The sequence below is a fragment of the Poecilia reticulata genome, chromosome 6 (genome assembly GCF_904066995.2).
Source record: "Poecilia reticulata chromosome 6, P_reticulata-male-v2, whole genome shotgun sequence".
NCBI lineage: Eukaryota > Metazoa > Chordata > Actinopteri > Cyprinodontiformes > Poeciliidae > Poecilia > Poecilia reticulata.
Window position 1 is genome coordinate 9,933,160 of NC_088835.1, and position 72,089 is coordinate 10,005,248.

Consider the following 72,089-nt stretch of genomic DNA (forward strand, 5'->3'; position numbering starts at 1 on the left):
CTGTTGTGCAAAGTAAGAGGTGGTGCTTAGACACTTTGTTACTCGAACCTCCCTCAACTTCAGCTCGGTGTGAAAACCCTGTTCAGATCACCACCGACAGAGAAATCCTTTTATTTTTTTAAAAATATGGTGCGTGTTAGGGGCCTCGGAATTAAAAAGGAGGCTAAATAGAAATGCAGCTTCAAATTGTGACCTCTTGTTTTTTTACGCTACTTTTTGTAGCACAAATGAAGTTTGTGGTTATACCATGACAATGGTTATTCAAGATTTTAAGGAGTATAAATACTTCTTCAAGGTAATAAACATAAATTAGTAGCAATAAATAGATCTGGCAATACTGCCTCTGTTTCTTTCATGATGTTTTATGGCATGTTTCATTTTAATAATTTTGCTGCTGTACAAATTTAAACAAAACTAGAGCTGCAAGCAGTTATCAGTGGGTTCCAAGCTCGACCAATAAAAGAAAAGTATGTCCTGGCCCCGCCCCCCTCTCCTTCCTGCTTCCCGTCGGTCTGCCATCACCTGGCATCTTCGCCTTCACACGACCAACTGTATACTTTTAGCATAGTACATTTTAAATCTAATTTTAAAGGCTCGGAAAGTGTGGCGCTTTGTTCATTGCCCTGTTGATGATTTTCCTTCCTTTTGCCAAAGAGACTAACGTCACACAGAGGGATTTTAAACACACTGGAAAAGATAAAACTTTATTATTTCTCCCTTTTGTGACAATACAAAGTCAACGAGTGCAATTACAATCTCACTGGAAAAGTTACATTCTATCTAGTAGGAGGAACATAGACAGAACGCGGTGAACACCATCGTCTTCGTCGTCCTCATCACCACACCCAGGGAAAAGTGAGGTATCGACCACTACAAAGCTTCTGTGTACAGGTGGGGATTTAACTGTAAGGCAATTGTTACCATGACAACCTGGAGAGACCGAAACAGCTGTGTGCTTCCTTTGCCCCCCCCCTCTCCCTCACTCCTCCATCTGTTTATTTATTAATTTGTTTTCAGTACAGGAGAAAGGCTTGAGCTGATACGATTGACAGCACCACATCACGTCAGGCCGGAGTAAGGACTACTGTCAACGAAACAGAAAACATCACACAAGAAAAACCAGATTGGAACATTGAAAACAAGTCAGGATTCCCAAAACATCTCTGGACGGTGAACTCCGTCTAAGATCCTGCTACTACTCGTCGGAGGCATATTGAAGTTATTTTCGATTTAAATTCCCTGGGTAAGACAAGACTAATGCGTTTTATAACTGGTGATATGTAAAAAAAAAAAAAAAGTAAAAAGATACAGCGCTCCAAAATATATTAATATAATTCTAAATCGATCCAGATTTGGGGACTCTTCTCTTCTCCGTTAAACTTCTTCCTGTTCGCTGCTGCTGCTCTTCGCACTCAGAGAGAGAGAGAAAGAGAAAGAAAGAGAGAGAGAGAGAGAGAAAGAGAGAGAGAGTAATTTAAGAGCCAGAACTTGAGCTGTGGACCAATTATTTCGCTTGGACACATCCCGCCTCTTCTCTGCCTCCTGGAAGTTGATGGCACAAGTCATCTGGGGCAGGCGCGCAATTAAACTTCGGCTACTGAAAGTGGGAATTAAGTTGCTCTAGCGGTTCAGCAAATTTGAATATTATTGGAGATAACGGGGAACAGATGACGCAGGCCGCCGTTCGGCTCCACTTAAACTTCACAGAGCGCTGAGATTAAAGAATCAAATCCTCTATCTGGTTTGTTTTTGTTCCACCAAATTGTTTGGAGTCAGTGGTCTAATGACCACAAGTTGCTTTGTGTGACTTTTCTACCAAAACAGGATTTTTGTTTTTCTTTTTCTTTTCTGGATTCAGCAGCTGATTCAGAGTCGGCCCAAAGTATTAACCTTCAGATGATTGTAGAGCTGAATATCATCTTTATATCTTTTAGTCAGTCAATTAGGAATCACTTTGGTGTTTCTGTAATTAATATTCTAGGCAAAAGTGACTCTAATTTCCCTTTAAGCCATTTAAATGTGAAAACTTAGTTGTTATGACTTTGTCCACTGTGGCTTTTCGTTAAGTGTGTCTAAATGGGACACGACTGGGTGAATAAATCAACAAAACAAAAGGACGAAACAGCTGAGGATGTTCCTGCTAGTTTAAGATAAAACTGGAGCGAAGCAGTCCATTCATTAACGGAGCAAAACAGGCGGTGGACTAATAGGTACTAAAAATCAGAGTAGGTTGTTATATTTAACTCGTTTATAATCACTCGTCAATCCAAAATAAATAAATACGTTTACAGTGCTGCGCAAAAGTGTTCACACCCCTCGGGGTTCTTCTCACACTTTGCCACGTCACAACCACGAACCTCAACGTGTTTTCTGAGAGTTTAAAATAAAATCCGGGGCAACCAGCTGCCTTGCGGCTTAAGCTCAGTGCAAATCCAGGTGTTTGACGAAGGCCTCAGGTGGAAGAAGCTGCTCTTTATGTGGCATAAAGAACAGCAAGGGATTATTAAGCTGTAAGAATTCCTATTTGTTGTTTGCCGTATTTTGTGTTTAGGGGGTTGTTATGCATACATGAGGGGAAAAGGATCTCTGACCAGATGAGACCAAGATAAATTTTTTTGGCTACGTGTAAAACACGACGTCTGGAGGAAAACACAGTAGATCACTCTGAATGTATCATCCCCTACAGAGAAACATGGTGGCGGCATCCACAAGTTCAGACTTGAGCTATTTTTCCAAATCATTGGCAAAACAGATTTTAAAAATATGTCACATTTTTCTTCTAGGTCACAGTTACAAGCTGCAAAAAATACATTGGAGGGTGTGGTTGTGATGCGAAAAAAAAACTCGGTTTGAACACTTTTACCAGGCACTGCTTTGTGGCTTTAGGCTTTTGTTTTGTAAAACCAACTGAAAGAGACTTGAAAATAACGAAGGGTATTTTGACTCGTATTTTCCAGTAAATAACCTTTAAGTCTGAAAGCTCTGACTGGACGCGACTCTCCAGTACAGTTTTCTTCTTCCACAAAGCGGTGATAATTTAAGCTCCTACAAAGCTGACACAGAAATCTTTGGAGACCTTCTCACGAGTCCTTTACTCTGAAACACGAACATGTTCTCTTCTCTTCCTTCTCCTCTGCGCGTACGCGGTCTGCAGTGAGGCGTTTGGGTGATTTCCCCAGTCAGAACCTACTGGATTCATGGCACCAGTTCATCTTTCTGATTAGGCTGCTGTACATTATTGCTGCCAGTGTTGACGGGGCCTGGATGGATTTCCTTTTTTTTTTCTTTTCTTTTCTTTTTTTTTTTTTTAAATCATGGCTAATTTCTTACAATTATCAATTACCGGTACAGGATACAGAGTGCTCCTTATAAAGGAGCTTACGGATAATCGATTGCATCATATTGCTAATGAAGCCGCCGCTTTAGCAGCTTCAGACGAGTCATAACGTTACTAACTAAACCTTAAAAGTATCGGCCTGGCTTTTGTTGTTGGTCTGAAGGCTTGTCACCAAGGATTGTGGACGTGTTTAACTTGGCATAAAGCTTCCTGCTGCTGCGAAGGCATCCCTGATCCTCAATAATGTTCTGGGTGAAGAGACAGGACCTCTGGAGGACTTCATGTCAGGATCATGAAACCACCAGAAGATAAACTGTGCGATGCTGCGTCTTTGTCAAGGAGGAGTTAAAACATTTTCTTATAAGATGTTTTTTTTTTTTAGCATCACTGAGAACACGTTTGTCTGGTTTTAACAAAAAACAAAACAAAAAAACATTCTAAGTGAGATGCTCAGCATCAACCTAAGCTGTTAGATGTTCAGAAAGTTAGCCACTCATAGAAATTCTCCTACTAGTTCACATAAATAATTCACCAAATAGATAATCCACGACTGTGTCTAACTGCTACTGAACACAAAGTGACACAGCGGTGTGATAAACATCTTATATCTACTGTAGAAAGAGGAGCTGTGTCTGCAGGCCGGCAGGGTTTCGGGGTTTCCAGTTCGCCGCTCCGCGCCGGCTTGCTTTCAAAGGATCACGAAAAACCCTCTAAGCAGTAAAATGAACCCGTCTCTCTCTCTCTCTCCTCTGCTGAGGCTGAAAGAGTCCTCTTTGATCATCTCTTCCTAAAAACAAACAGAAAAAAAAAAACACCCTGCTTCTGTCCGCCCTCGGGTGTTTGTGCTCATTACGTATTGGCAGTAGTCACTACAAACTACTGCGGTATGGCCAGGCCGAAGGTGGTGACGTATCTGCAGTCCACACAGAAGAAGGGGTTCTGGGACATCTCCTCTGTTCTGTATAAGGAAACCAGGTGTTGCTACTCTTCAGTTTGTCCACTCGGCATTATTCTGTTCAAAAAGAGGAAACAACAAAAAGGTCAAAATTAACCGAATTCATCTCAGATTAAGATATGACACAGTCGGGGAATTAGTTGTTCGATCTAAATGGAGTTTTCTGGCATGAAAAGAATGAGCGGTTTATCATTTATTTGCCAGTTGCAGTGGTCTTATTGCGATGCGAAAAGATGTCATATCAAACAAGAATCGACACGATACACAAAGAGTAACATTCATCTCTTTGTCACAATGTGTTCCAGGTTAACTTGTCAATTTGTATCACAATTGTGAATCTACCTACTGCCATTTTGTCCCACCTTACTTGCCATCTCCTGTCTGTGAGCAAGTCAATTTACGCTCGTCTAATTGAACTACATGTATGTTTTTATTATGTTAAAGTAAGTCGTTCTTTATAAACTGAAAAATGTCGCGGACAACTGTAGCCATCCTCTTAATGAGGCTGCCAACAACAGTGCCTTCAATCAGAGGCTTCTTCTTGTTTGGTGTAGTACAGACTGCTGCAGGAGATCCTTCTGCCCACAGCAACCAGCATCTACAACCAATCTTTGAAGAGGCTGGGATAATACGAGTCAACATTTAATTTCCTTTCCTTTTTTCCAATTTAATGGAATTGTTATTATGAATCAAGGGGATTAATTATCCTAAAAATCTCTTGCCTAACTTAATAAAATGGCTCTTTATTCCCTGAAAACTGTTTTCTGTGTAACTTTGTTCAGTGTTTGTGCCTCCTTCATTTTTAAAATATAAAAACCCATCCAACCAAAACATTTATGTGCCCTCTTGCTGGTAGATGAGAGTTATTGGAGCCATAAAACCATATTTCCATGATTGGTTGCCGTAATAAATCTGAGTCGTCCCATTGATGGGTATGAATTGAGCCACGGTTCATAGAGGATGTCCTGCTTTAAAAGGCACAATTATATAACCAAAACTATTGGGCATAATGGATACCAAAACTGCAAAAAAAAAAAAGAAAAAAAGGCAATTATTAACAAGCTACTGAATGACAAAGGTTTTATTTCTTACAAACAAACCAGACGTCTGAATTGTGCTCAATCGTTTTCCGACAAGATTCAGTCCTCCGGATTCCAGCTCTAAATGTATGTTGTGTGTAAGCAGCTGTCAAATGACATCGGGTACAAGTTAGCAGACATTTGCAACAGCTTTGTGCAAAGGTGATCACACTTGGTGTAATATTCAGAAATAGTTGAAACGTAAAATGAACATCCATCACCGTCATCCATCAGTTTGAAGTTAGGCGACAGTTCTTGCCTCAAGGAGAGATTTATGATCCCTCACTTTTTTTTTTGGTTGAGCTTTGGATGATCGTGGAAAAGGTGGAGATTAGCTCACAGCAGCTCGGGAAGAGCCTGTTATTGATCTGAAGGCAGTTGTAGTCGCAGTGACTGAGAACATCATTGGGAAAACATTAATATGTATCATAAAATTAAAGGTTTGACAGTGATTCAGAGAAGACTTGGGGGAAAAATACTGTGATCAGATGAGACAAAGGCTGTGTTCACTCTGCAGCCTGAAGTCACCCAGTTCTGATTTTTTGGTCAACTTTTTTTTTTTTTTGCTGTGGCCGTTCACACTGCCAAACATATGCGACCTGTATGTGTTCTACAATGTGAACGGCAAACGACTTGAAAGTATCCCGCATGCGCAGTAGAGGGCGCAATAACGTCAGTGTTCTCAAGAGTTCTGCCAACTGCCATAAAGAAGAAGAAATGCTCAGTGTTTGCCGAAGTAAACATGGAGGCCAGCGGTGGAGCTTAGCTTACACGTTCGAAGTTGTTGTCCAACTGGAGCAGCATATTAACAACTTAATCCTCATTATAGTTCGTCATGGTTGTTGTTTTTCTTCCCGGAGGAAGTAATGATTATGGGTTTCTGTTTGTGAAACTGCTCGAGGTGGCTTTTGTTTCACATTAGTAAACCAATCCGAACTGAACCGGTGGGCCTCCGGCTTCACGGCGTTGAGGGGTCGGTGGACGGGGCCGTGTTCAGGTCTGAGAACCTTCTTTCCTCATCATGCGGTCTTCCAGCATGAAGCCAACCCAAATCATATCATCGACAAAGGAACATCAACATTGTGGCGTGGCTGAGCCAGTCTCTAGGTCTCAATCCAACAAAAGAAAAATAAAAAATCTGTAGGCGGGATCTGGAGCTTTAAGCTGCCAAGCAGCTGTTAACAAACTCTCACTGCTGTGCTTGCCAACAAACGCTCCTACAATAAGAACCAAGCTATGTTTCGAAAGCGGATAAAGATGTTACTTCACTCAATGGCATGGAATTCTTTTTTTTCTTTTTTTACTTTGTTTTTTTTTCTCCAAATTTTTAAAATAAAGCTACCACACACACAAAAAACGAATGCTGATAACTCCTTTGTGAAAAACCCTACAAAATCAGCAGGAGGTGAAGTAATTATTCCCTCTCTACATCTTTTTCTGCTTTCCGTGCACATTCAGACTGTCATCACAACAAAGGGAGACGAATAAGCAGCACCCCGCTGCCTTCGACTCTGAGGCCTTCTCAGGTCTGACATGCTGTCCTCGCCAGTGAAGGCGGACAGCCCCGTTTTAAATTTTCTCCACAAAGAAAAACAAAGCATTTGGATGTAGAGATGCACCAGAGCAGCTGACAAGATGATTACATGTTGCTGCCCTCGCTAGTCTTCCCCAGAATGACTAATCAGTTAAAGTAATCATATGGGATGGCTGATGATAAAACATTTAATTAACATTTTCAAATTAAATCGCTCATTTAAATGCAAATGAATTTTATTGAATAATGTGGTGAAAATCTGCCCAAGTTAGAGATTTTTTAAATGGTTGGATAATGGGCTTCTGCCTTCAGTTCACAGTCACCGTGTGAGCAATGATAACAAATCAGTTATATTAGTAGTACTGACTGTATGTATATGTTTTGTCTTGTTACATCCCAGCACAAATGGCTTATCCAATGTTTCTGAATTCTTGAGGATAACTCAACAATCACTTTGACAATCATAAAGTTTTTCCTCAATCAACTTTTCTGGCAAAATAAAGGTTAAGTGAAATAAAATAAAACTGAAGTTTGAACAACAGAAACTGGCCGGTGCATTTTTATAAACAGTTATCCATTCATGTTTTGCTCAAAAGCAGCGGCCGTCATTGAGCGTTTCAAAAATGTACTACTCTCCAGGACTGAGGCTTGATGGGAAAACAGGGAAACTTGATGGAGAATATAAAGACATGAGATTAATGAGAACCCAGAAATTTGATTTCGCCATTATCTAAAAAAACAGATTGTCTAGTTAAATATTGTTGACCTGAAGATGGAACCTATAAGGACACATAAAGCCTCCGGGCGGTAGTTTGAGAATAAACCATAATGCTGAGGAACACAGTGGATCAGATGCAGCGCTGTAAAAACACCTGTAGTGCTTTTTGCATTTAATTACGTTACAAACACAAACTTCTTGAGGTTTTATAGAAGCTTGCTCAAAGCCCACCAGAGAAATGCAATTTGGTTGAAGTGCTAGTTCAGTAGCCTGATTGCAAAAGTTCACCGCACTGTTCAGATCATGTAAAATCCCAGTATAATCGTTTATTAAATAAATCAAAATTTGCGGTTGAATTTGAACAAAATGTGAAAACACTTGGAGAGGTTGCTTATTTGTGAAAGTAATGAAAAGCAAAAGTGCCAACACTTTTGCCTTGTTGTTTGACTTTCAATAAAATGAGGTACAAGTCTTAAATTAACATTCAGTTAAAGTTTATTTTCTGTTTAAAACATCTAATGAATTTATCTGGAGTGTCTTAGCAAATCTAGAACGACTTTAGAGGAAACCTATTTCATTCAGTAGGTGATATTTAATAAGGCAGGAAAATGAATCCATGCATGTATCTCAGTTTTATGTGCATGACTAAATGACCATGACAACAACTCAGCTGCGCGTCAGAGAACAAGCAGAGTCCTCACGGTCAGGCAGACTCTTTTTTAAAAAAAAACAAAGCAGATGAGATGTTTCTGGATATGCAGTCAAGGTAATTTCAAACAGACTGCAGGCAGATAACAAGCAGATAACTAACAGAGCTTTTTACTCTCCTAAAAGCCGTTTTATTACTCAGAGGGCCACAGGTCTGCATCATTAAATCCCTCCGTTGATACGGAGACGGTTTGGTTCCTACCGAACAACACAAGAGAGGCTTTCACTTTACGGCTGACACCGTCTACGCTTACGAGCTGGTGCTCTTTGAGCCTTTTGGTCAACATTGTTCTTTATATGGAGGAAAAAAAAACCAAAAAAAAAAAACCTTGGTTTTTAAATTCAGCTCACAGTCAGAGAACAGAAGAACCAATAAAACAGCTTTTTCAAAAAGCTATTAAATTTACAGGAATATTTTAGGAGTCTGTAAGTCTCGTCAGGACTCCAAGCCCACCTCCGTCCTATGAATCACATCCACCGATCTCTTCTGCTCGAATGAGCCGAGCCACGTGTACGCCGCAACCGGGAACAATGAGCTGTCCGCTTTTCCAAGAATGGGTTTTGTGTTAAAGCTATTTTATTGTTGATTTTTTTAGGGGAGTTCAGTTTAAAAGCAGTTGCAAGCTGGCGAATAAAGATATGCAAGTAAATAAGAAGATCGTCAAAAAGGGAATTTATTTCAGGAATTCAAAAATTGGAAACTCGCGTATAGATTCATCCTACACTGGGATTTAAATTCCAAATGTCCATATTATGTGTAAAGAAGACAGGTGGTTTGACAAGTAAAAGAAGTCATCTACATTAAACATGAAGAAACAAGAGGAGCTGACATCAGGTTTCACTTAACAGCCCTTCAAATTTGCAATTTCGAACCATCACCTTGGCATTGTCAGGTACGTGTTTCACTTAACGAAACAAGCTACATTTTCAATTATTTCTAATTTCCTGAGCTGCAAATCCGTGCAGACCAAAGTGAAATTTCAAATACTGCAGATGTCCCACGTGTTTTCATTACTGCAAAAGCCAAATGTAGCATTTTCAAAGACCCAAACCTGCTCGCCCGCGCTCTGCCTTCAACAGAGCTCTGCGTCCGTCTGTCTTTGTAGCATCTATGATGTTAATTAACTCGCACCACATGGAGAGCTGCATTAATTGGACAAGGTCTTGGCGTGCTGCTCCATGGACAGACAGGCCAGGGATAATATTATAATGCACCGTTCCATTATTATCACAGAAAACCAACTGGCGGGTTGAAAGATGGACGCCAATGTGCAGCAGGCAGAGCGAGGCTTTGATCACGCTGTGGAAAGGAAAACGGGGGGGTTAAAATGTTGTTTCAGCCTCCAGAGTCTGAGGCAGCTCGGCGTCACTTCCTGCAGAGCAGATGTTGAAGTGCAGGTGTTAGGAAAGCTTAAAAGTAAGTGATGTAACGCCACACAAACGACGGCAATGGTGATAAGATTTACTACACACGGATGGCAACGCTGAGTCACTGCAGGGTGCTCTGCTTGGAGACGCCTGGTGAGTCAGGTGCGTGCACCAAATGTGGCCACAGATGTCATCTCGCGTGGACCGGTCTCTCCACACGGCTCAGCTCAGCTGGCCCGCTGAGCGCAGAGCCCAGATCAAGTGGGCGGATGGTACTGCTGCTTCTCAGCGCGGAGTGACTTATCAGTCGCCAAGGGATTCAATATGGAGCTCTGGCTGATTTTGCAGCGGTGTCATTTAATGTTGCCCAACATCTTATTCCTTTCTGTTTTTTTAATTTTATTTTATATGTGACTGTCCTGGCAGATGCTCGGATTGAATGAAACCAATAATGAGTCATGCATTTTTTTTTTTTTTTTTAAATCCGCTGCAAAACAAACACGAGCAAAGAAACCTCTAATGTGTCTCATCTTACTGCTCGAAATATTTCTGCATCACAAACCAAATCCAGTCGGACTTTAAATGTCAGCAGCTGATCAGATCATTTTTGCAGGATCTTAAGAGTGGATGCTCTGTAAAGGGAATATAAAATGAGTTTTGATCAAGTGCAGACGATTCTCAGCGCCAGCTCCTTTACAGTCTTTTGGAGCTTTTGTGAAACCCAGATGGAGGTGAGCTTTGCCAGCACCTGGAACTTGAAGTGGACAAACTGTCACGCCTCGACCTTTTTCACATTTTGTCAGACTGCAACGACAAAATTCGATGCATTTTATCTGATAATAAACCATTAGAAAAAAGCGCAACATTACGAAGTGGAAAGGACGAGGAAAGAAAGTTGTATGGGTGCTCGTAGCACTCAACCCACTCTGACACAATGCCTTGCAGCAGAGTAGCCGAGAGATGCATGGAGGAGCTGCAGAGATCCACAGCTCAGGTGGGAGAATATATTGACATTATGAGTGACAATAAGAGTGATGAGAAAAAAACCAAAAAGACACTGGTCAGAAAAATAAACAAAATGTCTTCAGCAGAGAAAGAGAAGCAGGAGTTCACCTTCAAGCGGGATAACAATCAAAAACAGCCAGACTATGATTAAATGGTTTGTATTCCTTTGTTAAAAATGCCTAGTTGAAGTCAAGACCGACATAATAATGTGTAAAAATCTCTATATAGTTAAGTCTGTACAGCAGTAAAAGGCGCTTTAACAAAGCGCTGACATAGGTGAGCTGAACACAAATGAAGGCAACATTTTAAATCAAATAAATTTCCTTCCACTTCACAACAATTTTGCAATACTTTGTATTAGTATATCACATACAACCACACCATGCACTGAAGTTTTTGTGAAGAAAAAAAAAAAGAAAAAAAGTGAAAATGTTCAAATGTTCAAATATGACCAGATTTGTAACATAGTGTCCCGGGTTGTCTCCTCGTTTTAGCTCCTTATGGCAACAGAACATGAAGTGAGTCTGGAGCAACGATTCCACAATTATTTTGCAAATTCTATCTTGAGGTTTTATTTTTTTCCTTTCATTCTGAGAGGAACAAACTGCCTTGATTGAGAATCTTTAGTTTCTGACAGACGCCTTGCTTCACAGACCTGAATAGATCAATCAAACTAGCTGCTCTGATTGTAGGAGCCTAGCCGTTTCACTGGCCACGCTGTATGCTAATGCAGAAAGAAAAATCAAATACAAGCTTTAGGGAAAAAAAAAAAAAATCAATCACCATCTCCGATGTCGCTGCCATTAGGCTTCCCATTACCCTGCGAGTAAACTTCCATCTGCAGGCAATTTCCTGTATGCAAAGAACCTCTGCACCGCTCCAATAAAACCCAAGATAAACCACAATATCGGGTGTACTCAATATTTTCCCCTTGAACGTAATTTGCTGAAGAGCGAGGATTAAGTTTTCTATATTTGCTCAATCCGAAGCAAATATGTCGAATAGCGGAGTTTAATAAACGGATCCATGGAGAGAAAGTAGAAGCGTTTTCTCAGGCCACCTACGCTGAAACCCCCCAGCAGATCCGCAGCAATGCAAACCAACCGGCTCCCGTAGTGAAACGGAGAGCGGCGTTCTCCAGACATAAGAGTAGACCCCGCATGGACCTTACCAAGCCCCGCCCAGAAACGCCCCTCGAAAGTCCCACGTGACTTCATGTCTCACATTAACAGCTTAGCTCCAATGTCTAAACATGGCATTTTTCGTTCTCTGCAGAGTATTTCTGAGTCGATTAATGTAGCATTTCTGCCGGATTTTCACAAAATATCAGCCACTACAATGGACAAGGGAACCAGCAAGTTCATGTCATCCTTTTTGGACGACATCAAGGTGTTTGAGCCACGAGATGCTTCCAACATTGTGCGCGTCACAGCTAAATGCTACCGGTCGATGAGAAAAACAGAAGATTCTCACACCCCCAGCATAAATATAGCCGTGGACAAGATCACTGATGCCTATTGTTCTTGCAAGGCTGGGTAAGTTGGGCATTCATGGTTTTGAGGGTTCGAATGTGCCTAGGACTTATACATTGTACTCGGTGCTAGCGTGGCTAACACAATTACAGTTTAGTAAAAAGCCTTTTCAGGTGAAATAAAATCTTTAATGCATGTCAGATACGGTACACATTGCATATTGATCTGTTCAGCTAACGTAAGGCTGTAACAGACAGGCTTCAGGATGTAGAAGTTGTATCGGTACTGCCATTATGCTGTACTTGGTTAAAAGGTTTTCATAATGGATGTGGCCATTATTGACTTAATTTTTTTCATTCACTAAACACCAAGAAAGCAAAGCAATAATACTTACACCAGCAGACAATCCCTTTGTTCTTATTGATCCTACGACAGTTGAGCTGCAAATGTGGTGGTGCACAAGCTTTGATCCAAGCAAGGCTTTCCGTTTCAGATTTTGGAAATCTGAATTGTAGTTCCACAAACATGATCAGGATACCTGACAGATACCCCGCTGACGGAGAACCAATTTTTTTCGAGTCCTGACGCAAAAGCTTTCTGTCGGTCTGGTAGTCCACAATGTACATTAGCATGAGTTTGTGAGACGGTAACCCACGTGATAGCTGCGCTGTGACGTAAAATGGGCATTAGCCAATGAAATGCGGCCCCTGTGGTAAGGTCCATTGACTGCTCCAGCGCAGGAAATGCGGCGGCCATATTTGAGCAGTATATCCTCCTTTTGCTCAATCAAAACAGCAGAAGATGCCTCAGCGCTGAGGGATATTGTTGTTCAGATCAATGGACTATTGATGTGAGGGCTCCACAAACAACATTTCACAAGTAAGATGGACATATTATTGTGTATATATTGTGATTAGAATATTACTTTACTGTATTTATGTCCACTGGTGAGATACCAGCTAATATTAGCTACAGTGCTTGGTGTAATACGGGGTTCAGCCCCGCTATGAAGGCTAACTGAGATTCCGTAAATCTAAAAAAAGTAATTATTCTCTAACATTGTCTTAGATTATCTGACACAAAAGCCTATATTAGAAATGAAACAATGTAACATATATTATAAAACTTATATTATGTGTTATAACATTCACCAGCACAGTTTACACAGGTGGTAAAGACTATTATTTATATGTAATTCTTTCACTAGTAAGATACATCCCAAATCTTCCGTTTTTGTTTTGAAAGTTTCCTAAAGACACGATGTGAGGAAGAAGAGGGAGATATCTATAAAGAGAGACGGATTCACTGCAGCACGGATGAATCTCACATCGGATTTTGTACTCAATCTCAGCTGCTGAATCACTCTGAAGCTAGTACTCGTCGGCTGACAAACATACGGCATATATGTTTTTGCTGTATATATATATATATATATATATATATATATATATATATAAAAAACACACACACACACACACACACACACACACACACATACATACATATATACATACATACATACACACATACATACACACACACACACACACATACATACATACATACATACATACATACAAACATGCATCCAAAATATATTATTCAGTATTAATCATTATTTTTTTGTGTTTGTATAGTTATATAAATATGTATTGATATTACTAAATAATTTCTTAAATAAATTATGAACGACTGTGTGCTTTTTAATATGCTCATCATACATCAATATCAGAATATTCCATTCCTATTCTATTGTTATAGCCACTAAGCATATTTAAATATGCTAAACTATGTATTAAAAATCATACTTAAATAATACAATTGTTTATAAATGTAGCTTTGATAGATGTTTGAATATGGTTTCCAGTAACAAAAAAGCGTGTTATGATTGATTAAATGCGCTGATACGTCATTGTGGCTGCTAAACACATAAGCTGAGTGGAGTGGTGTACCGCTCCAAGATGGCCGCCATGAGGCATCTATTCTTATATTATGTCTATGTTCCCACTGCTGAACGCCAAGCTGCACTTTCTCCCTCCACGGAAACTTCGACCGGATCGCCACGCTGCTCTGGCAGCCGTACGTTTTGCAGGACGCCTAAGTTTCTGTGCGACCCGGGTTTGTTTTTAGATGCCGCTGAACCAGTTTTGGGACTTGACCCACACTCTGTTTATTTACATTTGGCCCGGCAGATGTTAAACCAAGTGGACCCAGTTAGTTTTTGAACCATTTCCCTGCAAGCCTTCCTCCGGCGGAGTGGGAGGGGGTGGGCAAAAGATCCCCACAGATAATAGAAGGGGCCGCCTGATGACGCACTGCGTGGGCATCATCCATTGCGGCACCCTGTCGCCCATTTTGGTTGCTTAACACTTTTAAGAAGTGTGAGCATTATCAGCATTCAGAGGAGAGCTTAAACGTGTGAAACTGCAAACGCGCGCTTCTAATCTTGTCCCGAGAAACTGCCTGTTACTGAATTTAGCTCCAAGCATCTGTCATGTCGCTTTACTGATAGTTCAAGAGCCGTTTCAGGTTTTTGTAAGGGCCGCCCTGCTGCTTTCTTTCCTCTTCTTTTTCTTTTCTTTGTTTTTAAAGAAAGCAGAAACTCTTTTTATAGCAACACGTCTCGGACAAGATATGACATCAATCTTGACCAAGTTAGTGTTTGACTTTTTTTTTTTTTTTAAGAGCGTTGACGTTGGCTTCCCTTGTTAAACTAAACATGCACTGCCTTGTAAAAGTGTTTACACAGAATAAAGTTATCCAGATTTATCACAGTACAACAACAAACTTCAATGTGCTGCACTGGCTTTTAACTTGACATACCGACACAACGTAGCATACGTGGTCCTCGCAACTCCTTCACTTGCTGCGTCCAGCTAAAATATAGAAGGCCAGACTGCGTGATGTAATGTTTACAGTGGCCAACCATCTGACTGGTGGATTTAAGGCAAATACACTGAAAATCATCCTCTCTTCTGTTTTAACGTCAGTAATTTCTTGCCGTTAACACACACACAAAGCAAATGGCGTTTACACGCAGACCCCTGGGTTTCAGCCAGTGGTAGTTTCTTCATTGCCAGAGATGTAGAAGAAAACTCAAAATGCAACACATGCCACTGATGTTTTTACACAGTACTCTTGAAATAAGACAAAAATAACCTGAAAGTAACTTTTCGGCGAGATGCATAAGCTTGTTTTGTAATAATTTGAGTATAGATAAAAAATAAAAAGTACTGGTTAAACTGGCAGATGTTTTTTTTTTCACGTAAAGCAGGAAAAATATTTGCAGCGTAACGCTTTAGAATATCTGACTTTGGTTTTTCAGTCCATTTTCAGTCCAAGTTCCCTTCGGTTCTATGTAGCTGGCTTGATAAAAGCCTGACTTTTGATGTATTATCAGCCAAACTCGGGCTCATATTTGTGGGTTATTGAACTTATGTTATGTGAAACAGGCTTTAGTGGTGGCAGCATCATACTGTGGGGGTGTTTTTTCTTTTTCATTAGGAGATTCAGAGAATATGATCAGAGTTGATAGGAAGATTAGCCAAATGCAGAGCAATAAATAACCTGTTGGGGTTTTTAAAAAATTACATAAATAGGACAACAACCCTAACCATAAAGCCAGAGTTACAATGAAAAATATTTCATTTAAAGCATATTTCTGTGCTAAAATGATCCGGTCAAAGTCCAGATCTAAATCCAGTTGGAAATCGTTACAATTTCCTTAATTAGTGGAAAAAAAGTCCGATGGTAACCCAAACATCCCAAAGGAGAAAGTCTGGTGATCTCTCTGTGGATTGGAGGAAAATCCGAGTCTAATAAGAAGAACTAAAGCCGGCAGAGACGCACCAACATCTCTGCAGCTGCACTTATAATGAAGTACAGTTCCACAAATTGACTCTGAGAGCTAAATACAATTACACACCACACTATTCAGATTCAATTTGCCAAACATTTTGATCATTTTCCTTCCATTTTATAATTACACGCTACTTTGTAATTGTAGATGTGAGCTAATTAAACTGTGCTAAAATTGCTGAACGTGACAGCTGAGGGTGTAAATACTTTTACAAGGTGACATGGTTAACTACATTAGGTTCCCCTTTAATCTGTTGTATTTCAATACTTTCACACAATCCACCCAAAAGCCGGCACACAGGCAGTAGAGAGGAGCCTAAGCCAGCCTAGGATTGATGAGTCCCATCATCCCGAACAGACTTCGTGTCTAATGAGGAGGCTCTGTGGATCTGTTGAGTCTAAGTTAACCACGTTTCCACTGGCAGAGCAGTCTCCAGATCCCCACTCCTCCCGTCTCCGGGTCCAACGCAGTCCACACCGCTTCTCCCAGCCATTTGTCAAACCGTCGCCAACATTAAATTATTACGGCCCAAGAGACGCCGTCTACCTCGAGGAAGAGACCGAGATATGGGCGCGCCGCATCCGAGACGGAGACCTGGATGAAAAATCGCCCCGCGCAAAAGGCGGATGTTTGTTCGGGCCGCGCTCCCTCGATTCTGCAAGCTTTATCATCAAAGTTTGAACAGTGTCTGGCAAGAGAGGAAGAGAAGTTCTCCCCGCACCAGCCCTCTGCGTTTCACTCCGGGTGTCGTAAATCATCTCGTTTCGTCTCAACTCCGCTCACTTCTGGGGCTGACGCACCTTGAGTCTTCCTGACTGCTCTCAGGTGCAATAAAAATAAACAGAAAGGATGAAGGATGGTGTTTTCCAGAGAAAACACCACAAAAAAAGAAAGAAAAAGAAAGCGGTTTTTATGTGACCCAGAATACTTTCATTTAGCTTTTTTTAAGACCTTCTTTTTTTTTTTTTTTTTTTAAACAGGCACTGGATGAACTCAAACCAACAGGCATTCACAGACATGGAGGCTAAATGCTCTGCAGGAAGACATTTATTAGGACAGAAGGATGGGAATCTGTGTTCCTGGAAGATTTTTATCTGCTGTTGCCTGTAAGCCGTCTGCTTATCTCCATGTTTGCTCTTTAAAAGGAATTCAACTAAATGTTGAGCTGGATGCTGGAGCCCCTGTTGACTTCTCAGGACGTATTCTGAAAACACTGTTATTTACGCTGCTAGACCCGTGGCCTCCCCGCCATGTAGCTTTTGAAATAAAGCACAGACTACAAAGAAAACAAACAAAAGAAAAGATTAATATATATATATATATATATATATATATATAAATGTTCTTTTGAAAGCAGGGATAAACAACATTTCTGAAGCCAGTCACCTCACTGGTATCCAAGCATCTGCTTCATTCTCCATTCTCTTCCAAATGGCAACGGTATCCATGTTGGAAATATGCTTATCAGAGCAGAACAAATCACATTGTGCTGTACTCCACAGAGGTTTATGTAATACACCTGTGGATATTTTTTTTTCTGTCTGCGTGCAGCAAATATTAACCATATATTAGCAAACTTATGTGCATCGATTGCTTTTTATTTTTCCAGAAATCATGTAAATCAGATATTTGAACCGTTGCGTAACCTCCGCTGCGTTCAGCCTGCTGTTACCGAGACGACGTGGCCTCAGAAGGAATATCCAAGGATAGCAACTATATTTATTATGTTTATTACGGAAGGGCTGCATAGCTTGTTTTATTGGATAAAACATGAGCGTGCTTCGCTCTAAAGCTCCCACTGGTGAGCATCTTGTGGCTGTGAACTGCGTGGTGACATTAACCAGATGCCTTGCGAAGGTTAAGAGGCCAAGCAACATGAAGATGTTCTGCTCTGACAAACTACTACACTGTAATGTTTTTTCTTCTTTTTGTTTTGGAGGGGGTAAAAGCTAGGAGAGAAAAAAAAAACATCCCAGTAGCAGGCGATGTGTTGGAAAGATTTTAAAGCCCTAATTATTTCTCAGCAGCCAGAGGTTACAGAAGTGTTTCACTGTGCTCTTGATGAATGATTTTGTTATGGTTTCATTTTGATATTTTTTGCACCTGACTAGAAGAGCCTATTTGACACAATACACACAATTTAGGCACAATAAAAAATAAAAATAACTGATCGCCATTGTTCGATCGATCATCTGTCTGCTGTTTACCAAGTCTGCCATTTTTAATCCCAGCGTGATTTTTTAGTTAACGGTAACAGCTTTTGTGGCGCTAGAGCATCCTCTTCATCAGGCTGTTCTTCAGTCAGAGACTTCTTCATGCTCACTGCAACACTGATCACTACAGCATATCCCTCCTATCCACAGCCATTACCAGTTCTTTGAAAAAACCTTGCATAATATGAGTTCTTACAGTAATTAGGACTAATTGTGCTAAATTATAAGACGCTACAGGCAGTTTAACATGTGACCTATGCAGTCATGGTGACGACACACCATAAAATCCCAGTCAACTCCAAACACAGCGACTCCTCTAACACACACGCTGTAACGTTGCCTCTGCTCCCAGCATTAATAATCAATCGCCGATCACCACGGAAACGCTCCTTCAGTGTCCCGTACAACTAAAATATTAAGTTATGGGGAAATAAATAAAAAAATAAATACCCCCTTGTTAAATCATTCTTAAATAATTTAACAAGGGGGTAAATTGTTACTGGTCTGGCCTATTTAAAGCCAGACCAGTAAAAAACTAAAACTAAAAATAATACAAACCCATCTCACAAGTATGTTAAGAGATATTAAAAGGCGATTGTGACCAGACCTAAACCCATTCAAGAGCACAAGAAATAGACATTAACATCTGTTAATTTGGAAAGGGTTACAAAGCAAGTTGTAAAACATTTTGAGCCCAAAAATCCGCCTCAAACAAAAAAGTCTTGATTATCAAACTATTCTGTGGACCAATAAGATAAACGACAGCTTTCTGAAAAGAGAAAAAGCAACAGAGCACTTCAGCTCTCTGACTTTTTTTTTTTTTAAACATATATATAATTGATCAGGAATTCTGGTTTTGTACTCGTACAAATTGACATCGGTTTGCGATCTTAAACTCCAGGTCAGATGGGTTATGCAAGCAGGATGATGAGGTTGGGAATAAGAGCTTTTTCAGAATCTTGGTAAAAGATTCTGAAATGGACCAGTCAAAACCTGAAGTCTGATTCACATACTGTGGCATGACCTTAAACCATTAAGTAATCCATTTATCACTATTCACGTAGTGGTGCAGCTAAATTAAAACAGCTCTACAAAGAAGAGTGGACCAAAAACTCCTCCATAGTCATCGAAAATACTCTTGAAAAAACAAACGCTGGTTGGTTGGGACAGCTTTTATTTTTAACTCTAAGAAATAAAGCAAACCTTTGAAAACATTTTAGGTAACCTTTGTGCGAAATTTGAATTTGTTTGATGATCTGAAGAAAGAAAAAAAATCACCAGAAAGAGGGGCAAACAGCCAACTTCTGTGTACAACTTTTAAGCTTGTAAACCAACTAAAATGTATCAGTGCATCTCACTAGCACTACACAATCACATCATTGAACTACTACCTGCTCCTTTGCATGTGCCGTGTCGAGAGACTCACCATGCGGTGGACGTGTTGTAGGGCAGGAGCGTGGGGCTGTGGCTCTCTCCTCTGAGGCTGTGTCTGGGTTGGTAGTGGCTGCTGGGCACCATGGGCTGGGCCTGGGCCTCGCTCTCCTCGGGCATGGACCGGTGCCACTGGTTCCGGGCCTTCTTCAGCCAGCGGCCGCCCAGACCCCACTTCTCCAGGTAGATCCGGCAGAGCTCGTAGTTTATGGCTGAGTAGTAGAGGAAGTCCAGGGCCAGCAGCACCATGACGAAGAAGCCGTAGATCCACACGCCGACCAGGGCTGTGTAATTACTGCCAGAAGAGAGAGAGAGAGAGAGAAAGAGACGGGGAGCAACAGCACGGCTTTATCTGGGAAAAGATGGTGATTAACAGTCTTTACATGCCGAAAGCTTCCATTTTGATATTCTAAAAGCTAAGCTCCCAAATCCCGAAGGCTACGGTGGTGCTGCCAGGTGTGAACGTTCGCTATTCACTTGGCAGGACCAAGATGTTCATCCAATTCTCCCTTGGTGAAAAAAACAAAAAAACAGTTAGATAAATAAATATAAACCTCCATCTGTTCCCTTTGCAGTTTCTTAAAATCAGCTGCACAAATTGAACAAAGAATTGAATTGGCACAAGAGACTTTTTAATTCTGGCTTTGACAAAAACAATAAAAAATAAAATAAACATCTCTTCGCCTCTTACTAATTTTTTTCTTCATGCGTTGCATGATCCGGCTGGATTTATGTGGGTCACATTTGAACTACTTTAGTCTACAAATATCCTACAAATGGATGAAAAGAAAAGATAAGAAGAAAAAAAACCCACTTTGACTCAGACGAGGAGTTGACACTCAATATTACTTGAAAATAGAGATTTATTTGCAGGGAAGCAAATTTTATTTGCCTCGCTATCCAATTACAGTAACCGCGCTGATTAACGGCGTGATAAACCGTGATGTGAAAACGCTTCTGGATTTGGCAAATCAAGTGAATCCTATTAGGTTGTGAAATCTCAGAGCCCTATAGATATTAATCTGGAGAAAACGCTTCAGATGGATGTGCTGAGCTGCCCCGGAGGTGCATTAGAGAAGATGACTGCTGCCTCTGCTCTCAGATCTGCAACAATGCATTGCTCACCTCACCTGCATGGTCCCCACTTTTGATTTAGAAACAAACACTTATTAAATCTTGTGAGACGCGTCGAGGGGAAATGTTTACAGCACGGCGCTATATGTGTTCAGGAAGAAATTGCGCTCATTGCTAGGAGGAAATTGTCGACTTGTTATTAGATATGTGAACTTAAATCCCTCTAAGGGTAGATGATGCAATTCATCAGCTATCAGCAGCTCCACTTTCCCTGCCTGTTTTTTTTCCCCAGCATTCATTTTAATGTGACTCCACCAGTTTGCCTTGCAGCAGTCTAGAAGGGCTGCAAATATCCAGAGCTCAGATGAGAGAATCTGTTGACAAGAAAACTGGTTGTGCATCCCATCACTATGATCTTTATGAGTCAAAAAAACAAAAAAAACAAAAAAAAAACACACACACATTGTTGGAATACAGTCATAAAAAGCCATAACTGCAGCAGCTTACGTCGTATGACCTTAATCCGTTTAAGGACACAGTAAAGAACAAGCTCTGACCAGATGAAATGGGAATTGAGATGTTGGGATGCTTTTCTTTAGCTCAGAGCTGAATGGCTCATCCTAGGAGGTAGAGACTGTAAAAAAATAAATAAAAAAGCCTGAGTTCAAGGCAGAGGTTCACATTCCAGCAGGAAGAAATCTCCAAACGCACAATGAAGCTAAAGCAGAAGGCTTTTCAGATCAAAGCATATCCTTGTGTTTGAAGGGCCTATTCAAAGTCCGCACTGATATTCAGCTGAGGCGATGCTTGAAAAATATTCATAGACACTTACTGTCCAGTCTGACTAAACTTGCTCTTTTGCAAAGACGGATGGGTAAAAACGTCCATCTCTACTGATGTGTATGCCACACTATTAAGTTTTTTTGTTTTTTTTGTCACTGTTTCAACTTCACTATTTTGTGTCGGAGCGCCACATAATACTTTGAAAGTTGTATTCGTAACCACTTTCAAAGTTAATAAAGTCGAATAGGCGTAAATGTTTTTTTGCATTTCCTTTCAGCTCCTGTTTTTACCCTGACGACTCCTTCAAAGGTCAAATGCCCTTTGGTGTTTAACACCTGCAGCGCTAAACCTCCAACCTGTAATAACATTTCCACCATGTGGTGTGAGGAGAGAGCAGTGTTGTGGCCACTTCTTTTTTTTTTTTAGCTTTGCCAATGGTAAATATCAAACCCGCAGGCTCATCACCTTTTGAGCCAAGATGAAAGAATTGCTCACTGGGCTTCCCAATGCTAAAACTGAAATACCACGGCCTGCTGGGGGAGAGAAGAGGGGCAGCGTGAACCCACTGCATGCTGGGAGGGCATTAGTACAAAAAGCTGTGGTTTTGCCACCTAAACCTCCCGCTGAGAGCTCCCGCAGAACGAGAGCCACCGTTTTTCTGTCCTTCACGCAGCAGAAATCCCCTCAGCCTGCTAGCGAAAAAGCCCGTCCTGCAGGTACATCGTACCACGGCTCATCAGTACGGACCTAACTATTAATCCTTTCCATCCAACAACTGTATTTTGATAGAAACTAGACAGAAAGAAAATAACATAACAGAGGGCATCAGAGTAGCAGGGTCGTGGGTACGTGCTTTCAGCATCTGCTCTTCACTTTCATGCTTCTGAACGCCTCTCTAAGCTGCGGCTCAATGTCGACGAACTTCTTAAGCAAAAGGTGAACCATGTCAACGAGCGGGACGGCGAACAGAAAGTCGGTCCTCTTTTAAAAAAAGAAACCTTTTGGTCCAACGTGGCTGCAGGCAGAGAGTCGCTGAAGAATCACGACCACCACCTTTTTCCCATTAATCGCTTTTATTAACAGCTCTTGTTTATGCCTCCAGTTTATATCCATGGTTTGGTTTCTTCCTACATGCACTTCATATCAATAAACAAACCATTTGCAATGTTATGTAGTTTGGTGAAAATGAAGAAAAAAGCGAGTGTATTTAGTGTTTTATTGACTGATGTACTGTTTCGTGTGTGTGTGCGTGTGTGTGTGTGTGTGTGTGTGTGTGTGTGCCATGTTTAGTAACAGCTGGGACGAGCCAAACCCCCCTCCTGTGACCATGAACAAGATAAAACAGGCAAGGAGAATGAATAAGTAAATGAACGAATGATGTCACTACATGATTTATCCATTTATAGCCTAACAGTGTTTCATTTCTCGGTCTGACACGTATTTTCCCCGAGACGTGACCGTGACACATATTTACTAAAAAGAAAACAAAATAAACAGCCTGGATATATATTTTGTTTTTAGCCAAAATGCTCTGTTGATGTTGCTTGGATGCAATTTGGGTCGTTTTTATCTGGTGACCCAGTTTGTTTCATTAGAAACCAGAAAGTTCCTCGTCGTCCTTCATTTTTAACGAGTTGTACAACGACCTGATCAAACTCCACTAAATCTCTTTAACATGAAATAAGAAACGTAAGAAGGTGAAACAATGTAGATGTCACTGGGTTGTCATAGCGATTCTAGTTTGCAACGGAAAATGACTTTTGTTCTCTGAATGTTATTTGCATCTTGCACACAAGAAGCTAGCAGAAGCTAATACTAGCTAAGTTCATCTTGGACATTTTAACACATTTCAGAACCGGAAACTCAGCTCCATATTACAGCCGGCCCAAGGCAGAAGCAAACCAAGCTCCCAAATGCACTACATGTATTCCCACATAATTGGGATCTCAACAGCTCATCCGTACAGACGATTGTCAGCACATAAAACAAAAGATTCAATCTTCTTAAGGAAAACATGTAATTTATTCAGGAATTTGAAATAACTTACAAAATAGTTGTAGACTGAAAAAATTATGATCTTGATTAACAGTTATAATGCAATCCTGAGAGTGTAAGAAGTTCTCGGCTTTTGTTTGTGCCGGAGTCACATCACATCTGCATATATCCAATCTCACCTAGTTTTGGTAGTATATTATGAAACTAGGGCTCTTGAATTTGCAACACGCCAACAGTCTCGCTTGAAGAATTACACAAATAATTTTCTTTATTTTAATAAAGAAATGTCCCGTTCACGCTGATGGGCATATTTGGAAATCTGGATCCAAATTACATTTTTTCTAAGGACCTGATACAATATCGGGTCAAGTCTGCTCAGTATGCTGCTCTAAAGCCATAATCTAACCCTGTGGTATTAAATCAACCCAGTTCATCTTTGTTCTAAGACTATGTTAGCAAATACAACCCTCATGTTGGGTTTCTTTGCAACCTTTCTTTTTCAAAGGTGTGTGACTTTTCAAAAGTTCCAGTTTTTCCACCAATAGTATGTGAAGATCCCTTTATGTCTCCTTCTGCAGAGCGTCGAGGACGATTTAAACGACAAGAGACATTTATTGTAATATTTCACCCTGATTAAACCTATGAATCTTAAAAAAAAAAAAAACCTTAAAAGGAAACAGGCAACGAGGCAGCTTTAATGCGTACTTACTTGTGTGCGTAACCGTCTGAGGTGGTGGTGAGGTTGACCTGCATGACCATCTGAAACTCGGTGTCGTTGCAGCAGTACTTGAAGGCCGTGTTGTTGTGGTGACAGCAGAACATGTAGGTCTTGTTGTCTGAGAGGCGCGGGCAGTGGAATCCAAAGTGGTACCGCCCTTTATGGTCGAAGTAGGGTTCGCACACCCGGTAATGAGCCGAGAGAGCTGCAGCGTCGGAGGAGAACACGACAAGTCATTGTTGCTGTTTTCAGATCCATCCACTCAAGAGCAAATGTAACTCACGACCTTTGAGGCAGAAATTGTGTTTATCTCCCGGCTCTGAAACCCCCTTATTAGATTTATTGATGGAATACTGCTCTTAAAGGAAAGGTCTCGCAGCCTGCAGCTGCAGCACTGGAAGACCTCTGAATACCTAATGTTGTTCTTTTTGCTTTGAAAGCTGCTGGACACAGAAAGACTCCTGTGTCTTGATAATGTGAGGAACGCGAAGCGAGCGGGGTTTAACTTGCAAAAATAACCAAATATGAACAGCGCCTGGCAAAACCAGACGCAATCCTCGCGCGCGCGTAATTGTTTCACGTGATTTGAAATGATTAGCACCAAATTCCTGGGTTGTGTTCTGGTCGAAGCTGGAAGGACAAAACCTTACAATTAGTTTTTTTTTGTTTTTTTTTAAAAACTCCCTCTGTTTCATGTGGAATCTGAAGATACAAGGTTAGAAAAGGAGGATCATTACAAAGTAAAAGAAAACCGCACTGAGCAAATGGTAATTCTTGCTCATTTGCATTCATATATAACTGTGCCGTCAAGTTCCTTCAGCGTCAGAGCGAGATAAATATCTGCATTCTTGCTGTTTACTGGGAGGAATAAAAATAATGCAGCTTCTGCTAGTCGAAATAACCTTTTTGTTGACATTGAAATCTCGGGAAATCAACGTGAGCTCCATCTGACAGTAGAACAACTCCATAAGAACAAAGAATGTGACATTAAAACATGCCACAACTCTTCCACTTTTGTCCTCACCAATCAGCACTAGCTACTTAGCATCGTCTCATTTTTATTACCAATAATAAGTGCAGGAAAACATATTGCAGCTCGCAGTGAGACAGCTGTGCTGCGCCGTGGCGGTATAAAAACCGCACAGAGGACATTTATTCACACACTTAATGAGCTCAAGCACTTGCTCTCTTACCCGTAAGACTGGGGCATACTCATGAAGAAAACTGCTGAGGCTGCCTTCGTGTGCATCTCTTTAATAATCTTCAACTTTTGTTTGAACAGGAGGAAAGAGCAGAGAGGAGTCGACGCAGAACAACGCAGGCCGTAAAGTAGCTTTAAAGGCTGACAGGGAAATAAGGAAGTAACCTTGCAAAAGCATCAACGCCCCGATCTGTCATGTTACGACCACAAACATCAACGTTTCTAATCAGGATACTCTGATATTCCAACACAAAATAGTGTGTAATTGTGATGTTTTTTTTGGTAGTTTTCCCAGATTAATCCTCTTTTTGCATGATCTGTCACTGAATGGCCACTTGCTGGGTTTGAAGAGACACCTGAAGCCTGGAATATTTGACCTTCTCCACAACTTCCTCCCTGACCCCTCTCTCTCTCTCCCTCCGCTGTGCTCCTTCATCTGCTCAAATTAGTAAAGTAGTAAGTAAATTCTAGGGTTTTCCTTACTGTTATTAGAGTAAAGGGAACTCAGTACAAATCCATGAAATATGTAAAAAAAGAAAAGAGAAAAAAGCCAAATAGTTATTCATATTTTTCCAAGATAACGTATCGTTGGAGAGCGTTCAACAATACGTTGTCTTGTATGTATTGTTGCAACTTGTTTGTGGATATGCTAATATGATTTGTTGCCCTCTCTTTCTCTCTCTGTGCCTCATCATCATCAGACAAAGCGTGAATAAAAGGACGCCTGTTGACGTGACGTGCTCTCGTGTCACTTCGGCTGTAAGTAACTCGTCTTTCTCTCGGGAAAGCCTAGAAATCTGCCTGCGCTGGTAATGAACGAATTGTTGCTGCGGTTTAGTTTGGAGGTCCACTTTAGACACGAGTCTTTCCGTAACCTCAGGCGGAGACGGATCGGTATTTGAAAAGTCGTCCTCTAAGAAAGTAATGAGGTTCGGCGTCTCCGGCAACCTTCTCTGCGCCACGCTCGACTTTTGACAGCGGCGAGGTTAAATCACAGCAGATCTCTGGAACAAAGGGAAACAGACAAAAAAAAGCGCGTTGAAGTGACGGGAAATTACGCTGAGCTTTTGATTCAGCGAAGCTGGCTGAGAGGAAGCCCGAGACGTGGACCGTAGCGTTCGGATCTGGTCTCTTGGAAACCAGCTGCTCCCCACGAAGCTGCCGCCACTGTGACACACACCCACACCTGCTTAATTTCATTAACGCCTCCTGAGATTCAGGACGCCATTAACAGCTGGGCTCTCCCCGACGCAGTTTGTTTACAAGCTGAAAACCATCGCGGCTCTTTGCAAGCGGAACAAAAAGCCCCTGAACGTCAGAAAGCGTTCACACGGTGATCCTGCTGGATCTATTGCTGCTTTCACATCTACAAGTTTCTTGCCTCTTTTGTTCCGAGGCATTAAAGTTAATGATCCATTTTATCCGACTCTCATTTAAAAGAAGAGGAAATTGAATAAAGTAACTTCTCATTTCTCAGAATGTGAAATAATGGCTTAATTTGTCTTTCAATTATGAAAACAGAGAAGAGAGAGCTGGAAAGCAACATGGCTGACTGCAGGTTTAGCTGCCTGAGTTTAAACAAACTGATTCATGTTCAGAGTTCACCAGTTAATTACTTTGAATTTCATGTGGATACATTTTTGACTCCAAATTATCCTTGCACACTCATCATCATTGACTAACTCCTCTATTCGGAAAGTTGAAGATCTCCTGGAAAAAAAGAACCGCTGATTCGTTGCAACGTTTAAAAATTATTTTACAGCCAAGAAGAACAAACATAGGTCAAGCCATGTCATCATCAAGGAGGGACAAGCACAGATGATGATGTCATGGCTTTGGAAGCTTCTGATAGGTTAACTGACTCGTCTGAGCTGATTGGAGACACACCTGTGGATGTGTCTGGGTTACAGTATGTAGAAATATTGTAACCTGTCTGTAGATATAACATCTACAGACAGGAAGTTAAAACTCAGGTGAAGATTGATCTCTAAGTGGTTGTAAAGTGGACAGCTAAGTCAACGTTTTGGTGTAAATGTCACAAAGCCCTGATCTCAGTCCTACGAAGAGTTTATGGGCGGATCTGAAAAGGCGTCTGTGAGCGAGGCGGCCTGCTAACCTGACTCAGCTCCACCAGCTCTGTCAGGAGGAAGTTTGTGAAAGAAAACCCAAACGGTTCAACGCCAATTCAAACTATTTAAAGGCAACGCTGCCAAACATTCAGTACATGTATGTCAACTTCTGACTTTGGAGATCTGAACAAACACATTTAGAAATTTTGGTAATTCAGTTTTTGATGTATAAACTTCTATCAACTTTGTATATAGTTGAAAACACTGAAACAGCAGCAGATGAATGTTTTAAAATCAATTTAATGTTGTTCTCTGTTGCTTGTTGAACAAACGTAGCCCCTTTTTGGGCTTTTCCTACCAAATACAACGTTTTGTCCTCACATAGACTCTCCTGACCATCAGAAATCAACATCTCCCAGCTTTTTCTGACAAAACGTTTGCACATTTCGTTGTCTTCTCTGCATTTATGTCACGACCTTACAGGCTTTTTTTTTTTTCTTTCTGAAACGAGATCTGTCTTTTAGAGCACAGGGATGAACGTCCCCCGAAGGTCTCACACGGGTGTCTGCCGACCCCTCTATAATGAGACAAACTTTTGAGGGGGGCCAGAAAGGAGAAAGGCAGACTCGCTGATGGACACAATCCTGACTTTCACATACCTGCAGTGGACAGCAGGAGGAAGATGACCGTCAGGACATTAAAGGACTGCCGGCTGGTGATAGTCATCTTCTTGTCCTCATGTGGGAAGGAGGATGGGAGCAGGTTGGGGGGGATGGGGAAGGGGGAGGACCGCTCTGTTTTAGCTGGATGTGGGCATCCTCTGCATGCTGACAGCTCCTCTCACATGGCTGCTGCTGCTGGGAGACAGGACTCCTGATGGGAACAAGACAAGCAGGGAGAGAAAAGATTAAGATATTTGATTCGGGTTTCTGGACGTCCTACCTCAACTGGGCCGGCAGCGAACGCTGGCGACAGCGGCTCCCTAAATGTGTCCAAAATCTCGTGCAAAGTAATGGCTTAATTGAAACGAAGAAATTCGACGGCGGCTAAACCGGGTTTCTGTGTTCGCTGCTCGGTCCGACTTATAAATATCGGCAACTTCAAGCGATCAGCCGGGAACAGACACAAAGACGACAAAGTGACAGCTGGAATATTTCAGCAGGCTGCCGCAGTGAATCATCTGTATCCTGACATCCATCCAGATGTCATTATGACACATTCCTCCTACCTCCAAAATATTATTGGGGAACATCAACAACCCCGTCTCTCCCCACTTGGAGGGACGGTGAACCCAGCAGAGCCATAAAACTGATCACACAGTATTGTTTTTAAAAATATGTGTCAACGGCCCACAAAATGAAACATGCTAATGCTCGTCGTTAAAACTGATGAAATGTAGAAAGGTTTTTGTTCAAAACCTCAGTTAGGAAATTCACTTCAGTAGGTCCTAATTTTTATTTCTTTAGCAGATTTCCATTTAAAACTATTTAACGCTGACCAACTTATTTTGCTCTCCGCAAAACACTAACAGGAAGGAAGATTAGGTGTCAGAGATATTTTTTTATTACTCGCGGTTTCGTCGGCAATACGTCTTAAAATTAAACTTTAATCTGTTTTTTTTTTTATGTCTGAGAGAGAAGAGATAAATCAAAGCTAATGCGATTCCGTGACTTCGTTTGAACATGGAAATTGTGCAAGTAACGCAATAAAAGTGCAGTGTTCTGATGAAAAGAAAAAAGTGATGTTTGTATCAAATATTTAATAAATTGCAGGGAATCCGCTCCTTCAGCACAGCGTCAGAGTTTGGATCGTGAAGCTGCTGAGGAGCACGCTGCTTATGAATGATGCATTGTGGGAGGTCATGCACCCTCCTCGTTCCGCCGCTTCCCTTCCCAGTTAGCGTTCGGAGCTTCGTCACAGTTCCCTGTCCGCTGATGGTAAGTAAGATAAACGAGACGCTGATGCAACCTGCTGAGACGCGCACCTTCCTGCTCCATTGCAAACGCGTTGCTCCAAGAGCACAAGAAGAAAGCACGCAGCTTCAGTTCGTTGACGCTAATTTACCAATTGCGTCAACGAACGAGTGAGTAAACGCGCTCTCAAATACAATGGATCCGAGCTGCGCCTATAAATATTCATGCGACAGTAATTTCACTGTTTTGCCGAAGTGTGCCTTCAAAAGTGACCTCTAAACTTTTCACCGCTTTACAGCTGCAAGTTCACGTAGGGGGAAATTTGAAATCCCTCCTCTCGCATCCCCTCAAGGAGAGAGCGTTGCAAAAAAGAAAAAAAAAGTTGACTACTGAATTATTGACAAGGGAATGGAGGCTGCCAGGAGAAAAGAAACCACTTACATCAGCGCAGAAGGCCACCAGTGCAAAAAATAAAATAAATATATAAAAATAATCGAGGCCCATATTCAGTTTATTGTTGCATCACCATCCTTTAATGTTTTTCTTTTTTTTCTTGCGCCTTTCAAACCCAGAGTGCAGGATATCCATTTGGAGAGAAATTGGTGAATATTTTTTATTGAAGGTATGGTCTGAATTTAATGTTCAGAGAGGGAAGACTGCAGCTCTATTTCACGTCATTTAAAAAAAAAAAAAGAAAAAATCTAATCAGGGAATCGTCCCCTGTGCTTAATGTGAAATATTTAAAGACAAGAGACTAGCAGATAATAATACAGCGCACACATTTACACTTCTGCTACTATTCCCATAGCAGAAAGAAGAATGCCGTTACTCTGCTGCATATTTTATAGACGAGGGAAATAGTTTCAAAGATCTGAAGAAGATCTTGACTTAAAAGATCTTAGTGATAGAAGGAGCAATCAGAACGGTGAAAGTTTTTTTTTGTTTTTTTTGTTTTACAAATAAAGAGCATTGTTCACAAAGTTAGAACAAAGTCAACATTTTACATTATTTATGAAGCAGCAGTCGTCTTTTCAAGTGCGGTGATGCTCAGATCGCTGATCATCGAAAGGATGAGGAAAACAAACAAGTTCTGTGCAAAATACAGTCAATAAGCAGCGCAATCAATAAGTACTTTGGCCGGATTCAGCACCTGCAAGTATTTCAATACTTTTTAAGAGCACCGTATGAGATGTTCGGCAGTGTAATAAAGCACAGATAATATCTGCCTCAGAGCAGATCTCTAATGTGGATAAATCTGCTTCATAAATCAGACTGAAGGTACTTAAGAAACTCATCCATTTTTTTTTTTTTTTTTTTACAAATATTCAGGTACTGGACTGAAAACAAGTAAAAATACCAGCCAAAGTATGTGAAGTGTTAATCAAGGTCGTTCAAGGACTGTAAAGACAACTGGTTTAGGCAAAGACTTTTACACGACATGTGGAAATAATGAAGATTTTTGTCCGTTATTTTTACTTTCTTGATGTCATTTTATTTATTTATTTGTTTATTGTTTTTACAGTCAACTGGAAAACACACAGAAAATACCTATGATCTTTTTTCAGTTATTTGAAAAGCACACTGCAAGCATAGATTCTTTTTTTCTTCCCCAACAACTTGAGTTCAGAAGAGGCTCATGGCAATTTTCACACTATTCACACTTCAGCACAACTTGGCTGCCACAGCTGAAATCCTCCTGGCTGCAGGCGGTTTGGGCAAAGTTGCATTAGTTGGGTCCAGCAGACCTTCACAGCATAAGTACTTCTGAGATCCTTTAAAAGCACCCTTAGCTCGACAGCTATAAATCCAATTAATTGCCGTAATTTGGGGGAAATGTCAATTATCTACAAATGCTTATATCTGGGCCGAGAAGCGTTTTGCTTTAAATGCGCGAGGCTAGAGATGCATGGAGGAATCAGCTGTTTGGAACCAGTTTTGAGCTTGATAAAAACTGGTTTGCGATCAGATATTGCTCCATATGTAATCCGCAAAGCAAGCTAGAGGGAGCGTTACTGAGATGCTATCAAAGAAGAAGAAGAAAGCAAACAGATGTGAGACGGTATTTGATACATTTCTGATCTCCAAAAAGCAGGGTTTTGTTCTTACAGTTGCAGTATGCAACTTTAAAAAAAGTTTTTTTTTTTTTTCATTTGTTAAAACTGTCACTGTGACATGACAGTATGACATGAGACAGATAATCTGTAAACAAATCGAGCTCCTATTGCCATCTGCAGAAATACACAGTTTGGTCAGAAACAACAAATCAGGAAGACTACCTTTGAGCTGTCAATCATGCTTGTGCACCTGCTGCTCACACCCTACCTCTTGCTCTTTGCTACTCTGCTGCAGGTTTCCCACACCAGAGCCTGCCATGAATGCTAAGGCTAGTCAGCATGGCCACCAATGATGGCGGATAAGCAGTTTTCCTGTAACAGTAAGTCGCTTCTCATCCATTAGCACATTCAGCAGCACATACATGAGGGTGATTGACAATGCCAAGACCTCCCTCCTGGCTCTGATTGGTTGCTTTTGTCCGGGAGTGCTGCATTTCTGCTGATGGACATGGAGGAGCCTGAATTTTTTTCACAAAACATCCGTCTAATACCAAACTGTCATAACATGGTGAGACTTTAAGCAAATATATTAAAGGCATATTTTTTTTAATAAAAGTTACATGCTGCAACTTTAACCATGTCTTTGTACTTATTATTTTACACATTTTAACATTGTACCTCATAATGCACTGTTGTTTTTTATGCAACTTTCAATGATTTTATGTCATAAGAGCCACTTTTGAAGATGAGAATTTATGTCTTTATCCTGGATAAATAAAGGTTTAATAATAATAATAAGTTCGGATCTCCAAAAACAACACCAGCATGGTATGCCACCAGTTGGCAAGAAGTGCAGTGGGCCATCTCCCTGTAAAAATAGCATTGTCTCATGTAATAAAAATATCATCATGTGACCAGAGCTGCTAAACCCGCAGCCACAGCTGTTCGTCAGCATTAGAGCGAGGTCTCTCCTGACCCGATCCGATTACACCAATGAGCCCAGAGACCTATGAAGACCTCCTTTTTCCTTTTCCAGTCTTGCTCAGTCATCCTTGTTCCGTTTCACGCAAAACCATCTGCTGCGTTTTTATTGCGACTTATCACCACCAGAAATCACATTTTACAGAAAACCTGCTCCGCCTTAATGGAGCCTGAGTGGATAAACAAACATGCTGGAGGAACGCTGTACCTGCCAGAGTTCCTGCTGCTTGTTTTGCTTCCTTCGACTGAAGGCTGCACACAATAACCAAACCAAATCCGTGGACGTAATATGGAGAATGTGTTTGTGGAGCACAGCAGGCTTTGTGTGCTGGAGTCCTTAAACACATCTTTGATCAGCGACGCTCTCTTCCTGCTGGAGACACGCAGGCGGCTGGGGTCCCAGGAGCCTTGTTAGAGTGGCATTTTCGCCCGCTCTTTTTATTTCCGCTCCGGCTTTAGCGCAGCGTCAGATGCAGGATCCCGGTCTTTTATAGACACGCTTACGTCTGCTGTGGCCTTTCACGTGTGTACATCAGGTTTATCTGTTTTACATGGCGTCACAAAATGTACACAGCTACCTGTGCTGCTCAGCCATAAAAGGGTGAAGGTTCAGAGTGCCGCGCTTGTTTGCAGAGAAGAAGTGAGGGTTTGATGGGTTTGTGTAAAGAGTCTGATGGTAGTGAAGCAGAACATGGACTGTAAACATGCAGGGAGGCAAATACAGCATGGAGAAAAGTGTAGAGCTTCCCGGGAGGGAAAGTAGAGCAGCAACGCTCGTGCAACACGCAGATCGAGAAGATGGCAGTCGTCTGTTGACCTTTTATTTTTCTCCTTCAAAAGTTCCGAACACAAACATGTAAAAAATGAATCCTTTGAACCCATAATTGTTCAAAAAAAACTCAAGGAGTTAATTTATGTATCTACTTGCTCCTCACCGTAGCCAAGAAGAAGAAATGAATGTGAAGTGACCAATTACTGCGGCAACCACTGTGAAACTAACACACTTTTCATCACAACACAGCACGAGACCCAGATCTGTCAGTGGTGTAATGAGGGAATGTGTAGTGGAATATTTTGGGCTATTTGGAGATTAGACACAGTGATACACTGGCCATATCTCATGAAACGTCCTGCTCCAAGTTTTATTTTGGTTTGGATGAACACTTCAGAAACTTCAAAGTATGTGACTTGTTAATATGCTTTCCAAAATAAATAAATTAATAAATAAATAGCTGTGTGGTCTTAAATGTTTTTAAAAAAATATATCTTAGCAGCTTTTAAAGTTACAACTTTTTATTAGTAGATTAAAAATACTAACGCCTCTTAATTTAAGCAACAATGTCCACACTCTTCTCCATGCTGCTGCAGTGGTCTTAATCCATGTCTATGTGGAGAATCAATCACCATTAAACTCGTGAGCTTGAGAGGGCATTAGGAGTCAGATGCAGGTTAGAAATGGGACTTCATTTTCACATGATGAGTGCCTAGGAGTGGCTCTGCCGATGGGCTTGTGTCCAAGGGCTGATCAACTGCAATAAGCCATGAGCCTAATTAGTGTTTTTTTCGACTGTCGTCGTAATAAATTGGCTTTCATTCACTTTGTATGCCATTAGAGCCTCTCTCAAAAGCCCTTCTGAGTTTCGCTGTAACATGAGGCTGTGCTGCGATCTAATTATTGTAATGTGCACAGGGGGAGGACAAACTCTATGGAGAGCAGCTAACGAACACTGTCAGGAATAGGTGCGGATTTGCTGTCCGCGCACGAAACTTTGCACTTATCTTGTCTGGATGATGTCAGTGACACGGTGGCTTCTTTTTGATACAGCAGATTAACAACACTTGAGAGAGGAGAGCGACACTTGTCGCATTTCTTGAGGAGGCCGAAGAGTCGTGGCTGAGAAGACGTCTTTGTCGACAGTGGCTCTTCATTTAGCTTGATTAGTCTAGCTTGCGTTCAGTCTCCATGGAAACCAGCTCGTTCGCGGCATATGGTTCGCGGGGCGCCAGTATGGACCTTACCACAGGGCCCGCCTTTCATTGGCTAATGCCCATTTTACGTCACAGCGCAGCTATCACGTGGGTTACCGACTCACAAACTCACGCTAATGTACATTGTGGACTACCAGACCGACAGAAAGTTTTTGCGTCAGGACTCTAAAAAAAATGGTTCTCCGTCAGTGGGGAATCTGTACAGGCGATGTCAGGTATCCTGATCGTGTTTGTGGAACTAAAATTCACAGATTTCCAAAATCTGAAAAGGAAAGCCTTGCTTGGATCAAAGCTTGTGCACGACCGCATTTGCAGCTCAACCGTCGTAGGATCAATAAGAACAAAGGATTGTCTGCTGGTGTAAGTATTATTGCTTTGCTTTCTTCGTGTTTAGTGAATGAAAAAAATAGTCAATAATAAACACATCCATTATGAAAACCTTTTAACCAAGTACAACATAATGGCAGTACCGATACAACTTGTACATCCTGAAGCCTGTCTGTTACACAGCCTTACGATAGTTGAACAGATCAATATGCAATGTGTACCGTATCTGACATACATTAAAAATTTTATTTATCCTGAAAAGGCTTTTTACTAAACTGTAATCGTGTTAGCCACGCTAGCACCGAGTACCGTGTATTAGTGTTAGAGGCATTGCGTGGCTAAAATGTCTTGATGTCGTCCAAAAAGATGACATGAACTTGTTGGTTCCATTGTCGTGGCTGATATTTTGTGAAAATCCGGCAGAAATGCTAAACTAATCGACTCAGAAATACTCTGCAGAGTCAGTCGAAATGAAAAATCCCATAGAAGCTCAGCTCTGCAAGAAGGTTAATGTGAGACATGAAGTTACGTGGGACTTTCGAGGGGCGTTTCTGGGCGGAGCTTGGTAAGGTCCATTTCTCCTCTCCTTTTGTTAGTGCTTCTGGTCAGTCTTTCTCAAACTATGGTCCGCGGGCGTCCCCTACTGGTCCGGAAGGTACTGCATGTAAATGACAGTTTATTTGCTGTGCGATGCGTGAAGTTAGAAAAAATAAATAAATACGTGAAATTAGCTAACCAAAGGATTGTAGTTAAAAATAACAGTGAGTAAGTGACGTAAAACCAGGTCACGTCAACATCTATTATTGCTTTTATTTAATTAAAAATGATTTCTTTGCAAATAAATACAAGATAAATACAATTAATTGTTTCTGCCAAAGCAACTCAAAACTATTTTTCTTTTATTGTGCTTCTAAATAACAAATAGCCCAATAATGATTTTAATGCACACAACAATTATAGTTACAAATTCCTTTTCTCATTTCCATGCGTTTTATTGGAAAGCTTACAATCTACACTTTCAGAATTTATAACTAAAATCTTCCTCCACTTGTTTATGGTTTTGTCATGGCTAGTCACATTTATAAAACTTCTCCTTAGTTAAGAGACTAAACTTTAATTTCAGGTTGGATATATTTAGAAGTGTTGTAATTTCAAGTTAGGTTGTCCATGAGTGTTTGCTAAATGGGTTAAGTGGTCCTCAGGCTGAAAAGGTTTGAGAATCACTGCTTTAGGTTATAAATCCGATTTAAATCATAGCTTCAAGACAAATGTTTCACAGCAGACCAACTGCTTTATTGTCAGGATGGAAGGATGATATCTGCTCGTCTGCTAGCTAGTACAACCAGCTGAATTCAAAGATGTGGCTATGAATCAAAACATAAACACAGCAGACTTGTATTCATGCTGTGTGAACTTAAATTTGTAAATAATCCAACCTGTTATCTAAGTAATAACCAAACTGTGCTTTAGTTGTTTCCTGAACTTCTGCTAGCTAACAGCACAGATGTTTTCCGAGCATCTTCATCTGGCCACCGCATTGGAAGTCGGTCAGGAAGGTTTCTCGTCAATGCATAATCGAAGGTTTTCCTAATCTCCATGGAAACCTCTTCATTGGAGTGCATGGAGCTAAAAGAAAACAAGGTTACTCTTTCTGGAGAAAGCGACAACACTGTGAAAGTGTGCACAGCCTTTCTCAAACACACTGAAAACTTACTTCTTGGAAAATATAAAACACCTGCTGTGAAAAAAAAAATCTCAATTTCCTTACTCCAAATGTTATATTTGTTGCATATCTCTTTAAAATTTCTATTTCTTTTTTAAAATGTAAGTGATGGTCTACTTCGTCCTGTTAGACTACACCTCGCCTTCTTTAGCTCGCTGCACGTCCTGAAGCAGATGATTATTTAAATGTTAGAAATTCAAATTTTAGAGGGCGATTCCCCCCCTCACAATTAATTTGTACTATAATCTTTAAAAGTACACTCATGAATGTGAAGCTCAGCAATTATCAGCTCAGAGCTGTGAATATTACAAGACACTAGAGTTTTGCCTACTGCAGTTATGTTTAATATATGAACTCTGTGAATCAATCAGAAACTAAGAAAGAGATCTGATTCACTTGCAACAGCAGCAGCAGTTCTTTAGGATAAGATGACGAATAAAAATGAACCCGAGGACACGCAATAATAATAATAATAATAATAATAATAATAATAATAATCTAAAGCACTAATGTCCAAAAGAAATATGTTTTAGCTACGGTATTTAATATAAATCCCAACAGTGTTTAAATACAGATAAACATGCGCATAATTAAGTTATTCAGTTAACATAAGACAATGAATTGAGTGAATCATTTAGAGATGCTAGGCAAAACAACAACAAAAAAACTGTTGTTTTTAACATGCCGTCTCTTTGTTATGAAGTGACGAAGCAGCAGGGCTGGATAGCCGACCCCACAGAGATCCAGCTGCAGGACTTGACACAAATTTAATAGAAAACACAGAATCAGACAGAAGTAGTTTTTGGTTTATATGACGCTGAATAAATTTTCCAGATCAAATCTGCTAAATTAAGCCCAGAGGCAGCGGCAGCAGCAGCATGTTTTGGTCGAGTGGATTGATGTCGCCTGGGAGACGTCGACGTCACAGAAGACACAGGGAAGCATATACCACCTTATAATTAGCTCCCACAATGTATTATACAGGAAATTAATATAGTCCATCTTTAAAGGCGGAGGGGGGAGCTGATGGAGAGAAACAACAGGGTTGCCATAGCGCTTGTTGGGCAGACTTTGACCAGTTTGGCAGTGTGACGAGTTCAACTAGTGTGCAGCGCTTCTACTAAGCTGCATGTGTGGTCTGTTTTTCATTGTTGTTGTTTCTGATATGGTTTGTTAGATTAACACAAGAGGAAGAAGATGTGTAGTCAAACTCTAAACTGCAGGAGGTCTGCTCTGTCACTACCTGAAACATGATGGAAACCATCCTGCTTGGTGTTCAACCGTTTCCCTCATTATTTTAGCTCCATATGCCGGAATGAAAAATGTGGCTTATCCTCCCTCGACTCCCAAAAAGCTAGGCAGAATAATAGCTCACGTTATTCACGTAAAGATTTCTCTATTAAAGCCGCCTGAAACATTTCTACTAGCATCTATCAGAAGGTAACTCTGATCTAAAGGATTTGATCTGTTCAGTTTCAAGGTTGGCAGCAATACAATGCATCACAAATATTGATAAAACTCAAAATCCAAAGTAACTTTTATAACATTCAATGTGAAACCTTAAACAGTGAAAAGGGTTAAACTTCCAGTCTTACTCACCTTAGAGACTTAAATAGTGCATAATACCTTGCAAATGTCTTGTATTATGATTTTATGTGATAGATCAACAAAAAGTATTGCAATCACAGCTTGATTTGTGCGACGCAAGACGAGGGTCATGCAGAGAGGAGGGAGTTTGAACAAATGTTGTTTCTCCTTCTCAATGTTCTTTTTTTATGTGTGCATGTGTGTGTTTCTGTGTGTGTGTGTGTCTGGAGGCCTGCCTGTGACCCTCAGCAATCATTTTTGCTTATTAAAAACAATTTAGCTAAATAAAATTGTCTGGCTTACATCAGCCACATGATGATCATTAACCAGAACTCATACTCCATCTTCTCAGGTGCTTTGTTATATGAGTACGGAGTAGACTAAAGTACACATGAGTATTAAGCTATATGTTATTAAGCAACTGATGAAGTAAAATGAGCATGCTGTGATGTCCCAGGCCTGTGGTAGATAATCTAACTATCAGATTATGGGCAAGAATTATTTTTTTCAACATACACCTGATGGGGAAAAAAATGCAGGCCTGAAATGAAAGCTACACAAAATTCGAGAAGGACCCCTTCACTCCACTTCCCAAACACAGAAATGTTTTGGATGCAGACACAACTTTTGTCTGCGGGTTCATTAGGCTGGGCCCAGAGCTGTTCAAAATGCCCGGTGCGTTACAGGCAGGGTAGAAGAAAAGACACATCCTGAGTGGCTCCCTCTGCTCTGGGTCAGGCACCCTCCGTCACTGTGACATAAATAAACCGTACCGCGGCTGTCACCTGAGGAACACGACCCAAAGGGCAGGTTCTGGTTTGCTCTCTGATCCACCAGACCTCACCACTGCACACAGGATCTGGGCTGGAGGTGAGCAGCCGTGAACAGAACGAGGAACCTCAAATGGTGATAGGTTCAGGCCGTAGCATTTGGAGCTCAAATCTAAATATGTCACAAATAGCAGCCTAAAGCCCATTAGCAACAATTCAGACCATAGCATGTATGGAAAGCTAGTCTGGGGAAAAAAATAAATAAACTGCCCCTTTTTAGTTATTTTGATCTTTGGCAACTCAGTCTGCATCTGAGTTGCCATGGAGATTAACCACTCAGATATTAAGATTTACTTAGATAGATACCGCAGCAATTTAAACGTTTTCATAATTTACTTCAAAACATTTGCTCAATCAACGACCGTCTCTCCTATGTTTTCTTAATGTCTACAGTCTCAGATGAACAGGCGCCATCAGCAGCAGCATCAGCAACCCTAAAGCAGCAACATTGGGTACACATCAGGTAAAACACAGGCTGCTTTTAGGCCACTTTTGCTTTCCATTGTCCCGACTCCATAAGTGGATTCGGCTACAGCTGCAGCTATACTGAGACTAAATTACTCAGAGATGAAATCTACTGACGAATTACTTCTGACGGAAACTGGATTCACTGTAGCTTTATTTAGGTGTGTCAATCATGAAGGGAATATTTTCTCAGACTTCTGCTGGTAGAAGACAAAAGTAATATTAATAATAACGATAATTTCCCTTCCACTTGAAGCGTATGCACAGCTGTCACATATAAAATCCCAGAGAATTGAATCCCAGCAAAGGTTGTAACGTGACAAATCGTTTTTACGAGGCAACGCAGCTAACAGGAAACATCCATCTGCGTCCAGATTGGATCTTACCACTGGGCCGTTCTTTTATCTGTACTTTCTCCAAGGTGATAAATGCATGCATGCAGACTGAGAGGGGCGGTTAATGAGACAGCTACTGGAGTTTAATAAGTTGAATTCATTACACAATCAAGGTCTCAAAGTCAGCTGAGGAATGGGAGTTCTTGGAAGCCAAACTGAAATGATGCAAATCTATAAAGACTTCGTTTTCATGTGGTGCAGAAACACTTAAGCGCTCCATGTGCCTTTGCAAGAGATTTGATTCTTAACAGTACTTTATATGGACGTCTTTGTGCTAAAACTGTTGATGATGAAACAATTTTTTTGCCATTTTAATATCACATTTCAAACATTTTATTTCCATTTCTCTCAACCTAACAAGGTGAGTCTTGCTATGCATCCAGCCCTGCTTAATGAGATTCATTGGAATGAGAATTTATTGAACTTTGAGTCTACTTGGCTTTGCTCAATCGGCGGTATTGATTCGTTCCTCGCGCTGCAGAAGCATCTTTCACGTGAAGACAATAAAAAGTGTGAAGGCAGGATCTTGATATAAAAAAATGAGACCATGATAAATCATTTCAGACCTTTTTATTCCTTCAGCATGACGCATCTCCTGCATTAGTCAGCTGAAAAATAAACAGACTTGATAAAGGGAGAATCTGGGGGGGAAATAGAAGAAGCATCTGCGTAATCTTGCTGCATAAGCATTCAGATTTTTTTCACAGTTCTGGGTCAAAAACTCATAAATTGTAGAGAATCTGATGAACTATGAATATCTGGTGCGTACTTTGCCTTCTGTAGGTAAATCCATAGTTTTTCAGGAGGCAACAGAGGATTTAAACGATCTAATTGTACAAACATTTCAATTATAAAAAGATTAAAATGGTACAGAATTTGTCAGTAAGTGGAAAGGTTTTGGAACAACAGTGACATTACAAACACTAAATGTTTGTTCACAACTCATAAAAGTTCACCCATATGGATGAACAAAAGAGTCGCTTTGGAAGACTGAAGCTCTGGGGTTGCTTTGCTTCAGATGGATGAAATTGAGAAATTTAATATCGGACAGCGTCCATTCCGTCAATATAACTCATCGATATGAAATGCGTTTTTATAGGACAAACCAGTGACAATGATGTCTGCAGCACAAAGTCAGATTTGCACTGTTTGAGTGCTGTCATTGTCTTAGAGAGAGAGCAGATGTCATGAATAAATTTGACATTCAACATAATGCAAGTTGAACATGTTACATCAGCCTCCTTGACAAAGATAATGCCATATTTTAAAGAGAAAGCTGTATAGTTTCAGTAGATATATTTGAAAAAAATATCGGTATTGGTATCGGCTATCGGCCAAATGAGCTTTAGTAAATCGGCATATCAGATATCACCCAAAAATTCAACATCATGCATCCTTAGTAGTTAAGTTTGGTCCAAAACTTCCAGATGTTTGATAGAAAGGTGACTATAAAGAGTATTACCTTGAATCCAAACATGCTTCCAAATAAACTAAATGATGAGTTAATGGAAGACAATAAAGGTCCAGAACTGAGTCTGAAGGCTGTTGATGAGACATGTCCACACAATCTGATCGATTTGCAGAAAGTCAATCAAATCAAGGCTCAGGACACTCATAGACTCACATCAAAGACTGAATGGGGAAACTCACTGAAAAGTTGCTTCAGCTCTTCGTACTTATGCAGCCAAGTTGGTACAGGTTTGTTTATTTTCTTCTTTTCAGATTTATTAGTTGTTTGGTTGAATAAATTGATTATTTTTTTAAGTACATTAGATTAAAGCTGGAAAATGACTTATAGCTTCTTTTCTTCCACCATCACACAAACCTGACATCTCAAACAGAGTGTGCGTAAAACCCTTTGCATCGCCGGCTAGTTTCCACAGTTCTGCAGCATCCAAAGCCACAGAAAACGTTCCAGTGTTTGCTCTGAAGCATCTTCCAGCACTTACACTTCCATCACGTTTCTGAGCGTTCTGCAGGCAACCTAGGCCTCATCTGGGTCTCTGGCAGCTCGCAGACTGTGACTCATGCAGCAAAACTACTGGACCTACTTTAGCTCCGAAGTTAAGGAGTCGTGTCCTGCAGACGTTCTGTGTCTGCGATGTAGAGAGGAAAAAGGCAGTTCAAAAAAAAAAAAAAGCCAGCATTGGTTGTCTGACTTTGCTTCAACCACATGCAGAGCTCATCTGGTTTCTCTTGGAAATGTTCCCCGTCATCATCGGCTGACCCCGGGATTTAAAATAGCTCCTACCCAAAGACAAGTAGTCCGTGGGGAATTTCAAAAATGGCAGAACAAAAAAAGTAAAAAAAAAACAAAACAAAACAAAGTGAGACATGGCAACGCAAAACAAAATCACTACAACAGTCAGGCCTTTGTTGTACCGTTACTGGCTCCATAAATATTCATGTTTTAACATCTCCCACCAAAGCAAGGAGGAAACATTTGACTAAAAGCTGGCATTTAGAAAATAAAAAAAATTTGTGTATGACCCAGAAGTAGGGAGCTTTTTTCAAAATTACAAAATTAAGCCCAAACACACTAATCTGGGGTTTGTTTTTCAATCAGAGTAAGAGTTTCTCATTGCCCTCCACAGATTTCAGTGACAAGAGATCCTCTCTTTTGTGATTCACACATTGAATTGGTTAGTCAATGGGATCCCAGGGGACAAAATAAAAGCAGTGGAGGCGGCTTAAAAGAACAGAAATTGTTTTTTTTTTGTCTTTTAGCTGGAGATTGGGAGAAAAATGTTTTTGTCACATTAAATCCACATATTATCTTGGATAACATGAGGACGACAATCCCTTTGAAAACGAAGATGGAACAGAATATTGCCGAACAGAAGCAGGAACAAGAGGACAGCAGCTCTTAGTGCACTTAACGATAGGGTGCGATCGATATATAAATGATTTAAAAATTGCCTGAGAACACTGCTGTATAATCCATTAGGAAGAGAATGTCACTGTAGAGCTGCTTTACAAGCACTTTGAGGATCCGATCCAACGCTGCAGCCAATCGCTTAAAACCCCCCAAAAAAGACTAAACTTTTAATCCACAGTGACTTTTATGACCGCATTGAATAGAAAACATTATCATGTCAAGAGAAGGCTTACATTCTCCTCAGGCCTGAAAATAGCCACACTAGATTCAGCGTACGTCACCTCTAGGGGTCAGAGGTCGTACCACGCAGCTAAGAATACTTCGGATGTGAAAGGATGAAGCTCCCCGCTCCTCCTCCTCCTCATCAAAATGCTAATGGTGTTTTGGCAGTCGGCTTAAGCAGCCAATAAAAAAAAATTAAATCCTAGAAGTCAAGTAACTGTTTGTGTTCTGATCCAGCGATTATTACCGGAGGTGTAGGTCGACTGGCCGTCGCGGTGGGATCGCACCTCATTAACGAGGCTGTTCTGGTTCTGACCCACCTCGCTTTGGTGCGTCGTCAATAATAACTTCCTGTCACGTCCTCAAACGGCCCCCCAAAAGCCTGGAAGTTCAAACTCTGAGCTCATACGTCTCTGCAGCAAGGCTGTCCTGAACCGAACAGACTGTGGAATCGTTTATTTTTTATTTTTTTTCCCATTATCATAATGAACAATAGAGTCACCTATTGTTATTCACCAATAATACGCCAATGTGATTTTGGTGCCTGTTTAAATTAGTAATTATAGTAGAAACGGATTAGAACGAGCTGCTATATTACACGTTGAATGTGAAATTACAGTCATTTGAGCCCATAATAACTCACGGATTATAGTGAGGCTTTATTTAGCGTATCATCCCTGTTTGCGTGGCAAGTGTGAGTGTGTTTGTGTGTGTGTGTGTGACACAACAAAAAAAAAAATACAAAAAGCTTTGCAGCAGTTGCGGCAGACATTTGATTTTGCGTTTGCGTGTGCCAGTGGTTGACTTCAACACACAAGAACAACCTCCACCATCCTGAGTTTTTATCGAGAGTAATGCTTTTCTGCTTTAAGTCCAACAGCACATAGGGAGAAGACATATTACTACAACAACCTCCAAGAGCCATTATGAAGATATTAGCAGAATATCAAAATAGCAAATAGTTGTAAAAACTATTTCCTGCAGGATAGAAAATAGATTTTAGCTCATATCTTACTCCAGAAACACCTCTGCGACACATAAACCCCACAGACTGATTGATTATAACCTGGGCGCAGGTTGGTAGCTATTAGCACAGGGAATGCTTCACCAGTAGAGAGAGAAACAGGTTCAATAAATTGTGGGGAAAGGGTCTGTAAAGCAGCTTAAGATAAGTAGGGATTGGCTTCGAGAGGGACAGGAAGACTCTAAAGCAATACTTAATTAGGAACAACATAATTAGGGCGTTTCAGCCGATGTGGGTCTTTAAATATTAACCATTTACAAGAACAAATCTACATTCTGCTGCATAAAGATGCAGTAAAATAACACCACTTATCTGCGCTCCAGTATTATGAACTCCTCCCGACAAACTCACACAGACAGCAGACGTCATTGTCATTCGTATTGTTCGTATTTCACGTCAGCTACACGTTCTACATCCAGGCCACGACAAAACCATGACCGAGTCTCCTCTGAAGCGTTCTGAGTCATTTATGGATCCTAAAAGTGGGCATTCTCAGCTTTATAATGATGTCAAACACATTTAAATAAAAAGATTGAAGAGAATATGGCCAAATGAAAATTGGAAACCAGATTTCAGCTCCTTTTTTGCCCCACATGGGCCGCTGTCTGGATCACATGACACAGATCGGCAGAAAACACCAGCAGACGACACGGTGAAAAACAGCAACTGGTTATAGAAACGGAAAATATTGTTCACCGACTACGATATGCGATCCAAGATTGAAGGTTATGAGTTTCAAAAAGTGTCTGCGCAAAATATGGCTCCATAGCATTCTGGGACAAAAAGAAATCCCAGACTACATTAAAAACATAAAAAGTCATAAGAAAAAATAAAATAAATAAAAGATCTAGACTTCAACACTGATAATTTCAAAAAGCCTTCAACCCACAGTTGGAGTGGAATATGTCGTCTCTATCTTAAATATTAAATGTGTCAGTTTTGAAGGTTGTGCAATGTTTTGTTCTTTTCATAAGTCAGATTAGTGCACATTTTATTCCTAACTACCTACTTCAACATACGTACATTATTCAATGTGTCTACAGTATGAGGTTATGTAATCAGCTGCAACTATGTTCAGATCAAGCTTGTCACAGTACAGCTTTTTTTTTTCTTTTTCATCCTCCCACTACTTTGAAAAAGATTGTTGATGGGATTTTAAGCAGAGACAAATGCAATTTCCCACCAAAAATGAAAGCTGGCATTTTTCTTTATAAAATAAAAACAACAACTTTCATACAGAGATGGAATCAAAAGCCCTGTGTTTGAAGATGCAGAGGAAACCTTGCTTCTAACAGATAGGCTCACACATCACCGTTTTTATGAATAGTTTTGTTTTGTTCGGGTCTAAAGTACATGTCTCCCTGCTGCTCACTGCAAACAGCTCAAGACAAACCAGTTTGAAATCACATTTCCATGAGCAGTGACATAAAATGTCTTTCTTACGACAGTCTGAAAGTGCACAGAGGGCCTTTTATCTCACATCTGACATTAGGTGGCTTTAAATCCACTGCTTGCTTTTGGAAGTGAATGTACAACGTCTTAGCGCTTTTTTAAAGCTAGATTTTAAAAAATCTGAACAGTAAAACCCAGTTTCTTGGTATGCATTTTGACAACTACCAACAGTAAATATTTACAGCTGTGTGATTAAAAACTCACGCAGTGCCGCGCAGAAGCATTCACACTTCAGTGTTTGTTCTCAGCATAAATATCGCTGTTCTGTGAAGGACTCGGGTTTGTTAGAGAACATCTGTGAACAAACAGCTTCATCATCAGGTCCGCTGTGAACAAGGAACACGGCGGACAGGTCAGAGATACGGTTCCAGAAAAGTTTAAGGGTTCAATTATGAAAGAAATGAAGCGTCTCGAGCAACATACTGTTCACACCATCATCTAAAAATGCAAACAGTACGACGCGACAGCTGAAAACCTACGTAGATAAATGAGTCTGGAACAGCTGCACAGATTCTCACCTCAGGAAGGCGAACATGTTGACAGTGCAGCTATCACAGCTAACATGCGTGTTGTCCAGTTTGTCACGAGTCGTTTTGGGGAAACTGCAAACACTCTGTCTGGCCGTAGACAGAGGCATATGTAGAGGCGCGTAACGAAGGAAAACTAGCAAATTGCATGATCACTCCCAACGGTGAAACACGGTGGCGGCAGCATGACACTGTGGGGAATTAAATGATCGGATTAAAACGTGTCCATCTGCTCAAACGACCCAGTCAACCTCCAGATCCAAATCGATTTGAGAATCTGTTGATTTATCCATTAATGTTTGTAGATGCTCTCCGTTCAGATCTGACTGAGTTTAAGACAACGTTTTCAGAAACTGGTAGACATTCCTTAAAGAACTTGTAGCTGTATGAAGAATCGACCCAAGGACGTAGACACAAATGCACAACCCTTTCCAAATTTCAAATTTTAGCAGGTAGGTGTCATTTTTTAAATCCTCTTTACTTGGCGTATCACAGAAAATCTCAATCCAACAACAATCCAATCCAAAATGGCAAATTTGGGGACCTAATGTTGTAGATTTTCCTCAGCAGATTTTGCTCCATATTTTCATAAATATCTCTCTGTGGCAGATTGTTGAAGTATGATTTAACTGTTTCGACTGAGTTAATGCTCAGAGGAGCCAGGGTCAGTTTTTTCTCCCGCTCTGCGCTTCACCCGAGACACAGAAAACACTGAAACACAGAGCAAACACTGCATTAATATTAAAAAAAAAGCCATCGGGCAAACCTTCGTCAGAGTTGCCGGAGCTCGTCTGTCACTTGATTATTCATTTCTGGAGCTGCACAAACAGAGGAAATGCCTCTCTGATCCCCCAAACGCCTACGCCCCCTCGATAAGAAAAATAAATAAATAAATATACAGCGATGAAGCTCAAAGCAACCTGCAGACATACAGATGAGGATTGTGATGTAATGAAATTCACCTCGTGATTGAGACACTGTTGAGATGCGGGATTTAAAACTTCTGAGCCGTTTCATTGGCGCTGCGACACTGCATGCATGTAAAGAGAGGAGTTGGATGATGCTGGATGCACAGCGATGCCACTAGATTAGGATATCTGATATTAGCTCTGACGTTATAAAAGTATCACCACGGCTTTCTGCTGAGAATCCTTAGGATTGACGAGCAGGGAAGGCGTAACGCTCTGAAAGCTCTGCTAGATTATCGTCAGATCACTGGAGTCTGGTGTGGAGGGAAAGTTTCTGTCATAGGCGATGCTGTCTGCCTCTGTTGGCCTCCATGCAGTATCTCATTAATGCACACATGAAACTATAGGCACCCGGACGCAAAAACATTTCCCTTTTTCCAACTTTGCTCTGTCAAACAAAGACGCACGCATCTATTTGGAGATAATTCAGCTTAAAGGATCCATTAAAACTGCGATTTTTGTCTCTTTCAGAAAGTTTGGCTGAGGGCAGGGGAACCCGGTGTGAACCCTCTGGAGAGCGACGTCTGGCAGACGGAGCAGATGAACCAAATGAAAGAAGAGTTTTCAGAAAAACAAGACACCTCTGCGCTCTCCGAGTGGCTGCTGTTTATTACGGGAGCCTGGAGAATGTAATTATTTGACTGCTGCTGGTGTTTATTAATCGGTTATACTCCCAGTTGGAAATGGTTCGATGGGATTTTTTTTTGTTTTTCTTGGAGGGACGAGTGACGGATGGCAGGATTACAGGACTCTTGGCAAACCTGATAAACGCAGCTGTTTCTATTAAAATGCGTGGTAACACTTTATTTGAAGAGGGGGTGAATAAGTCTGTCATGACACTGTCATAAACATGACATAACTCCTGTCATGAACATGAAAAAGCCTTCATGAATATTTATGACTGTTGCCATAAAGCGTCATTCGGTAAATTATGACACTTTTAATACAAAGTTGACATTATTCAAAATCTCTTTGTTATGACAACTTGACATTAACCAATAAATCATTACTGTTTAAACTTTACCTTTAATAACATAAAGTTACATAATTTTTAAAAATGCAATCTGTAATACTTTTAGAACAATTTTATATCAGTAATAATTTCTTGGTTAATGTCAAGTTGTCATAACAAAGACATTTTCAATAATGTCAACTTTGTATTAAAAGTGTCATAATTTACCAAATGACGCTTTATGACAACAGTCATAAATATTCATGAAGGCTTATTCATGTTCATGACAGATGTTATGTCATGTTTATGAAAGTGTCATGTCAGTCTTATTCATCCCACTTCAAATAAAGTGTTACCAAATGTGCAAATGAGATTTGATCAGAAATGTGCTTTATGGCTTTTTATTTTATTTTTTTTAACTATTCAGATTTACTTTTGGCTCTTTTTTTTAAGTTTCAAACTGAATCAGTGTAAATCTGCTACTGAACAAATTAATTGGCGATCGATGATTTGGAACGTGAGCGACAAATCAAACTAACAGAAAATGCAACAGTGAACAAACGGAAAAGCAACCGATCTACTTCTGCTGACGAATAATTAAACTATTCATTGGGTTCATCTCTAATCCAGGGCTCTCAGAGTCCAGTCCTCCAGGGCCTGCAGGGTCTCTCGTTCATCAGAGCTGAATCAATAAATTGGATCATTAGTTTATCTCTGTACAACCCGACTGCATGCTGAGGAGGCGATTCAGCTGTTTGGTTCAGCTGTGCCAGATCAGGAACATTTCAAAAAGTTTGCGGGACAGTTTTAGTTTTCCAGACTTCATTGTGAAACCCCGAGTGAAAAAGATATCTGCCGTAATCTGATTTGATTGTTATCTAATCCCAGATAGAGAGAAAACAAGAGCGCAGGTTTTTTATTTGATTTTTTCATGCAGTTCCAGCTCAGCAGAGTAACACACAACTTCCTCCTGAAAAAGCTCTGCCTCGATTTCTGGATATTAGACATTCAGCCAGCAGGCAGGCATAAACATCCAGCTCCTTATCTGCAGCTCCGCTTAAGAAGTTCCTACCTTTGCAGACAGCCTGGGCTGCTTAGGTTGAGTAAAGGGAGGTTTCCCAGTCAACGATAAGGGAACAGGGGTCTCTCAGGGATTACACAGAGTGGAAAAAAACTCTTCTCACTTAGGAATGTCTGTAAAAAATAAATCTCTCAGGAGTGTGTCAGGCAGACACATGACAATATTAATAAAAAACAAAAACAAGCATCTTCAGTCACAGCTGATCAGATCGAACTGCTTATGGTTCTTGACTCAAAGGTTTAAACATCTCACTTCTTCTTCCTCTGTGGTATTAAGGTGGCTAATTACTCTCCGTCTCACTACCAGATGTTGCCGCCAGATCCAATATGGTGGGCCCAAATGGACACATAGAGGATGATGCGATACGAAAGGATTGTTAGAAAATATTCTCTCACACAAAACCTCGGAAAATTCCCGACTGGCTTTAAACACGTGTCAGTAATCGTAACAATATTCAAAATGACTCCAAGCATAATATTCACAATCCACTGCAGGTCAGCATATGCATGTAAGAGTAATCCTAGAAATTGATTTAAGCAATCTGTTTGTATCCATCTCTGTTTGTATTAGCAGAAACACTCAGTCAGCTGTCTGCGCCATGAAGGGTGGGATGTCTGCGTCTTTCACACCAGGATTACAGCTGACGGTGCATGTGACCTGAAAAGAAAATTAAAGCTTAAAAATGTCCTGTAAGGGAGGGCGGCTTGATGCTGCAGAATGAGACGTTCGCTCCTCAAGTCACGCTGACTTTGATGAGGAGGGTGATGCACAGAAAAAAATAGAATCATATTTACCTGTTTTCAGCATCAGTGGGGTGTTAAAAAATGAATCTGGAGGAGGCCGATTGATGTTAGTCCCTCACATAAATGATAGACTAAGAAATATTTTAAATGCTGTTGTGTAATTGTATAAAACTCATCAAATCAGCAGGTCAAAACTTTACAAAAGCAGCTGACTGATGACTGGCCGCCTTTCAATCGATACATCTCGACGGGCATAACACAGCAATCATAACCTCATAAAGTAACAAATAAGTCGAAGCAGAAAATGATGCTGATTTGCTCCAGCTCTAATAGCAACCACACCCAGGGGTACATGTGGTTCACCTGCCCTGCAAAAACAGGAAACAAGTTGGTTTGCAATCGCACAGCTGCAAGTAAAGAGTCACGCAACTTAACGACAAGTTGAACAAATTGAAAATTGATGGCAAAAAAAGAGAGACAAATAAATATAACAGTTCTGCTGCAACAGTGTGAAGGCGTGCATCTCCACATGTCAGAACCAACAATTCACTTCAACATCGCGCATCTGTCTACGTAACGGTGACTACGTTGCTCACCCAAACCTGTTCAGTTTTCAATTTTCTGTGCAATTTCAGAACCAATTTTCAAGTGTGTCTTGGTGTTTCGAAATTCAGAGGAATAAAAATGTGAATGTAGCACCTAATCCTCGACACACTGGTTAATCGTGTAATGCTGTGTACAAGCGATAAAGAAAGCGCCAAGTAGGTTCACGGCTTAGGAAGGCTAAGTACAAAGGTAGTGTCTATTAGTTAATAAGCTTCAGTGCACTCGGGTTATATTTGACTTCCTGTAGGCAGTCATACAGCTGGCATAATGCTCATGTCTGCTCACCGCGAGATAAAGTGACAGTCTCCTGGCTCGTCTTCATTCATACACACCCTCCTCTGTCTGCTCTCTGATCTGATGGATGACGGGATTCGGTGTGCTGGGATCGTCGCGGTACACAGAGTACCTCTCAGGAAATGAAAAACTTTAGATTTCTTTGAGGAGCCATGATAAGGACCTCCAAGCTGAGCGTGACCACCACATTAGATTTCGCTTTTAAACTCCCGTCCTCCTGATCATTCTGGCACAATTCGGGCATCAAAAGGTTTCCCTCAGTCAGAAGATTGTTTGGATCTGATGCCCTCCAGCTGCTCTACTGTTTCAACAGGGGGTTTGATCATCTGTTCTGAATTTGAAATTCTCCACACTTTAAAATTTCACCTTGGGAGCTCCTGCCAAACAGCCTGTCACGACGGCTCTTTCAGCTCTGCCTCATCCAGTCGAAGTAGATGTGCGCCGTAAGTCCCTTTCTGGAACTATGGGGCGTGTACTAGAGGTGAATCAGGACGTTTCCATTGTGTATGAGGGTAAATATGAGTGCACATTATTGCTTTTTCAGTTCACTGACTCCTACTAGTCATGAAAAGTCAGTGAGCCACGAAGGACTTGCTATAGGCATCTACGTGAATCAGCACATCGTCGTCTGCGTTTTTAAGACGAGGTGACGGAAAGTGGCCGTCAACTACTGACTGACGGTTGAACTTCACGTTCCTGACCTCACATGTCTTCAGTCCCTCAGACGGAGCAGATTGTGACTGTGTGAATACAGACCAAGCACAAAGCGAGCGCGAACAATCTTGCAGCGGAACAGCGCTGTTTTAAAAAGCTCGCTTTTCACTTCAGGGGTCTCTGCATAAACATGTCCCACTGAACATACACCAACACTTCCCTGTCACTAAAATGAATAGACCAGAGACTTATGCAATATCTCTCCTTTCGTGTCCAAACACTCGCGACCCAGAATAACTGCCTTACCACCCAACAACGAATATTTAAAGGAGTTCACAGCTCATTGCCACGCTCGAGTCGTTATCAAAAGGCCTTCTTCGCCGCCGGCGCCTGGGCCGACTTTCGCATCTGCTCTTATCTTATCCGTGCCGAAAAATGGCTGCAGGAAGGCTTTGTGATAAAAAGTGAGTATGGAGGGCATTTGTTGGTTCCAAGGAGATTTACTCAGTCACAGAAGTAAACAAGTCCTGAACAATGTGAGTTTTTTTTTTAAGGCATGTGAAGTGAAAAACTTGAACTTCTTTCTGGCTGCTGCGATAGTCACAGCGGAGGCCACAGAGGGAGCTGGACGTTTTGGTCCTTTGATGTTTTTGCTGATCATGCATTAATTTGTTCCTACAAGGGGGACATTTTGTTCCCATGCTGACAGCCACTGATTTTGATTTATTTTTCTATTGTTTCCTCATAGCATACTGTATTGAAATGCAATAAGTAACATCTTCCTGGTGAAGGTTATTATGGTTTAATCAGCAGGCAGTCTGTCGTGTTTAATGATTATGAACGGACATCAGGACAGTCTGATACAAAGTTTTTATAAAATAACCCTTAATTACAGTCAATGACTATTAGGGACACCTTACTAGAACCTCACTGAACCTCTTATTATAGATTTAACAAGGTATCTGAAGTATTCATCGGATTATTGGTCCATACTGATATGACAGCATCGCTCAGATTTGTTTACTGCACATCTTTAACACAAAATGTCAGTCCAGTTACATCCCAGAGGCTCTCTGTTGGGTTGGGATCTGGTGATTGGAGGCTAGATGAGTACAGGTAACATTTGGTCAAGTGAAAGATGCATTTGGTGATTTGAGTCTTGTTACAGGGTGAGCTGTCCTGCAGGAAGCAACCATCCGAAGATGGGTAAAGTGTGGTAAGAAACTGATGGATATGGTCAGGAACGTTGGTCAAGCGGGTTGTGTCATTTAATGGACGATCAATCAGTACTGAAAGACCATGATCTGTAGTTTCCACTGCAGAATAGCTTACAAAAGCACATTGTTCCTTGTTGTGCTGCTCAGTGGAAATGAGGCAGAAGTGTGCCAAGAAAATATCCTTCACACCGTGGCACCATGACAACCAGCCTGAGTCGCTAATACCAGGAAGGATGAATCCATTTTCAACATCTTAATACTGCAGGTGAAAGCAAGACTCATTAGATCATGCAATGGCTTTGGGTTGAGATTTGTTGACCTCCCATTGGCTGTTTTTAGCCAATGGGGTTACACCCAGTGTGGGCATCTGCTGCTGTAGCACATCTACTTCAAGGTTCGTGATGCTGTGCGTTAGCATATTGTATTCTGGAAACATTGGTTGCGGTAAGTTGTTATATAAACCGCTTTTACCTTTTTTATTTAATCACATCCAAATACTCTGCCCAGTCTTCTCTGACTTGAATCAACAAGTCATTTTTGTCCACATTCATAGGACTTAGTAGTTACTTCCTCTTTCTTTAGGCCATTTTCTATAAATCCTACATGGTTCGAAATGAAATTCATTTCAGATCTATTTGGTTTGCAACACCCAGACGACATTCAACGTCAGTAAATGTCCTTCCTTCCTGTTTCTGGTGTTCAGGTTTAACCTCAGCAGTCATCTCCAACATGTCCAGATGCACTGAAATGCTAACATATGATTGGCTTTTTTTTGCTCTTGGTGCTAACAAGCAATAGAGGAGGTGCATCTTCTAAAGGGAAGGGAAATTATGTACAGTTTGCTTGATATGATTGTAGAGCAATTCATTTTGTATGCTGTCCTTAAAGGTAAGAGCAACAAACACTCCCTGTACAGCCACTTGCAGTCAGCACACTTACACAGAGCTCACCAACGTGCAAAATCATAAAAGCTTCACAACTGCTGCCCCGGGGCCAGTTTTTGCACAGGCAAGGGCAGGATATTTTTATTCCTTTTTTCACAGAAGAAAAGAAATGCTTTCTGTTGAATGAACAAAGGGAATTTCCTTCCTCAACTGCTTCTCTCCCTCTCACCCTGGATCCTATCATATGGCACCGTGCGTCTTCCCACACGCCTGTTTCTAAGCTACCGGCAGCGTTGTCTGCCAATCCCGCTTAATTGCCTCCTGTGTAAAGTGACAGCTGATGAGCGAGCAATGAGAGGGAGCTGTCCTCGCCTCTTCTCACTGATCAGAGCCTCTGCTGCCTTTCCAGGGGATAGACTCCACCTGAGAACCAGTCGTTTCTCCCTTTTGGGGGAATAAACAGTAACGCTGTCCTAGAGGGAAACTTCAACAACCAACATGGAAACATAATGTAAAAAAAAAAAAATCAAATAAAACAACATGTTCTCATTTACAAAACTACTATGTGAGGATGAATAAGTGAAAGCAGGAGGAAACGATGCAAGCTTGGAAGGGAGAGAAGTTTTTCAGAAGCAGAGGCAAGAAAAAAGAGAAGGAAATCACAGTCATCAACGTTTGATGCTTTCTTTACTTACCTTGCTCGATCCTGGAGGAAAAGAAAAGATCCTCAGCTGCTCCGCTGAATTGGGCACCCTGTTGCTTCTTGTTTCCTTCTTCTTTTGCTGCGTCTTCTTCACAAATAGATCCTCCTCATCCTCGGGTGCGGGGCTGAAATTAACAGCTCATAAGAGAACGCCACAAAACACACCAGAGTGGAGAAGAGGAGAAGAAACACACTCTTCTCACCCCTTAGTCCTCCTTGGCAGTGTTTCCCCATCCGTCAGAGCGCAGCAACTGAAAGTGTGTGTGTGTGAGAGAGAGAGGGAGAGGGAGGGAGGAGGAAATGATATTCAATGGGTGAGTGAGAGGGTGTGAGAGAGTGGAGGGTGATCCTCTACATTACGTCTGTCTGTCTGTCTCCGGCTCGCGCATTCCTTCCCGACAGAAGCCACGGGGTCAGCTGCTTTTGCAGCAGCCAGACTTGGCTTCCTCCTGAGGGAAAAAGACTTCCTGTTCGCTCTCTCCTCAACTTTCCTCACCGGGTGAAGGCGGTCTCAGTTTGGTGGTCTTCTCGTTTTTAATAATAATCCCCCTCTCTCGTGCAATCATACTCCTGCTCAGTAGTCTCCAGTTTAGACTCGAGAGCATCCCAGCCAGCCTTGATGTAATTTCCTCCTTTCCGGACGCAGCCCAGCAGTTGCTCTTCTTATGAGGTATCTGCTGTGATTTTTTTAAATGTATTTATTTAAATGCCCACTCTGTGACACAACAGTTTGCATGTTCACTAGTTTAATGATTTTCTTTCATTTATGCTTGAGTTCAATACGGAAATCTCACAAATTTCATAGAAAATTCTTGACTTTTAATTGCCAGAGAGTACGCACTGAGGGTGCTCTCTCTGGCCACTTTATTAGGTACACCTGTTCAGTTGTTTGTTAACACCAATCAAAGCATTTAGTCGTCTAGTAAAGGCCATTTGCTGAAATTAAAACCAAACGTTAGCAAGAGGAATAGAGGAGGATTTATGTGACTTTTCTTATGAGTCTCAGTTTTAGCTGCAACATTCAGTAGTGATTAAATCAACTAAAAATCACACATGAACAAGTTTGTTCAGGCGGTAAGTCATTGAAAAACATCCTCCTTCTACCGCTTGCTGTTGTCTTCTTACATCCGGATGTGGATCACATGACTCGCATGATGCGTTGAAAGTCTGTGGAATACACTAATTTTGATACAACTGGAAAAACTCCCTCACTCTTGTGCAAAAACACATTTTTAATCATATAATTCGTTTTTTTTAGTAGCCTGTTTCCATTAAGCAAATGTATTTTTTTTGTAATTCCAATTCGCACAATTATGCGGTGAATGGAAAAGCAGCTATTGTTACTGCTTTCACAATAGCAGCTCTCTGCTGAAGAGGCTTCTGAATCTGGACGTTTTATGCAGTTTCAATACGCAACTGAGTCGTGGTTCCCCTGACAGCCAGACAACAGGTGGTGCGAATCAGAAATGCCACTTCATTCCTAATGCACCTCAACACAGGAGCCTCACAGCACGCCTGCCAAACCCCCTCCTGCTCGCCCATAATCCTACTGACAAACATAAATCAAACACCCTCATTAAATTTACAGATGACATCATTGTTAAAGTGCTGCTGCATGACAGGATGCCACCGTTCGTGGAGCAGGGACGACAGTCGGGAAAAACAAGGAATTCTTTGAGGAACGACTTTGGGAGATTCAGCTCTGGATTTCGCTGGTGCAACTAGAGCAGGTTGGTAACTGCATTGGTCCCGGACCTTGAAGCTCAAACGGGGACGATCAGATCGACAAACTGCAGTAGCTGGACCAAACTGGCAGCCGTCCAGGACCTCTATAGACGGCGTTGCAGACAAAGGTCGTCTCCAAGCCCTCCCATTAGGAGAGCAGGGCAGACACATCCGGCATGCAGGATATAGATCTGCAGATTCAAGAACAGTTTCTGTCCGCTATCTATCAGAGCTACATGTTAAAAATTGGTAACTAAGAACTGATTTCTGTAATTTTTACTCTTGGCTAAATCCTGGTTTTCATACTGGTAATATGCTACATTCAAATACACTTCGGTGTTTGTTTGAAGTTTTAATTAAATACCTAACATATTCTTTTAATCTTTTAATTGCTAATTATCAATCACTATTTGTTTTTGTTAAATATTAAATCTATCTTTTTCTTCCACAGAGACAACTGCAGTTAACTTTGTGTAACTGGATGTTATGAGTACAAGTTTATTGTCGAAGCTGATTTACAACCTCTGGATTCACTTTTAAGAAATGAACCATAAACACAAAACTTGAACGAAATACAAAGATATTAAGAAGAAATACAGTAAACTGCAAATGTAATTTACTGGAATACAATTTAAATCATTTAAATAACGACGGATACAATTTATGGGACCAGAAAAGAAGCCAAAGCTCACATTTCATAAAAAAAAAAAAAAAAAAGTAATATTACATTTCTACATGTACAGTTGAAACCAGAAGTTTAAATACACCAAATAAAAAAAAGAAAACTCGCTGTGTGGAGTTAAATAAATAACTAATTATAAGGATAATTTATGGCAATTCATTATTCAGAATAATGTAAAATGAAACAGTCATTAGGAGGAGATCCTTTTTTTTTTTTTTTAAAAAAAGGTTTTTTTGGCTCTAGTGGCCTTTATTTGAAAGCAGTTTGACAGGAAACGGGTTAATCAGAGAGGGGGAAGACATGCAGCAAATGTCGCCAGGCTGGGAACCAAACCTACGACCACCGGCACGAGGACTAAGGCCTCAATGGGTTGTGCTTTACCCCTGCACCACCACAGAACCCCGGAGCTGCTTTTTGTGCCGTTTATTGACGTTAAGCTACTGATAATGGCAGTGATGTGTTCTTAGCCCTTTGCTAGCCACTGCTAAGTACCCGTCTCGCAATGCTCTGCTGGTTCCTGATGTGTCACTGCAGCTGAAAAGCCTAAGCGAGTCCCCTGAGCGTGGTGAATTCTGGGTCAGCATGCACACAGAGCGACAGATCAATGAGGTCCCATCCATTAGCGAAAGGTGATCAAAGGGTCACACTCACACTTTCTTCCATTCTGTTGATAAAGTGTCAAAATGTCTCTCAGAGTCGAACGCCAGAGCCAAGGTGACAATAACCCTCACTCAGATGAAGAGTGAATTTCTCAGAAGTTGGGAGAAATGGAGGGTAGGGGGGACATATGGCCGCATCGTCTTGAGCGAGCAACGCCCCGTGGTGCACGGTGGGCGCTGCTCCCGCACACACAACAACATGCAGGAAGAGGTGGAAGAAGAAAAGAAGGAGGAGGAGGAGGAAGAGGAGGGAGCGTTGTGGAGGGCCGGGTCCTGTCCAAGGGAAGATGAGCCGACAGGGCTGCCTGAAGCCCGTCTGTGTGGCGATCGGCCTGTATGATGTTCAGCCAGGAGGAAATATGCAGGGGAGAGATATAATGCGTCCTTTGAGTGCATTTGTGTCTCTGCATGTGCACCTGAACGCCGCAGTCCATTTTTAGCACTTTCATCCGTGAGCCCAGTCCTGTTCCTGCAAGATTTAGTGCATCTCCAGCTACTTAATTAATGAGTGGCATGACCGGTGTCGAATCAGATCTCTATTTACTCTGCAATTTCCTTCTTGTGAGCAAAAAACAAGCAGGAGGCTATTGTGCAACTGCACAATATCATTCCATCTGTCTCCGATGATGAAATTCTTGCAGGAATTTTATACGGAGCTCCTCCACCCACAGCGGCATAAAGTAAACATTACACATTTCCTTCAAATCCTCATGAAATATTGAGTTGCTTGAAATGTGCACGGAAAACCAGCTCATGATGTACGAATGCAAAGCTGCGTGGCTTGTTCATCCGTCTCTAGATAATCCCTGGGATGACTTGTTTCACATCTTGTGAAGTTAGATGAGTCATTCGGCACCTGATGTTGCCCCCCTGCAGGTGGGAGCGTTCGCTACGGAGAGGAAAAAAGCCCAAAGTTGGTTGGTGACCACGCTCAGGTGTGGGGTCATGTTTGTGACAGGCTCCTTATTTCGACTGTCTTCCAAACAGCTGGGGGTCGATAACGACACGACTGGGCCTGGGCGCCGCGTTTTGAAGTGTGTGTTCTTCTGAAATAATGCTGGACTTGGACAAAAGGATGAATTTATTACAGAAATCAACTAAAAACCCATCTGTTCAGAATACAGCTGCGTACTTAAGTGAATATTGTCACACTGAAATAATGACCTAAGTCAATGTTTTTGGCAAAAAGGGGGGGGGGGGGAATCACAAGGCTGATTTGAGTTAGGCCATTGTTTTAGGAAGGTGACGATATGGTTTACTTTACTGCATTCAGTTTGTTGAAGTCTATCAGCATCCAATAACGTAGATATTTGGACAAGATATAGATTTTGTCCAAATTCTTATTCATTGTTAATTTGGATGCCTCCATGACGATGATTTCCTGCATCCTTTCAAACACCTGACAGTTTAAAATCAGACTGATGTTTGGATTGACACATCCGGCTTTGAGGCAACGTAGAGTTTTATAGTGACGACAGTTGCTGTTCACTGGTTTTTATATCCAGTATTTTTATAGAATCTGTAAATAATTCTTGTTCCTGTGTGTGTGCACTTTTACATGGGGATTACATTTGAATTTATCTTCTGTGGTCTACTTCCTCTAAGCAGTGACGCAAAAAGTGGGTATGCAGGGTATGCAACGCATAGGGGCGCAGCACTAGAGGGTCGCCAAAGCCCTGTCTGGAGGGGGCGGCGCACCGATGATGTTTTCCCATACACTTCAGCATGCCTTACGCGAGTGAGCGTCGCTCCTTCACCCTGACGGTCCTTCCCTCGGGAGGAGGGGGGCCGATCTGTTTTCGCATCCACCTGAATAATGTGTAGTTGCGCCACTGCCTCTAAGCATAATCTAGTCTAAAAACACTCAGACAGTTTGAGTTGTTTTTTTTTCTTTGGGGATGTTCAAGAGAATTAAAAGTGGTGTTTCTAAAAGCGGAGACCATTACACCAACAGCAGTGTTGACACAAATATGATTTGAAGTCTTTCAAAAGAAGAGCTAAATAGCACTTATTTGGAAATTCATGTCTATTTTTTCAATCTCTGTAATATTTTTTCCATTTTTAAAGCCCCAGGCAGAAGACGTGGATTATATTCTCCATTTAGAAACCTGAAGACGGCGGGTTTAAGAGACTGATGTAAAACTTAGCAGAGCTGTGACTTAGCGTCTTGCAGCTGACGCTACAAAGTGCTGCCGTATTTATAAGACAGAATGTTGATAAGTCTTTCTCTGGGGGCCGCCTCACGGCACAAACAGAGGTCAAACATGGAACAGGGAATTGTACAAATCCCCACAAGTCACTGAGTGACCTTTGGTGTTTGGATGAAAACAAATAACAGGAAAGTACGCCGCGAAGCTACATTTTTATTAAGAATAAAAGTGAATAAGACATAATAGTTTTCTGACTACTCATTAGAGTTAATGTGTAGCTATTCTGGCTGAAGGTGTTGCAGTCTTGTATAAAACTCTCGATTGCGATTTTGACATGTTAATGTGGACCAAAAACAACAACAAAAAACCGATTAAATAAACCTCTCTGTTGGAAAATCTTCCAACATGCTGGTCGCACTTTTCCTAATTTAGTGGAGTGTGTTTTCCTCATTGCCTGAAAGCTGTAAACCTCATTCTAAAAGCAATGGGGTGTCACCTTTAATTGGCATCTGCTAGATTCAATCACAAGTTGTTTAGTCGTTTGAAACACTCAGAGATAGCCAGACCAAACCAAACAAACCTCACCGTGCCTCGGAAAGGTTGGCCGGTGCACCACACCGCATGTTGTTGCTTCATTTAAACATTTGGACAATGTTTGAAACACACACACACACCCCCGCACACACACATCGACGCCTATGCTCAGAACTTCATTTATCGATATTTATTTACAGTTAAAGTCAATGCCAAGTCAAGGTTTTACCCGAGGATGTCCCTGCATATCAGGCTTAAGGGGGAAAACGGTTTTTTTGCTTCGTGGAGCAAACAGGCAAAAATCCGTCCTACCCACAAACAACCTGTAAAACTATTCAGGAAAGAAAGAGCAAGTCTTTTAATCACAGTCAGAGATAAGAGAGGAAGGTTAGAGCTCAAGAGCTGTTGGTTTCCTCGCCGCTAATTTCAAAAACAAAAACCAGCAAGCAGCAGAAAAGAGGCTGAAGACGGCCCGAAATATTGGAGAACATCCGAGATGTGTTTTATTTTAGCAAAGTGACTTTTTCTAACCCAGCAGTTAACAAAACTGGATCATGAAAATGACTAACTCTAAAACCAGACTATTAAAATCCATTTTTTTGTGTGTTGTTTTTTGTTTAGGGTGTGTTTCAACATTTGACTTCATTTCCATCACCATAAAGATTACATTCAGTGTTAGAAAGCTATGAATGTCAAATCAGGAGAAGTTGCTACAAGCATTTAATAAAGATTTAATTTGCCTCTCTGCAGTTTGAGCCCAGACTGTAGCCATCCTTATTTCAGGCAAAAATCCTTCAGGCATGTCACGTCTTAAAATTACCCAGGAGCTTAGTTTCATTTTAGATCCACAAACTGAAAACTAAACTGAAAAAAAATTGACAAAATAACACATTTTTACTCTAAAGTGGAAGAATAAGGCATCTTTTTTGTTTCTTTATATTATTTCCAGCTCTGAGTGAACTTGATCTTTTTTTGTTTTGCTTTTGATTTGGTTGCAAAATTACCCTTTTGCGTTTGCTCCGTTTCTCAGCTGGAATTAAAACTAAAAGCCAAGTGGATAACATGTGTTTTCACAAGGCACAGCTCCTAAAAATAATTTTCCATAAATAACATTTTGTGTAGAGCTAATGAGATTCTGAATAAATTAAATCTCCAAGTCACTTTTTGTTATGCTTTCCTAAATCCACACACAAACGGTGAAAATGTCTCTGGTGTGAATCAGCCTTGTGTCTAGTTCAAGTCGTCTCCCGCAGCAGGTGACGTGACAAACTGGTCCTGGCATCGCACTAAAATAGCTTTGCTGTCTCAAAGCTATTCTGTCTGAACACTAAAGTCTCAGAACTGTCATCGTGTTGCAATGCGTCAGGTCAGTGATGGATTTTTTTCCCTTTTTTTTACAGCTCTCTCTCATCATGTCACAACTTATTTTCTGCTGTTTGAACACAAAAAGAAAAAAACGAACAACGTAGTAAACTCAGCTTGTGTCAAGGTTTTAGTCAAACAAACAAACACACAAAAAAACAGCTGTTAAACTATTGTGAACACCAGTTATTGGTTATTTCATAGATGCGACAATAAGAAAAAACTAAAAAATGTGCTGATAAATAGCCAACACTCACAAAACTTAATACTGATGTAACTGTCAGATTTTGGGGGATTTTGTGTGGATAGTTTTGTTTTTACCCCAGTTTTCCACCAGAGGTCGCTGTGGAGTCAGAACCATTGGATTTCCTGGAGGGCGGTGCGACCAGGTGCACCTGCACACCTGAGAATCATCAGGTTTTCACTGGGAGTCCATGAGGAAATGGCTGCCAGTTCCTCCTGCGATTCTCTGCCTCTCCAAAAGGCAGCGAAACACAGGAGTCAAAGCTTCCTCTTGGGATTTTCTGCCAGAACTTCCTTTCGATTGTCCCGTCCGTTCAACCTGTCCGCTGTCCAAACTCTCCGGTTCACCATCGCATTTTCCAGTAACAACCTCACAGACCACTACACCTTTTTAAAACTTTGTGCTGGTATCCTGAGAGTATGTGAGTCAGGCACTTAGCTTAAGAAAACCATGACAACCACGGGTAATTCAGAGACATAGTAGGAGGCAGTAAACGATCTGACAAGCAGTCCTTGAAATCAAGAGGAACATATCTTGTGAGTGATTACTTGATGGGTAGCAGGTGCACTAAACAGCTGCTAGGGTAAGATTAATAATTTTATAAATCTGCATCCACACAGGCTCCGAAACGCCAATGAAAAAAGCTGTAATAACTCTTCCACACATGTAGGTGGCAGCAGTGACAACATTTGCAAAAGAAGAAGATCCTGAACATTGCTAAAGCAGTACCAGGCTAAAAAAAAAAAAGCTTAAAAGATTCTTGAACATTAAATGTGTTTAAACTTTCTTCTCATAGTTGTTATTTAGTTTACACTTTAAGTTTTATGGAAACAGTCAGAACAGACAAGGTAGAAGTGAAAAACTAGCACAAACGCAGCACTGCTGCATTTTCTAGAACATAAAGTGATCGCGTTATTGTTCCAAATCCTCTCCAGATATTCGGTCTATATATGAAAATTCTTGCCAAAAATCCAAGGTCAGGTTATTTAGCCAAATAATGTTATGTTCATTTGTAATTAATTATATTTTTTGCAAATATATTCCTTGAAATTAAATGGTTCTTTTTTTTTTTCAATTCTGACTTTTGTTTATGTTTTGAACATACTCAGAAAATAAAGAGGTGAAAAAGCACGTCAGAAGACAAAGGACCCCTCCATGAAATATTCAGCATCTGTCCATTGCATATTTGCTTCTTCCATTCTCGTCTGCATGGAAAACGCTCAAAGCACCATCACCTGTCATCATATGTTGCTTTGAAGCCTGGTGCGAAGAAAATCTGTCAGTCAAACTGGTCCACTCAGGGTCCAGCTAAATTTTGCATGAGCCTCTTTTCTTGTGGGGGCAAAGCTTTCAGGAGGAATTTATGTGAAAATCCACTTTAGGCTAAACCCAAAATAACAAAGCTTCGCTCGCAGTCACCGACACGGATAAGATGTTGTTATTGCCGTCATAAAGCACCAGAATTACTTTTGTGTTTGTGAATGAGGATTAAAACGTGATTGCAACAATCATTCCCACTCCTCCCCTCTGGGATTAGGCTGTTTCTTTGTGCAAAAAGTTTTATGGTTCTTCACCTCGAAACGACTCGTGTCATTTGCGGTGATTGACGCCTTCGCTGTCAATTTCCTTCTGGATAATTAGTGTGAAAATGGTGCGGGGATTGCCAGCCATGAGATCAGTGCAACTCTGTGTCAGACCCACAGGCTGCTACAGATTTTTTTGTCTTTGAGGCATCAATAATAAATTACCAAAGCAATTCAGGATATCAGGCTGTAAACATGGAGGCTTGACTGAGGATTGAAGCTTGTCTGATAAACAGCAAAGGTGAGTTATGATCTGCCTTTTCTTTTTTAAAGGCAAATCTTTCATCAGAGCTATATTTTGAAAAAGAGGACGAAATCATTTTGATGGTACTATGGCAAAATGTTAAGCAAAAAATGTTAAGCTTCATATCAAAACCAAAGCTCATTCTGGCATCATCTCAGGCATGTTTAATAGCGACTTTAACTCGCAAATCTCTGTGGGTTTTGTTGTTATGTCCGACTAGGAGAGAAAACACCAGAAGCTCTGACTGCATTTGCCTCAGACTGTCTGTCAAAACCTGTTGTCAACCAGAATGCACTCAGAGAACAGACACAGATCTTACTCATGTTTCAGGTTCTGACTACACAAAACGCTCCAATTCCAGACTGACCGGCAGCAACAAGGACCTTCCAGTCACTGAGATCCGTACTCGTATCTTATTTCATAAAATGAGTATTATATAACAAAAGGCTCTCACGCTGACTCCTGCACTTGTACTTTGTGCGAGTTGGGAAGTTAGGAGACACAAACTGACCTTCTCACCCCCTTCGCTTTCCAGAAATCCAATTAGCTGTTGCCAAACTTGAAAACGCTCTCTCTCGCCCCGTGTCTACCTGCTCCGAGCCTCGCTACTTTTCTTATCAGGAGAGACCTCTACGTCTCATCGAGCTCAGTCATTACGGACGTTTGCAGCCCCACTTTGAAGTCTTGACGCGTTTAATTCACCTGCAGTTACTTCATAATAAAGTCTTCATTTGTGTACTTTGCATGTCTTACAATGCACAGCGCGAGAACATGAGCGTAGACATCGGTTAAACGCAGGTCCTAAATTTAATGCATGCGTTTCTTTCATCTAAAAGTAGAACCCAGCATTTTATGGCTTTTTTTTTTTTTAAATTTAAGAGCAAAGAAGCAGCTGACAATCTGAATCTTTGGGCAGAAGTCTGTCATGAGGGGCTTTTAGGAGAAGTGCACCTAGCAGCGTTCAGGAACCTTTATATTGTGTTTACATGTGAGGCTTTTAGAGACGGACGTATCCAGGGGGACTTCAAATGACTTAATAGCTCTGGGACACGGCCGCACAACTGTCAATAGCTTGTGTGGGGACGATGTCTCCGTCTCTCTGCAGCTGCCACCAGAACAAAAGCGTTTGCTAGAAAGGTGTGAGATTGGAGGTTTTGAATACCGCATAAAATCCCTGAAATGTTTGCACACCTGCTCTCCTGAGGCAGCTAACAATGTACGCGCTTTAAAGAGAAGGCGGAGTTACTGTGAAGGGACTCCTTGTGCCTAAAAAAAAAAACTAATATGGAAGAAGATTCATATAATTTGTGTATTATTTCCTTTTTATTTATTCATTTTTCTTGTGGATAAATGCAAATTCAGCGCCAACAAGTGGGGGAAGTTGCTAAAAGTGAAGTCAATTTTATTTGTTCGGCACATTTCAGTAACAAGGCAGTTCAAAGTGCTTTACACCATAAAAACACGACGCAGTAACCAATTATGCAAAAGAAATAAGCATTAAAATGCCACCATCAAAGAGTCTCGCGCTGTTAGCTCAGGATTTATTGCTAGGAGAGCATTTACCACTGCTGCTGCCCATTTTCTCCACATGCATCTGTGGCGAGGAAAGAGGAAGAACGTCGCTCCGCTCCTGCTTTTATACTCTGTGACGTCACGGGGAATCCGATGGTGGCAGCCTGGATCTCTGAAAATGGGTTGATTGATGCTGTGCATTCTGGGATTCAGAGTCTCCTTTCTCTCCTCTGTGTGTAGTTCAGTGAAATGATGAATTGAGCAATGCTTTGTGAACCACTCAGAGCTTTGTACTTACATTATTCTATGGGCAACATCTGCTTTTCGAATGTAAATTACAATAAAGTCCTACCTTGTGTTTATTTATCATAAAAGTTGAATAAAGTTGCTTCCTCATCACATCAAATCCTAACAAAAGAGTTTGAAGTTTATGCTTGTAATGTGACAAAATGTGAACAGTTCCTGCTTTTGAAAGGAAAAGTGACACAATTTAAATAACTCAATAAATATTTTTGATTTATTTTATGTGTTCGACATGTATAGCAAGCTAATGTTAATGTGTCATTTAGCTCCTCCATCTGTTAACTAGAAATAGAAATATTGGACCTGTAGCATCTGAAGGGTGTTTTCGTAAAGATGCAGATTCAGGATGACAACCTCTGTCAGGCTGCCAAAGACTGAAATGAAGGCAAAAATAATTATGTGATGATCTCATTTCGTAATCATCATGAAAAAAAAAAAAGCACACATTTTTGATTGCCAATTTCTCTGGGCCATGGCTACTCCTGGAAAATTTCTGCAGAGGAGCTGGCTCATTTTCGTACAAAAATATGTCTGCAAGAACATTGCAACCTCACCACAAAATCCACAGGTAATTCGTGCAGCACTTTAACTTTAGAGTTAAAGTGCTGCCTCTGCAATCAAAAAGAAAATAACTCATATTCTAAACTGATGGAGAAGCCAAGAAAAACTCAAATGACTGCAGCTGACAAAATCCTCAGACATCTGCTCTACAGCAGAAGTCTGTTTATCACTTTTGAAATGCTGTCAATTTAAAGTCTGCTTTTCTGTCTTTGTCTTTTGCTACAAACACACACGCGCGCACACACGCACACACACGCGCACACACACACACACACACAGAAATCCTCAAATCATCAGAGGAAACCTATTTAGAGGAACAGAGGCCTTTTACATCTGGGACAAAACCCTCTACGCCAAAATTGTTTTTGATTGGAGAGGGAATAATTATTAGCACTTAAATTGTCAATCAGTTCAAGAGACTTTTCATGTGATTGCATAAGGACCCTTCAAAGCCGCCCGGGTCTCTTCACGAGGCCGACAGCGAGCGAGAGCTCACCCTGCCCAATGAGATCAGTGGACCTGCAGGAAGCAAGCAGAGCACTATGTGTAGGGGCGAAGACTTCACCTCTGACCTGGTGCTTTGGGGCATCTTTGACACAAAACAGCTAAATCTGGTTTAGGTAACGGAAATGCATCATGACACAACAGCTCAAAGAGGCTGATAATATTTAGCCTTTTTCTTAATTCATGTCTTACTGCCTTAGCTCCAACCAGATGTGAATGAAAAGCTAAACTGAGGCTTTTTAAAAGTTGATAAATTAGCATAAGTCCATAAGTGAGTTTCGTAAAATGAGCAAAATGTTTTCTTTAAGGAGGTTAGACCAGAGGGTAGTAATTTTTTATTTTCTCACAGAATAATCTACTTAAAATAAAAAAAAAAATATTGCTTACAATTCCAAGTATTTATGTTTTGTTAACCACATTTTCTACTTTCATTTTGCAGTAAATAAAATTGCAATCATCCAGTGACCTTCACTAAAAAGCAATAATTTATACAATTTAATTTTAAAAAATTAAAGCGATATTCCATAGCAATGCTTTGTGAACAACTCAGAGCTTTGTACTTATATTATTGCATTTTGCTACTGGAAATGCGCTAAATTTTATTTCCAGACAAACAAAATAAATAAAAGAAAACAATCTACCGAAAAAGAATTAGGAAAATGTATAATCCCTTTTCATGTTTTGAATATTTACAGATTCCTTTAAACAAAAATCTGATTATTTTGCTCGACTGCTCTGCATGAAAGCCTCTTTAACCCTTTAAAGTGTTAAAAGCTGGACGTAGCGGAGAGGAATCCAACCCAGCATGTGGGATTTACGTGCTGAAACACAGCAGGTCATTTCCAATGACATGAATAATTCAGATATTGATTCCCCTAAACTAGAATATTGACATCTCTGTTGTGCATGCTGCACATCTGTCTCATGATATCATGTTTGTGCCTCGTCTCTCCGGGTCTGTTTGACCAGGCGTGCGCCATGTGGATGAGCGATGACCTGTGTTTGCTCCAGCGTGGTTGTCGGCGGGGTGCCGGCTGATTAGAGTCACAGGACATTTGCTGAGCGACTCATGGAAGGTCATGTGTGGCTGATGCTGACGAGACCTCTGGCAGATGAAATATAGACTCACAGAGTCGCCGTGAAAACCTCGAGAGCATTGAAAACATTTTTACTTCCTGATTAAACCAATCAAAACTGTCCTAAAGTACACACACCAGTACTTGAATAAATTTCTCACAATGGGACAATTAATCAAATCTGTTACATGCAAGACCTCCTGAGTAGCTCTGATTTAGCCATGCAGAACCGATTTCATGGCAGCAACAGAGAAACAGTGAAGACTTTTGTTTGAACAGGAGACATTTCCTAAAACTGATAAGCAGCGAAAAAAAAAAACGACACTCAAATCAACAATTTAACCTCAGCTCAAAGTCATGCAGGAAGGATTTTCAGCTGTATGTTACACAACACGTCTGCTGCTCTGTCATTGATTAATAATTGATTACTGCTGGTAAGTGATGCTCACTGTTCATATGCCTACAAAATACCAAACAAACGTAAAGAAATTTTACATTATTAGCTCGTAACAGATGCCATAGTACCAATTTAAGATACATGATGCAAATATAATGAGCTCAAAGCACTGCAGAGATATAGTTTTTCCAACAGAAACTTCGTTTTTTTTAATTTTTTTTTTACTTTACCTCAGTTCACCAATCCGGATGAAACTTGGACAAAATTGAGTTTTTTGACACAACAATAAATCCAAACACACATTAAGTTGTGTCTGGAAATGAAGTGTAACATGAACGCCAAAATGCATTTTTTTCATTTACAACTTTAAAAAGTATATTCTTTGTGATTTCCCTGTTAAGTAGGTCTGGTTAATTTAATTATTGCATATACAATCGATGAATATTCAATTATGATTCTAATAAATGTCATAATATATAATAGAAATAAAACAAATATTGTATCATATATATTTTGCAAATGTGTAGGTAAGTAAGTTGATGCTGCAGGCCTTTTAAATTTATACAATCCTTGGTATGTGTCAAATTTGCATCAATAGGCATCCAGGCCAAATGGCCTTTTCAGATCTCAGCTGATAAAGTAGACAAATTAAAAAAATATCCAGCTGGAATGTTCTTGATGACCAAGAACATTGGTCATCAAGAACACAGCTTTCTGTAAGTTACACAGAAAGCTGTGTAACTTACTAATGAATGAAATATTTCAGTAGGAAATTTTTATTCATTACATAGTGGAATGCATTGAGAACAAAATAGCATAAAAATGATCAATGTAAGTCAGGCTTATCCCAAAGAGATCTGGATTTACAATCACACTCAGGATAAAAGTGGAAAAATCAAATCACGGGCCGATCTAACGCCAGTGAAAACACCTCAAGATGAATCTCAACGGGGCTAAGTGAGTGTGGGGCCTCCATGTCTGACCTTCATTTGACGCCTGCGGATGATCCTGATGCTCCCGATGTTCTCCTGAGGGTTTTCCCTCCCAGATCTGAATTAAAGCATCAGTCATCTCTGGATGGAAGATGGATGGATGGAAGGAGACATGAGGTTCCAGATGTGTGCTCTGTTGGATTCAGGCTTGGGGAACACGCAGGCCAGCCCATCGCCTTCGTCGAACAGGAAGTTGTGACGCACTTCAGCCACATGAGGCCCAGCATTGTCATGCATCAGAAGGAACAAAGGGTTCCACTGCGCCAGCTTATGGCCTCACTATGGGTCTCATCCTGGTGCGCCACGGCAGTCAGGATACTTCACATGGATGTACAGAAAATGTAGAATACAAAACTAACCTTTACGCAAGGAAACCCCTTTGTTGTACAAAAGAGTTGATCCTGAAACTACAGAGCAGGAAAACACCAGTGGGGTTTGATTTAAAAGCTTCTGTTAACGTCTCTTAACCTGGATGAATTAGGAAGGAAGCACATAAAGCATGCTGACTCACTTACACCCACTACAGTCATCTTGGCTTTTTAGGATTGACTTGTTTCTATGTGTGACCACTGTGAAAAATGTTCAATGTTCCACAACCACCAGACATCACTTGGGGGCTGGGGGGTAGAAACACCTCAGTCCATCATTTCTGCCACACTAAAAATAATACATCTTTAATCCAGAATCGATACCTAACATCAGGTTTCACCATAAATGAGATGGAGGGTGGCTGCTCAGATTTACTGAATCTGTCTCGACGCTCGCACGTTGATTATAGTAGACGGGTGTCCTTGGTGGTCGGCCAAAAATCATGCAATAAAAAGATGCGTGCTCCTTTCAACCCTCTGTGATTCTGTGCAGTGCTGAGGCTTGGCTTCATAGGACAAGGCTCTCCAGTCCTCCAAGAACAAATCATCAACTCCAAGATCATTGTGAAACCAACAATATAATTTTAACAGCTTAAGGGAAAGAACAGGGAACATGGAGTGCAGAAGGAGGCAATTAAATTTTAAAGAGCCTGATGATAACTGTGTATCAGAAGGGCGCCTCTCCAAGAAATAAGTTATATGTACTGGCAAAGATTTCAATTGGAGTTTTCAAAAAAATGTCTAATCATTTCCAGTTCGTGTCCAATCAAACGCGGCCCTACAGTAACCTGCTTGCTGTGTCGGCCTTAGGAAAAGGGTTCCAGCACGTTTCTCATGTTCAAGACGCTTCAAGTCTCAAATTACCAGAGTCACGAGCTCGACGTATAGATGTATTGAAATGGCTGCCATAAAAATCCAAAACAAATATCCAAATGGACAGATGATGGCTGATGGAAGAATGGCTGAAAGGACAACCCATTGGATGGGTAGATTGGTGAATCGTTTAGGTAATGGGACAAGGAAGACGAGTCCATATCAATCCAGACCTGAAAAATATTTAAATAAAATCACATTTTTTTCTCCAGAATGTTCTAGACAATGTTGAAACAGTCAGTCCTATACAGCACACCCGTGCTATGGCTATTTTAGCCCAGTGCTTAGGCTTTCTTCTAAGCCAGAATGACTTGGAAAGAATCCAGAATAAAAGGAGGTTTACTTTAAGACCTATTGTTGTCATTTCTCTCATTGTGATGTGTTATGAATATGTTTTCCACATAATACGGCACATTTTAACACTGTGAATGGAATGTTTTTCCATGAGCTTTTAATTTTACTTCTGGCTGTCATTTGCACGAGTTTCCACTGTACCGTCCAAAACTGTGTTGTTTATATAATTACATCCTCCGAAGCTGAGAAGGTCACCCTGACTGCAGAATTATTTTATTTTTTTGTAGCTTTCACCCATCAGAAAATGTGAACTCAGACCAATAATACAGCTGTAATCTCAGTTCCTGATAGCTGTTTCTGGGCTATATTTCTAATCTGGTATTTCGAGGTTGTTCAGGTTTCAGAAAAAAAAGGTCCCAGAAAGTTACCCTAGAAAAAGGTTCCTGCTGTGGAAATGCACCATATATACCACAGAAATGGACATTAATAAAATAATTTATATATATCATAAATGGAGACATGATACGAGCCTCTGTCTCTGTCCTGAATCGCCAGCAAGGTGTCAAGATTTCTCCCAAAATGCAGAGAAAGTGTTGAACAAAAATCAGATTTGCAAATCCACTACGCCACTCACTGTAAATGTAATAAGTGCATCAAATGATGAAATTTTCCAGCACCAGCAGCTTCATCTGATGGTTTGAATACGATCCAAAAACACAATTGCTTTCACACCGTTTATTAAAATGAAGCAAGAGGAATGCACTTCACTCTTCTGTCACGTCTTGTTTGGTCAGTCTGATCGGCGCTTTACGTGTTTGAGTTAGTACTGCAGTTTTAATCACGGAAAAGTGTTCAGACTCAAACCTCTGCTGAGTGAACTGACACTGTTTTTCAGGATCGCCTTGAGGAAAGGCGAGATTAGCTTTGATCTGACACACACACTCACACACACATAAAGACACAGAGAGACATGCCACCAGATGGATTGTGTCTTGTCTTTTATCTGTTTTCACTCTTTGATTCCATTTGTCAATTCTTCAGACCTAATCTACCTCTGGGCCAGCGTTTTGTCTGCCTCAGCGTGAACGTCTCGCTGAATAAAACAAATCCTGGCCTCTTCTAACCTCGCAAATAGCAAACAAGGTGACTTCAATTTGACTTGTCATAAATCACAAAATATTAAATCCACATGACACAAGGCAGAAGTTGCACACGTGCATTGAGCAACACCATGACGTCGGTTTTTTATCACCTCATACATTTACGTGTGCATATATAGATAGGTTTCTATGTATAAACAGGAACATAAGTTTTATTTTTACGTATTTTTCATTACGGTTTATATGACCATAAACAGGAATATCAACACCCGCAACAGCAAAATACACCAAAAATTATATTTTTTACATTTTTATGTATTTGTACTGTAAACAATAGCTGACTGTAGACATAACTTACAGTTTAAAGTTTAAATAAATACATTTAAAAAGCATCGACACACACATCACGATTAATTTTAATTCCAAAACAGCCTAAGTGGCAAAGAGGCCTTGCGTTAGAGTCTAAATGTTGAAAGAGCAACTGATTTTATGCAGCTGACCCAGTTATAGTCCATCCAAACTGTGCGGGACAGGAAGTTTTAATATGTATGGCAAATCATTGCAAGTCATAAATGTGTTTATTTCTTGTCTGGACTTCTCATTTGTCTCCAGCGAAATAAATAAATAAACGAATGAAGTAGGAATTTCCTGATCCACACACATGTCATCACATGTTGATACCATCACTTTGACTTCTAACATTTAATAACAACAAATATGATAATCTAATAAATTTCTCTCATTTTCTTCAAATGTGTAGAGTGTTTCGTTTGAATACCTCTCACTTCCTGTTCACCAAACCTGACAAACAATCAGCAGCAGGACGTCTGCAGATCAGTGGAGGCGGATGAAGATTTGGCAATGTCCTTCCTCCCCGATACATGCACTGATGCACCTGAGCGGCGGAAGAGACGCCCGGTGAAGCTTCATTATTCACG

The 72,089-nt window shown here is 40.8% G+C and overlaps 1 protein-coding gene across 4 annotated transcripts; it reads right to left on the reverse strand.

Moving 5' to 3' along the window:
• Window positions 1-683: 683 nt before the first annotated feature.
• On the reverse strand, window positions 684-54,554 carry shisal1b (shisa like 1b). Of its 4 annotated transcripts, none has more exons than XM_008432783.3 (5): window positions 53,981-54,533; window positions 28,179-28,392; window positions 24,241-24,454; window positions 19,675-19,974; window positions 684-4,349 (listed from the first exon to the last, which is right to left on the reverse strand). In XM_008432783.3, coding segments are annotated over exons 2-5 (582 nt in total). In that variant the 5' UTR covers window positions 28,246-28,392; window positions 53,981-54,533; the 3' UTR covers window positions 684-4,348. The 4 variants fall into 4 exon arrangements, with proteins under 4 accessions (XP_008431005.1, XP_008431000.1, XP_008430999.1 ...); XM_008432778.3 differs by lacking the exon at window positions 684-4,349 and having other exon boundaries at window positions 19,671-19,974; window positions 53,981-54,113; window positions 54,192-54,554; XM_008432777.3 differs by lacking the exon at window positions 684-4,349 and having other exon boundaries at window positions 19,671-19,974; window positions 53,981-54,554.
• Window positions 54,555-72,089: the final 17,535 nt, after the last annotated feature.

Bases quoted from the DNA above. Each gene is read 5' to 3' on its own strand.
- shisal1b (XM_008432778.3), bottom strand. From the start codon at position 28,245: ATGACTATCACCAGCCGGCAGTCCTTTAATGTCCTGACGGTCATCTTC. The intron at 24,455-28,178 runs GTATGTGAAAGT...CCGACGCTGCAG, and splicing joins CCTCCTGCTGTCCACTGCAG to CTCTCTCGGCTCATTACCGG. The intron at 19,975-24,240 runs GTAAGTACGCAT...CTCTTCTGGCAG, and splicing joins TCAGACGGTTACGCACACAA to TAATTACACAGCCCTGGTCG.